The following is a 72,089-nucleotide window of genomic DNA, read 5'->3' as shown; positions in this document are numbered from 1 at the left end:
GAAATAGAGCCCACAGCTCCCCTTTTAGAGTCAGATTTTACAGGACCTGGGCCCCTGTCCTCCCCTCAAGTGGTGGAATAACCGTCCAGGAGGGCCAATAACTATGCTCTGATCCTACAGCACCCTGTGGAGTGAGCTGGAGCATGTGCTTCCCGTTCGGCTGTGACCTTATGAGCTGTGACCAATGGGTGGTGGGTTGAGCCCCAAGAGAGCTTGGCACTGGACTGAGCTGGGGCTCACAGTGTCTGAGCTGTGGCACCTGTGAGCTCCCCACCAGGGACTGGTGGCTTTGTGCCCCAGGGGAGTTCCCCCAGCAACATTGTCTGGTGTATTGGTGTAACCCAGCACAGCGGTGACTAGGATGGCCAGCAAAAGCAACAGTACATCCCTGCCAGTATATGGTGGGGAGGTGCAGATGTCTTTCTTACAGACTCAGGGATAGTTTTGTAGGGTGGGGCCTACTGAAAGATCGCCCACAGTTATAGTGGGGTCTCTCCCTTAGCCTTTTTATGTCCTGTACCTGGTCTGTATGTTGGTCTTTGTGTGTTCAATGATGTTGTTATCAAATGTTACCCCCTCAGGCCGGAGAAATCCATGTGTTTTGGTGTGGGCATGCGACTCACGGCAGTGTTTCTCTAGTTTCCTAGCGTGAGTGGGGAACAGAACTTGATTGTCTAATAGAGTCTCCATGATGGATTGGGGATCTTGTTTGGAGGTTTTTTCAAGTTTTTTGATTGTCTCGAGATTGTTTGAAATAATTATACATTCTAATCTAACCATGGGTAACTGTGTACACAGAGTGCTACCGAAAACAATTTAACTGGTTACGAACTCAATAGAATTTGATGCATCGAGAGAAAGGACATTTAGCAATAGAGAAAAGCAAATGCAATAAAATAGTAACAACCTGTAACAAAATGCAATTGTTAGTTCAAAACAGTATGAGTTGATTTGTAGCAGTAAAAAGCAATCATTAAATTCTGATCTGGGAAAAATGGTTTTATGTCATAAATCATAGACTCACTAACATGACATAATATTTAAACTTGAAGCGAATTGCAAAATTTTAAAAGCATCACAACATCAATAAATGCATACAATTGAGACTAAAAAGGAAAAGTAGTCCTGGGCAGAGTTTGTGGAGTCCCGTGTTGCTGCAATCTGCAAACAGCAGACTGATTTTGTAGCACTGTTCACACTGCTTTTCACCACCGCATGCTTGTACAGCGCTGTAAAATCCGAGCAGATGGCACAACGTGCCGCGCAAGAGTACTGCTTTTTTTTCTGTTGCCCGAGTAGATGTTCTAATCCAGCAGCAGCTTCCGCAATGGGAATGGAAGGTTTCTCAATGTAAGCATTAGTGACCATCCGAGACCGCCCGTGTTCTTCTCACTGGGATGTGGTCTGGAGTGAGATTTTCCTCGCTCGTGTTCTCCAAGTTAATGTTGGCGAATGAGAGCGAGAATCAAGTTGTGCTCTGCTTTTGCATGCTACTCGGAGCATGGAGTGGGAAAACTCTGCATACTCCATGAGTGGAGCGGAAATTCATGCCCAAGCCTAGAGAAAAGATTGACAGAAAAATGATTATTAGGTCCAAAAAACCTTAGCCCCCTCCTAATGACTACAGCCCTAGGAGAGGGGATGCTCCACGTAATAAGTGGAGGTAAGTTAGTCTGATAGTCTATCACTATCGGCTTGGCAGACAAAAATAGCAACGATTTGCACAGAGAAAAGGGAGTAACCTGACAACTATCACCCATCTGAGGCCAGACACAAGCTACACCTTATTCACCAAGGTCTGAAGTTTCCCTAACGTTCTGAATGATATCTCACCCAGAGGTAGTGAACACTGACTGCATGACGCCCAGCAGTTCAAGAAAAAAACTTAACCTCCTCACTTTTTTAGATATTCCCAGTGTTAAGAAACCAGCAGTCCCTAAGTAAACCAATTTGACAAAAAAATAAGATCAAGGTGCTAAAAGTTGAAGCAAGATAAATAAGTGACCCTATATAACACACCAAGGGTCGGGGTGCACTGCTTGTGTCATGTACAACAGTTCAATTGAAAAAAAATCTGTAGCTATCCTCACCTACTCTAGCGTGCTGACTAGGGAAAAATTATCTATGCATTAGGCCTAGTTTACTAAGCAAGCTCCGTCCTGCAGCGGGACAGCAAGACCCCGATGATGAAGCATGCCACGAAGGGTACTTATTAGGAGGGAGGGGTATTTGAGCAAAGCTGTGTACTTTCCACCACTATAGGAGACACACTAGGTCTGTAGGAACACTACCTTTTATTTTCCATAAGGGTGGATCCCTTTGTTTGTCACACTTGAACAGTTCAGGTTTCAAATGCATTATCAAATGGTCCAAGAGTATTGTTACAATATGGTGGTAATGCCCGGGGTTTGTTATGATATATTATATGTGTTTGTATATCACACTGTCACTCAAGATGGAATCCTGGTGCTTCGCAAGTGTGCCAGGCTAGTCTTAGGGCAGGAGGGGCTTATAAGTAGAAGCAGATATTCAACCTTCTTGTGGAATTCAAGAGGAGAAGGCTCTAATGTGAAGTAGTAGGTTGTTCCACACTTTAGGAAAGATGTAGGCAAAGGCTTGACCTTCATATCTATTTCTATGGATGCATAGACTTTGTGAATTTATGTGTCTGGCTGAGCTAATGTACTTGGATTTTGGTGGACATGTATGTGGCTGTTCAGAGAGGATAAACCTGAGTTGTGCAGTGCTTTGTACAAGCACGTAAGCTGTTTGAACTGTGCCAACTTATGTATCATATCCAATGGAGCGTACTTAGGGGTGGTATGAAGTGAGACTGGCATGGGAGTTTGAGTGTGAGTCTGGCTGCTGCATTTTCGATGGTCTATCATCTTGTAGTGAGTTTGCGTAGTGATTCCTGTATAGAGGGAGTTGCCATGGTCCAGGCTGCTTGTGATCAGGTGTGGGTGACGGTTTTTCTGGTGTTGTTTGTTAGCCACTTATAGATCTTTCTAGGCGTCCCCATAGTGTGGAAATCAGATGTGGTGACAGCGCTGACCCGAGCAGACACGTCTAATTGGGTTGTCAGTGATGATCCTGAGGCATCTTGCTTCTAAGCATATTTTCTGAAGATCACAATGTCTGTCTTATTGGTGTTTCACCTTGAGACAGTTGTACTTCACCTAGATGGCCACTTCTGTGCTGCAGGTGGTGAAGTTGTTCCTTGTGCTGGGGCATTTGTCTGAAAGGGACAATATCAGTTGTATGCCATTGGCACAGAATATGATTTTGATACTGTGTGCACATGTGAGGTCAAGAAATTGTTGTCGGGGATGGGGCTAGAGAAGACCCTTAAGGTACTCCATTTAATGAATAAAACAAGCCATGTTTGGAGAACTCCATTGATTATAACTTCAGTCTCCAGCTGACCACATTTTATGACAAATTCATTCCAACATAAGAAAAGAAACTTCTTTGAAAGCTATTCATAATCTGTAATGAACTAGCTGCACCCAATCCATCATTTCCGACCATAATCAAGTCAAGGGAACTATATGGCAAATCAGTGGCGTTCTTCCAAACCAAACCATCACCATTAACACACACATCCACTGAGCATGAAATGAAAACAAAAACAAAAGTTTAACTGTCTCTACACAAACTCACCATAGACTGGGATCTAACAGTCATAAAGAGTCTTTCTTTCTTCAAAAAAATCTGAATGAGTTTTAAACAAATCTGTGACAGGGGGAGGGGGTTCCCCTTCCGGTAGGCATTTGCCCCGGGCCCCTATTCGGCCCGGCTGTGCCTTCCCTGACCCAGGTTTCTTCCCATTCTTGCAACAACCATTTACAACCTCATTAGCTCCTCATTGACCTTCACTGATTTTCCTGGTAAAATAAAACATGACATGGTCATGGCTATTTTAAGGGGACAGTATGTTAAATCCAAACTTTTTCCAACACTGCCCGATCACATAACTATCATGCATTGCATCTGTCTAGGTGGAGAAACACACAATATATTATTAATTATGGGGCAAAAGTTATAGCCCAAGCATGACGATGCCCAAACATGTGCTCTTTCTTTTTGGATACTAACAGCTGTTTTTAAGAAACCAACGGACAGAAATAATGCGTTATGTTAAACAAGCTTTCATCCATCTTCACTCAAGAAACATTTACCTCTTTTGTGATTCATCAGACTCAAACGCATTTCATCAGAACAGCCAAGCACAGATAAAGTGATTCAAGAGGAATATGAAACATTAAAAGAGATTATCCTACCGAAATTTTGAATGATGCCAAAAACAAAGTATCAACCATGCAAAGAAAAAGTCCATTGACTCCTTCATTGAAATCCTCCACTAAAAGAGAAGTACGTGTATCGAAATTTTCATCCAAAGCTTCTGTTATCAAACACAATATATCCCGTATATGGGAGGTACTAGAACAAAAAGAAGACTTCAAAGCAGTATTTTTAACAAAACCTATTTTTGCGCATTCACGATAAAAGAATGTAAGAGAAATGCTTAAGGGACAACCAACATCGGAGAAAAAGTCACATACAGGTATGAAGAAGTGTTACAACTGCAGTCATTGTAGCAACGTTATAGGAGGCAAAATGTTTACTCACCCACAGACAGGGAAAATAATGATACTAAGGCATTCTCTTGACTACAATTCAGTTATTTAATTTACGCGATCAAATATCAATGTGGTTTGACATATGTTGGAAGAACAACATGTAAAATTCAAGTGAGAACAACAGAACACAAGAGCATGGTCCGTGCAAAGAATAAGTTGCTAATTCTTGCTTGGCATCTCACTGGTTGGATATGCAACACTCCATACCCCAATTATGTTTCTAGAAAAACTACTTTTCTAATCAGACAGATATATACACAAACTATTAGCATCTAGAGAAACATTCTGGATCAAATCAAATCTTTAGAAACATTAATGCCGAAGGGGTTAAATGATAACATTCAAATGTTATGCTTTTTATAAATCTCTGGTGTAATGTTTCTGACAATGACATTGAATCCTGTTGCTTCTGCTAATTGTTGAGAAATATCGTGTTTGTCTGGTTATGCATATATCTGTAATTTGAGCCCAGTCCACCTGATTGGTAGGTGTACTGTAAATCTATTGTCTACATGCAAACATACACAGTTGCACAAAGCACGTTATTGTCATGAAGGTTTTTTCTAGAACACATCAAAAATGCGGGTCACAAATAAACATCACACATAAAAATTAAAACTTTTGGTACAGAACACTTTTTTCCAACTTAATATTTTAGGTTATTGCAGATTTTATACAGTGAGAACGGTGGTTCAAACATTTACATTTTGTTTCCTTTTGAGTACAAATAAACATTGGACAGTCGATATTGGCTCACAGATCTGCACTTATACAAGTCTGTTTTCTCTTTCGATACGTATGCACGCGTCACAGTCTAACTTCACTGAAAGATGGCAGCGAGAGAAATCTTTGCATGTTGGAACACTAACAAACATAGAGGTTGGGAAGCATGGTCTTCATGAGAACAAGTAGGTCTTGCTAACAGTCTTGTGGTTTTGAAGAGTTTCTGTAGGACAAGTTCCCTATAGAATTTACATTAGATGATATGTCTCGTGTAGAAAACTGTTAGACATTTGTCATTGCTACAAGAGGATTTGCTGCTGTGGCTGGATGCTTAGGAACTAACCTTTGAGTGAGTAGAATGTTGACTCACTATAGAGTATCATTCAAAGACTTGTTGGTGCAGATCGTATTTCATAGTTTATGTTCATTTTTAAGCGATATAATCTTTTGCTTCTCATCACTCTTCCATTGGACAGAATCTTTCAACTCATATACTGTTCCTGGATACGTTTTATGAAAGTGTAAACATATGTATGTCTTATTTCACAGTTCCCTCTGACGAAGGGTTCTCAGATACCCAAAATGCACTAGGAAAGCACAGAAGCACAAAGAGAAAGAAAAAGAAATCTGTTTTTTAGATATGTTTGGATCATTGTATATCATTGAAGATGTGATGTAACATTGATATATTGTGGTTATCTGAACTTAAAAGAAACAGTTGGATAACAAAACGTTTCTGAAGTACATATACAGTTGAATATCATGAATTATTGTTTTGTCTAAAGATTGAGCAATGAAGGATAACTGTGTTTGAACCCTAGAGGTCTACGAGTAGTGTGCTTTGTGAAGAGTGTACTTGTCAAGTACACTGGTTTTGTAGATTATCCACTTGGACACAGGTATGTCCTGGCTCAAAGCAGCACACATTGATTACGTTGATTATAATCTAGTGTAGAACTGTATAAATCATTCAATAACTTTGAGTGCTGGTTGAATGTATTTCATTGTTAATGGTTCTGGTGAGGCATGCATTAGACCTCTATGTGATTCCCTTCCTGGACCTATTTAAACATTGTAACACATAGTGGTACCTTTGGAATCACTTTATAACATACAATTTTTTTATGTAGGCTGTCCAGTTCGCACCCAAGAATCTGCTGATGGTATGAGCAAGGTATTTATTAATAAATGTACTCTGTCAATCTGCAGGATTAATCAGTAAAATTATGTTCATATTTGTACCTAAATGTGAGCATGGTTTGTGAGCCGATCAAGATGGCAGCAACCTACTCAGCTACCTTACACCATGGAGCTTTTATAACTTTTACAGCCACTTACTTTGAGAATTAGCTGGAAATAACCTCTCCGGATGCCTTGCATACTTCCTGCAGCACCATGATCCGATTTCAAACCCTGCCTCCTGGCATTATGGTGCCACAGCAGCCACGTTTTCACAGATGGAAGCAGTCACCATTTTATCAGCGCACCGTTCACATTCTTGGCTCCCTACGATATAGGGTAACATTGTGCTTCATATTTTGAATATGCCAATCATTTTCCTAGCTTTGGAACAATGCTGCATTTGCCCCTTTCTTTTAAAATATCATGAGAGGTGTTTTTGTTTCATGTTTCTTATTCAACAAGTACTGACAGACTCTTCATGTTTCTTCCCCATTTTCTTTTCATGCTGAATTTCCCTCAAAGCAGTGCCTTTCAAAGATGGCTCCTTTATTAAAGAATGTTTCAGCATTTTCCCACCTGAAACAAGATTCTACCTAATTTATACAACAATGGAACAACTCGCATTTGCTACATTTTCCTTTTTTTCTGCTTTATAACTCCTTTTATATAATTGTATCGGCTATTCCATTTAAATGCTGGATTACACGCTGCCTAGTACTTCCGTTGTTCCTGGGGTATTACTTATAAATTGAACTTGGTACTGTTAATATGTATTTTGCATATTGGAGATCACCACACTTCACTTGCCTACATATGTTTACACTCTGTTAACATAGTGTATGGGCAAGCTCAGGACTCTCAAAAAAATCTCACACAGTCCCCTACACTACGCTAAAATGGCCAGTGATCTTCTCACTGCTTCTAAGCCCTCTTCATCTGACACAAAACTAAAGAGAGCAAAAAATGATCCCCCTTCACACATCATGTCATCTCATAATCCTGTTTTGGATACTATACTTGATGACGTGAGGTGCCAGAAACCCCTCATGAGTACAACTAATGAAACGGTTTAACCAATTGAAGATCAATGGATTGCTATAAGTTGTTTCATCTGGAACAACACTTCAGTGATCTGCAGGAAACTACCACTAAGATTCCTTTACTGGACCAAGAGATCCAAAAACCTAAATTGCATACCGTTGATATAGAAAACACAAACATACGCTATAGGTTTTGTATGTATGGTCTTTTAGAGAATTTGAAGGTTCCTGAGCTTCTTGCCTTAAACTAAAATCATTTATTCAAAGTGTTTCAATCAATCAACCAATCAGGGTTGGTAAAGTGCAGCTATTCACCTGCAAGGGTCTCAAGGTGCTGTCAGGGTGGTTTTTTGATTGCTGGGGTCATCTGAAGAGCCAGGTCTTGAGGTCTTTCCTGAACTGGTGCAGTGTGGCTGCTCACCGTAGGTCGAGTGGTGGGTCATTCCAGGCCTTGGCTGTGAGGTAGGAGAAGTATTTTCCTCCTGTTCTGGCCTTGTAGATGTGTGGGACGGTGACCAGAGATATGTTGATTGATGCGAGTGTTTCATCTCAGTTTATGGAGATTACGGTCAGTGTTCTTCAATTTTAGTTCAATTTTTTCCTATATCTCTCCTATCCTTTATATTCTTCCATATTAAACTTGTCTGACTGTCTGTTATATAATCTATTCTTTCTTTCTCTGCTGCTTTTTTTTAATTTGGTGCTGTAACGCTCCATGCTCATTTTTATTATGTTGTGTTTCTATCTAGGACCCTAATTCGATATTCCCGATTCTTGCCCTTATGTGGTTATAATCAATAATATCCTGACAAAGGCATAAGAATCGTATCCATATTCAGTAGTAGCCCATGCAGTCCAAAGCACAGCACGGCTACTCCCATCGACTCCTAGAAAGCACAACGCATTCTTTAAACAAACCAAGCCTCCAGCAGCCGGGAAATCCCCCCCTGCTTTTGTTTTGATTTTAACAAGAACCCCTGGAGTCCAGAAAGAACTGTTGGTTCTTATTGACTTCTTATGTCCAACCTTACGTCAAACTCGGCACCTTTCAGGTATAAATATACCAACAGTTGCCTTAAGCAAACACACGGTGGTTTGGAGCAGAGCGGCCATCTACCTGCCCGAGAGCCCAGCTGATACGAGAGCCCACGGAAGCCGCCCCTCCCGTTTGACGCACTGAGAGAAGCTGTCTTTTTCTCCAGATGAGAAAATCCAGCTCCGGTGTTTCCAGCCTACCCTTGTGAGTTGCTGGTGGATCGAGTCCTGACGAAAGAGATACCAGACCTCCCACATTCTATTACCAAGGTACGGAGCTGACTAATCCCTTAAGGGAATTATTGATGCAGATTCTTGGCAAAACAATCTTTCCCAACTTAACTTAAGCTGCTACTTACTTACTTCTTCCCAAGTATTAGGCTTAGGTCAGGTACACCGGGGTAGACGTAGTTAGAAGCACCAGTTGAGTACGTTAGTCAAATGTTTTTATGTATGTATATATTTTATACATTTTAAAGTATCATATGGCTAAGAAACCATATCAATGCTTTTACAGTATTATTTCATAATACTACTTTTACTGTACGCACTTTACTTTATGATAAATATTGCAATTGTGACAATTCATTTCTCTTGCATGAGATAGAAGACTGCTCAATAAATAACACCTTTTATTGAAAACGCCCGTCTCTCTATTTCTCTGCACTCTGGTGAAACTAAGTATGCACGGTTGACTGAGTGAAATAGCTGCCTATTGTTTTCACACGACTCTAGAGATACACTCTTATTCTGAGGGAGCAAAGTTGTCATGTTTATGCGGTTGTCAGAAACTGAATCCCTTCTTGTCTGAGTCAGGGAAGTTCATCCCTTCCTATTCATTCAAGAAAGTTTCTAGTGACCTCTGAGCTAGCTGGCGCAAACATAAATTAAGTTTAACATAGTCAGTAGAGACCTACATGACCTCAGTCCTACGTCTGTTTATGTTATTCCAATGCGCAGAGCCTATTGGGAAAATAGGAACTACACTACATTTACTCTTAGTTTTAGATCTGGATATCTTTCCTTGATCTGTTTCTTCATCGTATTATTCTTTTTTATTTTCTCTTCCTATTCCTCTGCTTTTTGACTGTTTTTCAGTTAGTGCTTCTTGTTCTCTTATTGCTACCATGCTTTTATTGATTATATGTTCTGTTGTTTATAATAAATTGTGTATTTTTATTTTCTTTTAAATTTTTGCAGCTTGTCATCCATGTTCCTGTCTCCTGCCTCCCAACCTCAAATATGCTTAAAGTTGTCTCATTGTACTTTGGGGCATCCTGTAAAAAGGCAAAAGTTACTTTCTCATTTGTCTAAGCCTAACTCTCATGTTACATTTTAAAGAGAAATATATTGTAACAATGTTGAATCACTTAAGTTAAAAAGACAAGGGGTAGGCTAGGTTGTTTACTCATCAGCTAAATATTTTGATGTCTCCAACACACGTTTTGGGCCCTTGACTATCGCGAGTACTTGGCCCACCTACGCAAGTGAGGTACCGTTTTTATCTGGCAACATGGGGGAGTGCTGGGTGGTAGGAAATATGTGTCAGCCCGATGATCCCAAAACTTTCCCACACAGAAATTTGAGAAAAAATTGATTTTCTCAGCTAAATTTGAGGTTTGCAGAGGACTCTGGGTAGGAACATGTTGGAGGTGGTGGGTCCACGCAAACCATACCTCACTGGACTTCTCCAGGTGTCTAGTTTTTAGAAATGTGTGGGTTTGCTAGTTTCTCAAGATGGCCGCCGAGCTAACACCCAGGTGACCCCCCTTTTCAATACCAGGTTATTTTGTGATATGTAATATTTTTTTCTGTAAATCTTTTTATTAACTTTGCTCAGTGACTCAGCAAATACACAACTATGTATACATAGCATGTGCAGGGATAACAACACAGTCCGCCCGTGAGAGCAAATGATACAGTGTCATAGGACAATAATGCTTATCAGTCCTGTCCCACCCCCCCTCTCTAACCTCTATATTTGCGGCAGGGACCCTAGACCGCTAAGGGCAGCCATATCTTGGCGTAGCGTGACCAGTCTGTCGGACCCTTAATCATAAGCAAGAACCACCTAGGAACCACCGGGACAGGTGAACCTACCTCCGTTGCCATCGTATGTGCCACCCTTGTCCAGAACTGCACAATATACAAACAGACCCAAAGAATATGGAAAAAGGAGCCCTCTCCTCAACACCCCCTAGCACACAGCGGGGACAGACTCCTACCCCAAGCACACAGGTGAGTGCGCAGGTAATACACCCGATGCAGGATTTTTAGTTGAACTAGGTGGAACCTAATCCGAATCGCCACCTCACGGGGGCTTTGCAGGGTGTCCTGCCAATCATCGTCTGCCAGGTCTCCAATGTCTCCAGCCCATCTAGCCCTCAGGGACACCAATGGATCAGGCATATTATAAATGAGTTTACGGTAGATAGTGGCCGTGGGTTCCCAAAAATGGGGTCCAGCAGGAGCCTGTCTTCCATGGGCAAGTACTCTGGGACCGAGGTGTCTGCGTCTATATGCGTGCGCAGGGCATGCACTAAACGGAGGGAATCACGCATTTGATACTCGGTTTTTTGATATTCAAAGGTCCTAGGGACACTCCCCTTCCAGACATCCCCAAGATAGTCTATCCCGAGCAGCTTCCATTCCTTAAAGCCTGATAACCGCTTAACCTCTGTCAGCAAATTTCCGGTCCAAAGCGGGGTTCTCCCCGTTACAGTGCTTGCCCACCCCAAGAATTTATTAGCCTCCCTCCAGCATTGAACCACCCCCCCCAGTATGCAAGGGCAGATCTTTGCGCAGTTACAGCTCGTATAACAGGGGCTTGCAATTACCCTCCGGCATGACATACCTATCAACCCTATAGGTCGGGTCTGAACTCTCCCCGTAAATCCAGTCATTAATGACCAGCAACTGAGAGGCCCAATAGTACAACTGCATGTCCGATAGAGCTAGCCCCCCGCTGTACACCCCCCTTGTGAGCTTGCATAGTGAGATTCTCCGATTTCTCCCATCCCATAGCAGCGTTCTCAAGGCCTGAGATACCTGTTGAAACACCCCGCTCTGGACCGGGTATGGTGTGTTTTGCAGGATATTGAGAAGGCGTAGGAGCACCAGCATTTTAAAAAGCGTGGCATGCCCCATTAGGGAAAGTCCGCTTTTTGTCTCTCTCTGCGCAATGTAAATTTCACGGATATTGCGGAGTATTTAGAATAGTGCAACGAGTTCGTAAATTATAACCTTGTTCAAACTCAGATATTCAACATTTTTTGCACCATGTTTTGGATATGGTAGTAATTATTTACCACTCTAAGGTGGCGGCCAAGGGGGCTTATTGAGCACATCGTAGCAAACGGGAAGTCCCACTTCTATTTTTAGCACTACGGGGTTTTCGCGGAGTTTTGCGATTGATTTAAAACAGGTCATTTACGAGAGAAGCTGACGTGAGAACAGTCGACAAGGTTGTGGTTTTGTGATGGATGAAAGAACTTAATACACACAGGTATGAGCAGCCCGCGTAACGCGGAACTTTAGAGCGGATTTTGTTGAAGTAGCTAGAGGTTTAGTAGCAACTTATGATTATTTTTTGTTCTGGTTTCCTCAGATACGAGTGGAACACAGAAGATAAGGTAAAGTGAGTAGCTTACCGAGAGTTGTTTAATGGCCATAGTTCATTGCATTAAGGTTTTAAGGAATCTTACGTTTGTTGTTTCAGAGACAATTGGCATATAGCAGAAGGTACGTTGTCAATCCATTGGCTGGTTATTTAAATTGTTTATAACAAACGACACGGTCAGTTAAAGAGGAGTCTGCATTTTGTTTTAACAGATTCATTGTGTTTGAGGCGGTTTTACGCACACATACGTCACATAACAGGAACATCCAGGTATGCCAACAAATACATTATAACATACGCGAACCCCCAATAATTAAGACAGTCAATACACTTACACCAAGTATTTTTATTTTATTTTTGCATAATTTCCCCTGATGAAGGCGCCCCAATGGTGCAGAAATGCATTGGGCTCAACCATGGAACATTGTTTATATGAGTCATGTACAATGTTAAAAATGTTGAAAAATTTTGAAGCAATGTAATATATGTTGAAATGATGATTTCAAAAGCAAGTTGTTATGAAAACTGTGAATAACAAAACAAAATGCTTTTCATAAAGAGGAAAATATGAGTAAAAATTAAAAATCAAAGTGAACAAACAAGTTAAACTGTTGGTTTAAATAGTGTGTATAAAAACGTATACTTTAAAAGGTGCGGAGCACCAATTGAACACTGCGCGATTAGGTGGGTACCATTTAAGCATGGGCGAATTTTGCGAATTCGCGATCCGCGAATTTGCGGATTTGCGATTTCGCGATCCGCAAAATTCGCGAATTTGTTCGAATTTACGGATTTTTGTTTTTTGCGTGTTCGCGGGGTTTTTTGCGTGTTCTCTGGGTTTTTTGCGTGTTTGCGGGGATTTTTGCGTCTTCGCGAGCCGCGTGCATAGCAAAGTTACCCATGCAGTCGTTTATGGGAGAGTGAGAGATAGATAGATAGATAGATAGATAGATAGATAGATAGATAGATAGATAGATAGATAGATAGATAGATAGATAGAACGAGAGAGAAAGAGAGGGAAAGAGAGAGGGAGAGAGAGAACGAGAGAAAGAAAGAGAGGCCGGATCTCTGAAGGGCCAGATTCCTGAGTTGCCCCTACAGAACATACAGCTTTTTATTTTTAGCAAAATGCATATGAAAATTGTGCTGTAAAGGTCTCTTTTAGTTTAACCCCTCCTGACAACTCAAAATGGGTGTATTTGCCACCCTCTCCCTTCTTCCTGTTTTTTATATCTGTAAGTGCTTCCTGATGAGGTTTAATTCCTTGGACAGGTGCCTCGTTGCCTACTTGTAACTATTCTCTGACCCTGATTCGAGGGTCAGAGCAGGGTCAGAGAATAGTTGCAAGTAGGCAACGAGGCGCCAGGAAGCAATTAGCAGCAGGTGTCCAAGTTGAAGTTAATTTGTTTGTAACCCTTTTGTAAAAGGTTACAAAGAAATTAGGTTCAACTTTTGCACCTGCTGCTGTAACCCTTGCTTGGCTGAAAATTCGTCCCCGCTGATTCGCGGATTTTACCGCGATTTCGCGAGATTCGCGGATCGCGAAATCGTGGAAAATCCGCAAATTCGCCCGCGAAACGGATTTTACGCCCACCCTTAGTACCATTACCCATGATAACGATACATTGATCCCGGACCGACAATCCTTAATAATCGCAGCACCATTTGATTAAATTCCAAACATTTAGTTAAAAAACGGAGTGCTCCTTACAAACCCAATTTTTCATAACCATTAGGGAAAGAGGCAAGGACCTCCAATGGGCAACATCCGACGCCAACCGTGCCAAGAGCGGCTCAAGGTTCTGGACGAAAAACTCCAATCTGTCCCTAGTGATGTACACCACCAGATATTTAAAACCTTCCGTAACTATCGATGCAGGACACCTCGACGGGACTCTTGGAGGGGGACCCGACAGTGGGTAGATCAGGGACCTGGCCCATTTAATCATATAGCCGGAGTAACTGCCAAAGAATTCAAAAAGATGGAGCGCCTGCGCCATTGAATGATATGGCCAGCCATATAGAGGACAATGTCATCGGCATACAGTGATATACGCTCCTCCCTCTCATCACACAGGGCCAAGCCCCAAAAATACCGTTCCCTTCCGATCCAGTGGGCCAATGGCTTCAAGGCCAAGGCAAAAAGGAGCGGGGACAACGGGCACGCCTGGCTGGTTCCCCTCCACAGGGGGAACGTCCGAGACATCGCCCCATTGACTTTCACCCTTGCCACCAGTTGCATGTACAGCAAACACACCCAGCTGCAGAAGACAGGCCCAAAGCCCAATCAACACAGGACCATGAATAAGCATGGCCATTCGATACCATCAAAGGCCATGGAGGCGTCCAGCGCCATCAGTGTCGTTTGGGTGTCGCCGATGTCCTCGGTCATGTATAAAACTCCATAAAGGCGGCGCAGGTTATGCCTAGTACTTCTGTGAGGCATGAATCCAGACTGATCCATATGGACCAGATCAGCGAGAACCGAGAGCAGTCTCGTCATCAAGACTTTAGCTAACACCTTGGCCTCAAAATTAAGGAGCGAAATAGGGCGGTAAGACGAGCACCTGTCCGCCGTTTTCCCTGCCTTTTGTATAACCACAATCGCGGCCTAGCGCTGATCCAGCGGGAGACTTCCCGCATCCCTCGCCTCGAGGAACATTCTTCTGAGGGGCTCGATCACAACACTAGCTTGCCTCTTGATTATTTCTACTGGGAGCCCATTGGGTCCCTGCGCCGTACCAGACTGGAGGGCATTGAGGGCCTCCCATAGCTCCTGCGCCATAAAGTCAGCGTCTAGACTATCAGACTTCTCCTGGGACAGGGTAGGCAAGGCGAAGTCCCGCAGGAACTCCTTGCAGTCCGTTTCCGATCTGGTGGATGCCGGGGTATAAACCCCTTCATAATACGTCGCAAAAGGCTTCAGCTATTTCAGTCCCGGAGGACACCGATGATCCCAATTCGCCCCTCACCTCCGCAACCCAGAATCGCTCCCGGTCCCTACGCTCACGCCATGACAACAACTTCATGCTTTTATCCCCGGCATCGTATATCGATGCTGCGTGGCCAGGGAATAGGTTTGCGCCTCACTCTCCGCTAATGCGAAAGTTCCCGCTGTTTGAGGGCAAGCTCGTGGCTATGCTCCACCGAGGGGGCCCCTCGTCTCTCGTTCGAGCAGTTCAAATATCCTGCTCCAACTGCCCCACTCTGAGTGCCTCCTCCTTTTTCTGGGCCCCAATCAGCGCCTGAGCCTGACCCCTCAAGACTGTTTTAAAAGCCTCCCACAGAGCTGACTGGGAATCAACCTGATTCTCGGCGAAGTACAGTCGGGAGCCCTCTATTATCTTATCAGCAATGGAGTCATCTTTGAGGCGCCATGTGTCAATTCTTGGGAAGGCCACCCTAGTTGTTGCCGCTCAGCTGAGAGTAATCCCCACTGGGTAATGATCCGAGATACCCCGGGCCATGATACAGGAGTCCATGAAGTCGACCAATAGGTCACCCTGGGTCAGAAGATGATCTATTCGGGAGAAAGATCCGTGCCGTGCAGAGTAGAAGGTGTATTGTCTTTGTGAGGGGTGATGTATGCGCCAAATGTTGCTGAAGCCCAGTGCTGCAGCAAAGCCACTCAAGCCTGCATCCCCCCTGTGACCCTGCATCTCTCCAGAGTGGTCCTGGGCCACACCCATGACTGCATTAGTGTCTCCTCTCAAAATCAAGGTGCCCAAGTAAGGTCCGCAAATTGGGCCCCTATTTTAACATATGTCTGTGCATGTAACCCAGGCTGAATGTAACAGGAGCTGAACACCAGTGTGCAACCTTCCCACCTGACCACTACAGCCACCACACACCCTGAGTCCTCCGCCCACGTGCCCGTGACTACTATCAGGAGAGCCTTGTGCACAAGGATTCCCATCCCCCTAGATCCTGACGTGAACCCCGAGTGAGCCGCCATCATGTAACCAAACTGGTCTAGAGCTCTGCATGTATTACCCCGAAGGTGAGTCTCTTGTTGGAGCACTAAGTCAGGGGCATGGCGTTTCAGATACTTCAGGATGAGTGCTCGCTTAATCTCGTTACCCAACCCGTTGATATTCCAGGACCAGATCTTGACATGCGTTAGATCACCCATTAAGACACAACAAGTTAAGAATTCCGGATCCCCCTCCCGCACATGCCCACCCATAAAAAAATGCCACTCACCACGAGAAGAAATTAGAGAGGCGCTTTGGCTTGAGGTGGTTGATTATAAAGTCCTCCACAAACCAGTCTGTTGATGGGCCCTCCGGAACTCCCCCAATGCGGACATTATTTTGGCGCACCCGGCTCTCCTGATCCTCCAGGCGGGCGACCATGTCTGCCTGGCCTTTATTGAGTGTGGGGACTTGCTCCTCCAAACTCTTTGTCTTAGACTGCAGACTGCCAATGCCGCTTTCAGCCTCCGCTACCTTACTGGACATCTTTCCCAAGTCTGTGCGCAGTAGGTTGACTACTTCTGTGGCGGAGTTGAGCTTGGGCTCCATGGTACCTCTCATGTCTTTAATGGCGACGCGCATGTCCATGATGGCTGACATGATGTCTTTAAGTAATGTATCGGGCCCACTAGCTGTCGTCTCACTTCTATGGCTCCCCTCTGGTTGAACATCCTCCCGTCCCATATTGATGGAGTATTTGTTGATGTAGTTATTCTGTACCTGCGTTTGCGCCCTGTTACGGCCCATAGCCTCATGACCACCACCCCTGTCGATGCAGTCCGCCGCTGGGCGCCCCCTGGGCTCTCTCTATGCACCCTCTTTGATGCCTCTCGCACTCTGCGAATGAATGGATGCCTCACTGAGCGCGATGGCACCCCGCCGCTCACACGGATCCGGGCTCACTCACTGTCCACACCGTAACAAGGTGCAAGCTGTAGCTGGCGACGGACAACTCTTCCAGGGCCTGAGAATCTCACATGGGGCCAGAGACGTAACAGGCACCAGTATACCTGGGAAAAGGCTGCCCCAATCCAAAAAGTTCAAGCTGCCAGATCACTTACCCACAGGCACTGCCGAGCCTCAAGATGTGTGGGGGCCGTATCCAATAGTATGCCGCCAGTTAGGGCGGAGCCACAAGCCCCACTCACTGTTAGCACAGGGCTCCAGTGTCCACTGATGCTCAAGCCACCATCCTCCGCCGCCTACCCCACCACTAATGACACAACTGCAGCCTCATCCCTATGGTGCCTCCTCACTACTGCGAGAGCCCCGAAGCCACCACAACACCAATATCCCTCGCCGCAGCGGGGCCGCCAGTTGCTTCCCGCGAGCCTGGGTGCCGCCTCACAGTCCACACGCACCCAGGCCCAGGCCCCACATACATGCCCGCCCGGGCCTTTCAGTCTGTCTCACAGTACCTGCAATATCGCAGCCCACCACTCGCGCCCCCGGGTGCCACCGATAGCTGCCGCAGTACAGCAGGCACGGCCGTGGGATTCCAGATGTCAGCCCCGCACTGTCAGCCACCTCTGGGGGTCCAGTCTGTCTCGCTGCCTCCCCAATCTGCCGCAGACCCTCACTGCAGGATACACTTCACAGTGGGTCGATCCTCTGGGGACCCGAAGCGCCTCACAGCTGTCACCCGCTGCTTTCATACACGCTGCACCGCCAGCCCCAGGTGACAACGGCAGCGTTAGGCCGTAACAGGTGCCATTTTCAGACCACACAGCGCGGGTCCAGGCCTCCGATCACCCACAAGATTGGACTCCTGAGCGGATCTGACATGGGTCAGATAAGCAGCCAACCTCTTCTCTGCAGCATCAGAAGACATCAGATACCCTTTAAATGGACGGATTATGTCGGATGGTAGGTGAACTTTATGTCCTTCTTACTGCAGCTCACTAGTGTGCGGACGTCTTTATTGGCTGCAGGCCACGCCACCTGTGATATGTAATTTTGATGTCTCCTCAATACATTCAGGTTTAAGAAAGCCTTAAAAACATGGCTATTTTTTCTCCCTTAATGCTATCCTTCCTAAGCTTTGGTCCTCTGCACTACTAGCGTCAGTACACCTCCGCTGGAGGTAGCCGTGCGCTCAATAAGCTGCATTAATAATAATAATAATAATAATAATAATATTAGCAATATTTTGAGCCCTTGCCTGTCGCGTGTACTTGGCCCTCTCACTTAAGTGAGGTACCATTTTTATTGGGAGACCTGGGGCAACCTTGTTTTGTGGGAAATTTGTGTCAGCCCAGTCATCCTGCAACTTTCCCACACAGAAATTTGAGAACATTTTTATTTTTTCAGCTAAAGTTGAGGTTTCAGGGGATTCGGGGTAGGAAAATGCTTTCGGGTCCATGCAAACCATACCTTGCTAGATGCCCCCTTGTGTCTAATTTTCAGAAATGTGTGGGTTTGGTAGTTTCTCAAGATGACTGCCGAGCCAGGGGCAAAAAAACAAGGTGACCCCCCCTTGCCAAACCAGGTAATTTTGATGTCTACACCCTAAGTTTTGGGGTGTTATCTGTAATGGGGACTAGGCCTACCCACACAGTTGAGGTACAATTTTCATGTGGTAACTGGGGGGAATGCTGGGTGATAGGAAATTTGCGGCGGTCCAGTGATCCTACAGCATTCTCACACAGAAAAGGGAGGAAAACACAATCAGGGGATGCTGGGTAGGAAAATGTTGGGAGATTCACACAAGCTGCACTTCCCTGGACACCTCCAGGTGTCTAGCTTTCAAAAATGTCTACCAAGATGGCTGCCGAGCCCGGGACAAAAAACGCAGGTGACACCCGTGAAAAAACCCTTACATTTTGTGATACATATGTGGACACCTGTGTTTTTGGTCCTGGGCTTGTAGACATCTAGGGATCTTAAAAAACTTAGACATTTCTGAAAACTGGAAACCCGTGGGAGTCCAAGGAGGTATGGAACATCTGTGTGGGAAAGTTGTGGGATCACTGCACAGCACAGCACAAATTTCACAACATTCAACGTTCCTCTCAGTCTCCCGATAAAAATGATACCTTACTTGTGTGGATGGATCAAGTGCCTACGACATGAAAAGGCTAAAAACTCTTAGAGATTGAGGGGGCCCAAGACGGGTCCAAAAGGGCAGTTTGTTATATGTTTTTCGGCTGACACTACTTTGGACACCCACACAAATGAGGTATCATTTTTCTCACCAGACCAAGGGGAACACTAGGTTGTTGGAAAATTTGTGCCTGCACGGTGATCTTACAACATACCTACACAGAAATGTGAGGAAAATGTGACTTTGTAAGTACATTGGATTTTTGCAGGGTATTTTAGGAAAGAAAACGCTGCAGGATCCATTCAAGCCTCACTGCCAGCAAAGAGTCAGTACACGTACACCTCCATCCATGCATACCATCAGCCAAGTGCCATCCATGCACACCGCAGCCAAGCCCAGCCAAGTGCCATCAATGCACACAGCCAGCCACAGGCCATCCTCGTAATCCACCAGCCAAGAAACATCCATGCACACTGTCAGCCAAGCACTGGTCCATGTACATTGCTGCCAGACAAGTGCCCCTCAACAGATCACCAGCCAAGCGCTAATCTACACACATCGTCATCAAGCGTGAGTCCACACACACCATTAGCTAAGTGCAAGCCCACACACACCACCAGCAAATTGCCAGCCAAAGGTCAGTACAAGCCAACCATCAGCCAAAGCGCAGTTAACACTAACTGTCCCTGGTTTCTAGTGGTTTTTGGGCCCCCGCTTGGAGGTAGATGAGTCTAAAGATAATACTGAAACAGCCAAAATGTGTGCCAAAATAAAGGGGAGCGACCTGTGCCTATGGGACATGGCCAGAAACATATCCCTGGTGCCTAGTGGGCTTTCTACCCCACCTAGAGGGGCAGATAAGGGGCTATTGCCTTGGTCTGCCTTTTTTCATTTATTTATTTATTTTTTTGGAAGACCTTTAATATCTGAATTACAGTTACACAGCTTCTGGCCTACAACCCAGCGGGCCGGCCGCAAACGTTGAATTCAGAAGCACATATGGGTCATAGTACACTACCTGAGTACCGACAGCCAAAGGCCCGGTGGCGTACCAAACAGCATCTAGCAGCACCGAGCTCAGAGCCGAATATGGGGAGCATTTAGGAATCCATCAGAGGTCTCATTTTTGCTTTTTCTGTAGGAAACAATAGAAAACAACAATACCCCCCCCAACCTTCCCCCCCTGGTGTAGTACAGCAATTGTGCAAACCACGCATGGGATAACAGACACGATGCAAGGGAACCGCCCTCCACAGGAGAGAGTCACAGCAGGGTGATAGCCAAGCCAGACAGTAAGGGAACCGAGGAAGCGCAATAATTTGGAAGGGTCAACCACTGGCAGAAGCTACGCAATCAACAGCAGGACACCGGCCAGGCGACCAGCGTAGGTCCAAAGGCAGCAGTACAGAGCATCAGTCAAAAGAACAGGAGTGGCCTGTAGCACACCATCTCCCACCAGGCATCCCCCCTTACAACAACTCACACACAGAGATACGGGCAGAGCTAGTCATCATCAGACAATTGCGCCAGCATATCGGTGGTATATGGTCCCCAGATGTCGCGGGGGCAGGAGCCCGCTGGTAGTTCCTCATAATAGCATGTCAATTGATCTCGACAATATGCCATGTCTTTCAACCAAGTCTTCACGTCCGGTGCCGGTCTCCCCCCCCAGCAGGTCGCCACTCCACGCTTGGCCAGCTGCAGCGCCAGTGCCCCCAACCGCCTCACGCCCACTCCAGACACCATTCCCAGCAAACATACACGTGGTGTCGCCTCAATGGACACCGAGGTCATAGCAGACAATGCCTCAGTCACTGCTATCCAGAACCTAGACACACGCGGGCACGTCCAAGCCAGATGGGGGGCAGGAACTAGTTGCCTGGATATTAGCGCAATGAATGAAATTACCTGATGCCTTCTTACTCCGGCAGTGTGATTTGTTCAGCCTGAGTGGCCAGGGGTCACATGTGAAAAGTTCTTACCCTTGAGCCTATACACTGATAAATGAAGTGTTTTTTCTAACTCTGATGGTTACTTTATTGTCCATGTTTTTGTTATAATTATGAGCACCTTTGTGATTTAAATGCTTTTCACATTTTCTGTGTTTCATTCACTTCTTGTAAATATTCACACAGTTGTATTGTATATCACATATGGCTATATGTGAGGTTGATGGCGCTCTTTTTCTGTGTATAAAAAGGTAAGAAAAATTGGTAAAAAGTAAAGAAACCAAAGACAAAATCGATTGTCGAGGTAAACAAATAAAGTTTTGTTTATCAAAATAACATTTATTGTTTGAATCAATCCTTAGAGGCTTAGGTAAAAAATCCCCTGTTTCTTCATTATATTGGCCCAACCTACCCTCTTTCCCATAGGGCCAAACCACCCTTGTTGTTTGCATGATGGAGCAGTGGCATGGCCGGCGCATAGAGTGGCAAGGAACCGGTGCGCCTGCCCAACTCCCGCCACACTCCCACCGTGCTCTGTGTCCCCTTCACCCCTTTCATATCCAGAGTGTGAGTTTACAATCATCGCTTTCAATGGCAATGGATGCGCCGCCGCCTCGATCGCCACGTGCGGTGTATATGGCGGCACCAAGATCCAGTACGAGGCAAAATGCGCCTGTGCACATAAATAGTAGAGCTTCATGTCAGGCACCACAAAGCCGCCCCTCTCATATGGCTTGGTCAGGGTTTCCCACTACACTTGTGGTTTCTTCCCTCTCCAAGCCAAGGTAATGAGCAGGGACTGCAACGTTGTGAAAAAACTAGATGTCAAGCGGATCGGAATGTTGACAAAATAATATAAAACTTTGGGGAGCACCACCATTTTGATCAAAACCACGCGGTCCGCGAACGAAAGTGGCAACCGAATCCAGCGCACTACTTGGTCTTCTAATTTGGAAATGGCCCCACCGTAGTTAGCCCGAATCATTTCTTGGGCGTCTCTATGTATCCGTATGCCCAGATAGCGGACAGGTTCCTCAGCCCATTCCAAAGGAAATTCTAACGGAAAGGGACGTGTAATATCTGTCAGTGGCAGCACTACGGACTTCCCCCAATTGATCGACAGGCCGGAGAAACGTTCAAACCGCACATATTCCCTGAGCACCCCATCCAGATATCTGTCTGGCTCTCGAATATAAAGCACCATGTCATCCGCGTACATGGACACCGCCAGGGAGCGGAGATGGAAACAAAGAGCCGAGGATGCGTGCTGCTGACGCAAAATACAGGCTAGTGGTTCCAGAATGATGGCAAACAATAAAGGCGAAAGTGGACACCCCTATCTTGTGCCCCTCTGTATTGCGAACGGTTCCGACACACACCCGTTCACTGGCACACGAGCCACAGGATTAGTGTACAATAGAGCTATCAGCGATGTGAAAAAGAACGGCACCCCCATGCGATGCAGTATGGCCATCATGTATCTCCAGGCCACAGAGTCGAATGCTTTTGCAGCGTCCAATAGGACCGCCACCGCAGCTAAGTCAGGTTTGAGTAGGTGTAGGACAGCAAAAAGTGCTCTACGGTCATGCGCGGTGGAGCGCGCCGGAACAAATCCAGATTGGTCCGGCAACACCATTACCGGTAATAATAGTTGCAATCGCGTGGCTAACACCTTGGCAATGATCTTAACATCTGTGTTCATCAACGACAACAGCCGGTATGACTCACAGCAGTCCAAAGGTTTAACCTGCTTCGGGAGGACCACCAGCAGAGCCTCCCTCAATGTCGGAGGTAGTTGCCCACATTCAAAGGCCTCTTCCAGCACCATCGCCAGATGCGGCAGCAATAAATCCACATACTCCTTATAGAATTCAGGCGGCAGGCCATCCGTACCGGCAGCCTTGCCGCTGGGCAGAGCTGCAATCGCATCTCTCAATTCACCTTCCATGACATGATGCATCAGAAAGTCCTGCTGTCCCTTCGAGAGCCAGACTAGCGCGACGTCCTCTAGATAGTCGGCGATTTCCCCTTCGTCTGCTGTGTCTTTATGTGCATACATGTTAGTATAGTACCGAGTGAAACAGTCCAAGATACCCTCCACATCAGTCACAGTCCTATCGCCCTCCCTAATCTCCTGCACTGCACAATGTTTAGCCCAGGGGTCCCTTAGCCTATCCGCCAGACCCCGCCCAGGCCTGCCACCTTCTCCATAATACCGAGCTTTAGCTCGCTTGGATAGATATTGAACTTCCTGATCTGCTACTTCATTGTACTCAGAAACCTTCAAGCGCACGTCGGCCAGTAGACGATCAGACGATCAGAGGGCTGCTGCTCGCACTGTCGCTCCAGACATAACAACTCACGCTCCAGTCGCTCCATAGAGTCCCTGAGCGATTTGAGTACCCCGGCATGCATACCAATACATGTGCCCCGCATTGTCACCTTAAACGCCTCCCAAATTACGCCCGCACTAGACACCGATCCAACATTCCTATCGAAAAACATTTCAATCGCTTCACACAAACTCTCTCGCATGACCTGGTCTTTCAAAACACCAGGAGGCAACCGCCATGCAAACTGTACATGCGCATGCATCGGGAGCTGAACTTCCATCAGCACAGGGGCATGATCGGATAATGTACGAGCCAGATGTGCAGTTCTCGCCACCCATCCACTCACATCCTTCGTCACCAGCCAGTAATCCAATCTCGACCAGGTGTCATGAGCGGAAGTATAGCAGGTGCCCTCCCTCACTCCAGGATGTCCCTGTCGCCACATATCTACCAACCCCAGCACCTCCATCCCATCCCTGACAGCTCCGCATGCACGCTTCATGGATGATTGGCACGTTTCCTTTTTATCCAACCCTTGATCCAGCATCACATTTAGATCCCCCCGCAAATAATCGCCGAGGGAGGCAGCTGAAAATCCGGATCATCGATGTTGGGCCCATATACATTAACCATCGTGACTAGCGTACCACACAGATTTCCATGCAAAATGATATAGCGACCTTCCTGATCAATCTCCTCATCCAAATTCACAAAGGGGTCATATTTTTTAATGAAAATCATGACACCTCGGGCGTAGGAGGAGTATGAGGTGGCCACTCTGGTACCAGCCCAACGGCAAGCAACCGCCTTCCCGCTGAGATGCGTCTCCTGCAGGAAGGCCACCTGCACTGCTTGACTAGTAACAGGCAAATCAACAGGGCAACATACACCTTCCCAGAAAACAGCCATCCCCTAGACCTCATCCGTTAGGCAGGTGCAACCCTTCCATATAAGATAGCACAGAGGTCCAGGAGCCAAACCTCAATAAACAATATATCAAACAGCAGTGCAGCAAGAATCCCCTTCCAGGGCCGCAGTGTCACCATCGTATCAGCATAAGTGTCCCGACCCACCACCCAACAGCAACAGTGAAAGGGGTCCATACGCTAAACCCCAACATATAGGAAAGAATCAGCACATTAGTCTCAGATCCTTAGCCAGGTCACTTGCAGTAACATTGAAAATGCAGAGACGCATAGACCCATCAACCTTCAGCAGTAATGAAAAAGCACTAACTAGTCAGCTATAAGAGTGGAGCGTTATCATGCAGCAGTGCCCCAACAAGTAGGACCAGGATCGACGATCATACTGAAGCCTTGATCTGCCTTTGGGGGCTTAAAGACTTTTTTGGGTGTGAGGCCATTAGCATGCCCATTCTGGGCAGCCCGCACCCATATGTAAAAAAACAACCATAATCCCTGATGCCTAGTGGGCTTTCTGTCCCCCCAGGGGGCATATCAGGGGCTATTGCCCTGATCTGCCTCCTGGGGGGCAGAAAGACGGGTGAATTCAGAGGGGGCATTGCCATGCCCATTGTGGGCAACTCCCACCCATGCAGGCATACAAAGAAAAACAGTCCCTGGTGCTTAGTGTGATTTCTGACCCCAGGGGACAGATTGGGGACTATTGCCCCATCTGCCTTCTGGGGGGACGGAAAGACTGTGGAATTTGGGGCGTATTGGCATGTCCATTTTGGGGAGGGTGGGTGGGTGCATTGGCATGCTCATTTTGGGCAACCTCCACCCCTACAGGTGTAAATTAAAAAAAAAACATGGTGCCTAATGTGCTTTCTGCCCTCCTGGGGGGTGGATTTGGGGCTATTGCCCCCATTTTCCCCCAGGGGGCAGATAGATTGTCTGTGCCCAAAATAATGGAGGGAGCAAAAGCCCTTGCCAAGGGGCCGCTCTCCCCCTCCCCCTTCCTAGTGCCCAGTGCGTGGATCCCTGCTTGGGGATCCCCTTTCCTGAGGCGCTCCCCAAGCAGGGAACCTCTAGGGACATTCTCCCCTTTCCAATGATACCTCTCCTGTCTGCCTCGATGCTCAGGGGGCTGAGATAGCCCACTGAGCTCCGAGGCAGTGAAACTGAAACTGAGTTTCAGTTTCTACGAAATTACGCCAGCGTGGCATGGCGCTGACCGTCATTTTGGAGAAATGATCAGAACACTGCCTGAAGGTGGGGTAGCTCTTCCCCTGCTCCAGATTGTATTTTAAGAAAAAGGGAATCCCTTTGCCATGTGCGTTGACGTCCGGGAGCTGTCTGACGCACATGAGCACTGGTGCGGATGGCTCCTGGCAGTACGAGGCACCAAAAGGGTTAATATTTACAATCCCATTTAACCTGATCCGGATTTTTGAAACAGTGTAAAAATACAATTGGCTTTTATTGAGAACCCTAATAATATTGTGGCAGGAGATTTGAATCAATGGCTACATTCTTTTATAAATCTAAACACAAATATCTTCCAGATAAATCCCATGAGTCATTCCAATCTGCCATTGCTGCTTGTCCATGATTGGTGTTTGGAAAACTTGTAATCCTGATATTTGTGAATTTACGTTTTTCTTAAATGTACATCACACCAGATCCAGGAGAGATTATATTTTAGTTTCTAAACCTCTACTCCCTATGATTGGAAAATTCTTATGTGGCTGCCTGGCTCTTTTGGCATATTCAAATGGTGTGCACTATAGGCTACATTATCTAATATCATTGCAGCCATGTAGTACTGTATTGCACATTTTCAGGACTCTTGATTTTACTGTTATATATCAATCGTACATATTGAATTTTTTTATCAGTAATTTTTAGGTCTCGCCTGGTGACGCAGTGCGAAAGCGCTGGCACCAGAGATGACTATTGTTATTGACTTGCCTCGGAAGGGGGACTGGAGATGTGCACGCGCAGGACGGACTGGAAATTTGAACGCGCCCGATGTGTACATCTACTGTCCCCTTTCTGTCCCCGCAAGGCTGATACAGTTTCACTTTCCCTCTCAGCTTGAAACAGAGGAAATTAATTCAAACCCACCCCTGCTACTACAATACAATATGGAGATGGGGTCGTAATGTACCCCTCACACAGTGCTCCCCAAAGCCCAACCTCAGGGTTTCTCAGCAGCCCCTCCATCCTAACCTGGTCGCAGCGGCTTGGTCAGGGTCAGCACCAGCAGCAGGAGGAGAAGGAAGGTGCCGCTGTCTGCTGGAGACACCATTTATCCTCCACGCATCCTATCGCCGTACCGGAGGGGGCTCCTCGAGTTGTTACGCCGGCGGAAGGAAGCCTCTCAGAGGCCCAGCCTCTTGGGGACCTGCAGTGGGTCTAAGACCCTGCACCCCCTGGTTTTTCTCTGTCCGGCGGTCGCTAAGCACACTAGCTCCGGTCAGGTACGGTGAAGTCTGCAGGCCCCATCATTGGACCCGAGCCGCACGCCACGCTGATGTGCTCGCTTGTTCCAGCACGATTGAAGGTGATGAGTTCATTCACCTTGGCTCAAAGTGGAGACACAAAGATTTCTCCAATTGTAGAACAAAAAATGTGGTATACGTGGTGCGATGTCCGTGCCAGCTAATCTATGTATCAAAACTTGTCAACAAGTAAATCAAAGAATTAGCCAGCATAGATCCCGTATTAAGAAGAAGGTCATGTCTGCACTCATGGTAGAACATATCTATGAGAAAGGCCATACCGAACAGGAATACAAATGGTCTGTTCTGTATACCGTCAACACAAAGTCTAAATGCCATGACGTCGAACGCGTTCTGTTACAAAAAGAGGCCTACCTGATTCTTAAGTTTAACAGCGCGCAGACCGGTTTGAATAACCTGTCTGAGATAGCGCATATATAAGCACCGTGAGTGCGCTGACTTGCATCAGTTTGACATCCCTGGTAGGCACTATGTTTCTCTACCCATTAGTATGCTCCGTGGCCCCTTTGATGTCGCCAGTTCGATAGATTTAACATACGTTTTATAAGCACCTATTTGCAGGTAATAGTGTATGCGTGACCAATAAGCTCTTCAAATTTAGTAGCGCTTACATCCTCAAAAATTTCCGCTTTAGGACAAATACTTGAGAACATCATCACGATAAATAGGGATAATTGGACGGCGTCCGTATTATGTGCGATGCCGGTCTCTTGACTACAAGTCCCATAATGCACTAGTGTGAATACGTACATAAAACAAACACACAATTGCGTCGGCCATCTTTATTGAGAGAAAACAGATCCCATTAAAGGCGTGCAGTGGCAAGGGAGTTGGTAAGTGTGGAAACCGCTCCATTGCATTTCTAACTCGCACCTATGTGCTCTGAATTGGTGATCTTAAAGTACTACATTCTGTTCGCTTTACAGGACGGAGACTTTTGGCCCTCGGCTCCCCAGGTTTAACACTACGAGATTCCGATAAGGTAGGCACACTTGTAGTTATATGGGACCGCATCCATTAGTTCAAGTTCTTTTTGTAATTGCCACGTGTAGCAAACAACTCACCTTATTGTTTTAGAAAACGAACTTGATGGATATGTTGTACGAGCGATTCCGCTGTGCTTCGGCATTCAAACAATACCAAGGTATGCAATCATTCTCTCTCTTTTCCTGGTTTCTAAACATGTTAAATTAAGACCCGAATGGTTTATATTTACACACATTCTTAAAACTTTTTAGACATCCATTTGGGCCACTACAAATAGTGAACTGGACTATTCGAAGAGTCATATCGTCGAATTCCCTCTAACGAAAACTTGATATGTAGCCTTAATTTTCTGTAGCCTCGATTGAAAAAAGGAACCCCCTGCTATTAAGCCTGATAAAGCAAAACAATGTTTTTGCATTTTTCAGAAATTCAGAATCCACAGCCCTGATGAATGACCAGTGACACCACGCCTGGTCTAGAAACGCGTCAGCAGTTTTGTTTGGGTGGAATAAACTGTCATATGCAACATACTAGGACCGGCTGGTCAGTACTCAAACGCTTACAAGTCACTAAGTTGTTTCATATTCCCCCTCAAAATTTGTTTTCCTCATGGTTTGAATGTAATATATTTTGTTGTCTGTGTTTAAATGTTTGATGCAAAAAAAATTTAAATTGTACATAATGTTTATGTTTGAAGCTTGTACAAAGTGCATTTAGTCTTGTAAATATTGTGCATGTATTGTCCTTTTTTTCTGTTATAAGTTCTCGAAAAAGATAAAAAGTATAAAATAATAGACACAAAGTAAATATTGTCTTAGGGAAGTCACAATAAATTGGTTTCTTTCTCTATCAAAGTATTGACTAAGTAATTGTGGTGTGGGCACTGTGTGTTTTTGGGATTTAAAAGAAGGTCTAGCCCTCACCGCCAGTTCACGGACCTATCCCCTGTTGTTGCCACTACGATGTGCACGCTTACGGCATGGCGCTGTTTAATTTTCCCTTGTTTTTATTTGCAGCGCATTCACATTCGTGGCTGTTCTTTTACTGAAAGACATTTCAATTACTGATGTCATTTATATGACCAATTGCACTTTTATTTCTACCAATCCTATTCTAAAATATTCTCACCATCTGTTACATACAATGTTTTTTTCATGTTTTGGTTCTTATCAATGTTTCCTTGCCTCTTATGTTTGGTACAGTAAATGTATACAATTTGTATTCAAATCCTTCTGTTTCAAACATTGGAAGGAGAAAGGCATTATGTTTATTGATCAAGTTGTTCAACATAACTCTGTTATCCTTTTTTCCACACTTACAAACACTGTACAATCCGCCAAAACCATTTTGTACATGAATATACTTCACTATCTTCTGCCCTTAAATCCTTTCTATTCACTAACAATTTTCCTACTAACACTTATCACTCACACCCTCAACACTATTACATAACATTCCTCAAAAATCAACAACCAAAGCTGCTTATTTATATAACATGTTATTATACCTTATTCCTATCAGACCCAAAATGTCTATTGAAGAACCTGACCTTTCTATCTCAGTCCTTATTCACATTTGGGTTAAAATATAGCTTAACCTATTTAAAATGTTTAAAGCTGCACATATTACCCAAACTCTATTTGTTGTTTCGAATAGAGCTTTTATTACAAATGTATTTTTAAATTTGTTCCATCTTCTCCATTAAGCTGGTCTTGTTCTAGATCTACAGGCACTCTAACTCATTCACTCTTTTATTGTTCTCCTGTGCTTAAGTTTTGTGAAATAATTTGCTTAAAACATTTAAAGATTTTTCAATGCAATATTCAACTATCAATTCAAAATGTTTTCTTCGGGGCTATGCAATCTGATTTTGATCATCTTTCCTCTAAAGCTAAGTGATCTTTTTCTGGCACTTGCCTTTAAGGTTATACTTTCTTGTTGTAAAGATATGTCTAAGCTGCCTGCATCAACATGGTTAATTTTATTTCTGATGAACATAGAAAAGCCACTGTTTCATCATTGTAAGTGAAATATAAAAATTAAATCTGATTTATATTAGCTACCTTTTACAATATACCTCTCTTCTCTCTCACCTTCATCTTAAATATGTATTATACCTTGTTTTCACCTTTTTATGTCTTTTTCTTTTTTCTTTAGTTCTCTTTTTCTTTTTCTATTCATCCTTCTTCTCTTTCCCTCTCTCTTTCCCTATTATTCTCTCTACTTTTCTCTTTCTTTCCTTTCTATTTTTTATATAAAACATATATCTGATTTTTGTTTAGCTTCTTACTACCATTTTTTATATCTATTCTTACTATTTTTGCTACTATATACTTTATAGTCTTAATGCCCAACCTAGTGCCCGCTCCTGCTTCGGCTCAGACCTTTAACAAGGGAGTGGGCCTTTAATGGTGGGTAAAGCCCACTAGGAGTGCTCTAAGGCTATTAGAACATTCTGTCCCTAGAGGGCACAATATTCTAATTGCTAAAAACAAACAAAGGCCTTTGTTATCAGCAGCAGCTGTGAACAAAAACAACATTGGGATGATGCTCTGTGAATTGTATTCAATGGAGTGCTCCACACTCCAATGTTCTAATAAATGTTCATGTATGTATGTTTTTCCTTTGTGTATTTCTATTCTTGATCTTTGGAGAATATTTGAAAGTTTGAAACTACATATACAACAGTAGAGATCATTCAAAACTTTAGCTAAGGGAAGAATCGGTGCGGTGCAGGTGTATGGTGAATACTGTGACATGTGCATGGCAAAACCAGGTATGTACAAAGGAAAAAGAAAAGCTGATGTTTTTGGTGTAGATATGCGTATCCACAGGAGCAGTGACTTAATTGCTTATTTAAACAGTTAGTGACAGTTGTAAAAATTAGTATTGCCGCAGTTTCACCAAACACTACAGATTATACAAGTTTCTATACCAGGACAAAGTAGAAGACAGTATCCTTGAAAATATAAAAACAAATATTTGTTCTCCATGCTCATAACAGGTCAAATGGAATGGCCTGCTAGGGTAAATGAACATCCTAGCTATCCTATTCCTTTTCAGAAACAAATTAACTTGTTACATATTTTAAAAAAAAGAATGGTATTCAATGCTATGGTTACATTACATCAGGTATTCTATGCCTCCACTCCACCCCACAGTTCTCATCTGCCAAATTCAGCATCTAGGTGCTGCAAAGGAACCTTGAGTCTTAAGGACCTTGCAAACTAAAACCTAAATTTATGGAGATGAAACAGATTCTCTAGTGGCAAGCAGATAGTGGAACAAATTCCCTAGGAAGCGTCTCTCCTCCCACATCCTCCTCACATTTCATAAACATTGAAAGATGTACCTTTTTAATCTTTCAAATTAATTTCTACAGTCTGTACTTTTTTCTGTTTCAGTACCTCTTTACATTTTTTGCAGATTAATCTTTGGTGAACATGGGTTAACTAAATAAACAAACAGAAGACTGGTTAACTATTCATATCATGTGAAAGTATTTTCCATCTAACGCAGTGTTACCCAAACTATGGAGAAGTTGATTTTTGGTAGGTAGTGAAAACCAAATCAATAAATAAGGCTGTTGTTGAATTATGTATTTATCTTGTCACATTTGCTGTGCTTCAAAGTCAGAGGTCAAATACCAGTCTATGATTTCTAACAGATTGCTGTTTATTTAACACAGGGAACTTGGTATTTACAAACTCCTCTCACTTTGCAGTCAGAGAAAGAAAACTAAGTGAATTATGTGATAATATTTCTTGGGTTCAGATAGTGTAAAAGGAAAGGCCATAAGATGTAATTTTTGTAACACACAAAAAAGTGCAATTACCTTTCAAAATGTTAGAAAAGCAAAAATGGAGCACATTTTGTGTAATTCTGAAGTCCGATGGAAGCAAAGATTTTAATAGGATCAAAATGAATCAAGACACATTACTTGGTGATGCACAATGATAAATAGTCACTGAAATGTGATTTTCATGCATTATCGTTTGTGTGCAATATGGGTTTATCAAGAAAATCGTATGTGTGTGCAATTAAAGCTGTGTCTATTAAAGCTAGGTGGATTGCAAACGTTTGTCATTCTAAAAAGTGTGTCATGCTTCTGAAATGTTTGGGAAGCTTGGATCTAATTCATTGCAGTGACTAGGAGTCTGTACTGATTCAGTATGCCAAACTCATGACATCATATCGAGACTAATATTGTAGATCCCCATATCTTTCAGATCCATCCTGAACTATCTGAGGAAGCCCTAACTATATGATAAACTTTACATAAATATATATCAATAAATACATGGACAACTATAGGGGACAGGATCCAGGTTGTCCCATCTCCATGTAAAGGTCAAGTTAAAGACTTAGAGAGGCTTAAAAAAGCACTTCTTTGCAACATCAGCAACTGGGTCAATTAGATCGGTTCTGGAATGGATGGGTATATTTCCCATTATTTAATATACTTCTTACAGCCAATAACAATCTCTTGTACCAAGAAGCCAAGATGGAGTCTTGCTGGATGGAGACTTTTTAAATTTGAGGGTCCAAAGAACCACCAACAAAAATAAAAATTCAAGAGAGAAATCAGTACACCTTGTTTGGTTTTGGTATGTAATGTTATGTTGATTTCTATAGCCCACCAATCACCTATGAGGGTACCAGGCGCTTGGGCAAGGTGTGTAGCTGCTCATGTGAAAAGTCTTCAGCTTCTTGCGGAACTCAAGAAGTGAGGAGGAGGATCTCATATGTTGGGGGAGTTTGTTCCATGTCTTGGATGAGATGTAGGAGAATAAACAACCTCACATTTTGCCTTTGCAGATGTGATGAGTGTGTGCAAGTTAGAGTGAGACAGAGTATAGGGATTTGCATGTGTGAATGAGAAAATTGATGTGGCTATTATTGAGAATGAGGAGCCAGTGAAGCTTCCTGTGATGCAATGTGATGTGGGTGCGGCATCGGAGGCTGAGAATAAGTCTTACGCCGATGATCTGGATAGTCTGAAGACTGTGTGATTTGTTTGGAGATTCCGGCATAGAGTGTTGCCATAGTGCAGCCTGCTGGTTATTTGTGCTTGCATGTTGGTCCATCTGATGTTGTGATGCAATCATTTAGATATTTCACAGCATGCATAGGATGTAGAAGCAGGAGGTGCACATTGCATTGAACTAAGCATAATGTTGAGCTTGCCATCTAGGATGATCCCTAGATTTTGTGTGGGATCTCTGTGTGAAGGCGATGGTCCTAGCTCTGAGGGCCACCAGGTTGAATCCCATGGGGAGGTCTTGTTGCCAAACACCAGCACTTCCGTATTGTAGGAGTTGAGCTTCAGGCAGTTGGTTTGCATCCAGTCTGCTACTATGGTAATGAGGTTGGTGAATTTGGTTCTGGTGGTGATTGTCTTGTCCATCAGGGAAAGAATGAGTTGTGTGTCATCGGTTTAGGAGATCATGGTGATGTCTTGTGATCAGATGATATTGGTGAATAGTGTCATGTGCATGTTGAAAAGTGTAGGCTGAGGCATGATCTCCTGTGGGACACCACATACCTCTTATGTGAAGGGTATTATCCTGACCCTTTGGGTTCTTTCTGTAGGGAAGGAACAGATTTATTTGAGAATGGATCTTTGTATGCCAATTTCGTGGAGTCTTCTGATGAGGTTCTTTTGGGAGACAGTGCCTAAGGCTGTGGAGAGGTAGAGCAGGATGAGGACTGCTATTTCTCCTCCATCCAGGATGTTTTGAATGTTGTCAGTGACCACAATGAGTGCTGTTTTTTGGTGCTGAAGTTCTTTCTGAATACTGATTGACTGTTGTCTAGAAGATGGTGAAGTTCGAGGTGGGCTGTGAGTTGCATGTTGATGGCTTTATCAATCACGTTGGCTGGATATGGGAGCATGGAAGTGGGTCAAAAGTAACTCTGTTGGTTTGGGTTGGCCGTGGGTATTCTTGAGGACCAGTGCTTAATTTGAGCCGGAGCCTTCCGGTGCTGAGCACCGGCACTTAATTGGTTTCCGGTGCTCGGCACTGGCACCTAATTGTCAACACCACACTTAGGGCAGTCTGCCACAAGGTGGCGCAGCTCATGTAATTCAGAGATGAGCCGTATAAGAGATGTTTAGGAAAGCAATTTACCTTAAAAAATACTAATACCTGCCTCCCCAGCCATTCCTTTAGCTTTGGGGACCAGAAATAATCTGAACTGTTGCATTTACATGCAATAGAGATGACTAGTAGTTGTTTTGGCAGCGATGACAGGGGCGATGGGTGGGGCAAGCTGCAATGGCCTCCTGGTCAGAGCCCTGGCACTTAATATTTTACAAATTAAGCACTGAAGGACATTAAGGAGGATTTAAATATGCAAACTCATTTACTAGACTCATTGCAAGAAATCTCTTTCTCAATACCGGAGACGCAGGAATTCAGACTACTACCTGTAGACATATGCACCTGGATAAATAAATATCATCATGCCTATCTAGATATCTTCTGTGGTGTTTTGGAGTATGAACCAAATAATAACCTTGTTTTCACTTCCGGAGGTATATCCAAAATTCAGGTTTGTTTACTGCGCATCCCATTTTAGCACACTATGCTACTCATTAATGTTGATTTGCAGAAAACATGATAACATTACAGAACACTGTAGAAGATTTCACTTAGAATGCTGCCATATGGTCACATCGTCGTACACTTTTAAGGGTGATATCATTTAATTCCCATACTATAACTTGTTTCCTCGTACGCTCCATTGCCAGTACATCATTGTGGTTGTGCATTTTAATTTTTGATTATTGGAACAAAGTTGACATTTAATTACAATATCTTCAGTTATTTTAATGGAATATGAGAGGGACAACAATTTAGGCATAGAGTGAAAACACTATATTTAACCATACTGTTTATGGATTTTTTTTATATTATACCATTTTTAACACTGAGTACCGACACATTTATATGTGCTGATATTAAAAAGTAATATCCTTTACTAAAGCCTCTGGGCTGTTTAGCAGATTTTTAAATTGAAACCAAAATTATGCCGATTTTTCATTCTGATAATTTAACCGATTGACTAATTCTTTACAGGTCATTGAGCAGATCCACTTTAATGTGATTCAGTTCAGAACAAATTTCACACTTTCCCCATTTTTGAGAAATGTTTCTTATCATTTGTAAATTAAAGAGAACGTGTTACTTTTACGGTACATTTCTTTAAAATAATCAAATGTATGGAAACAGGCTGAACACTGTGCGCAATGACGCTTTAAAACACATTAGCATTTATTTATCAGCAAGAAATGGATTTATAAAGAGCAGCAGGCTGCACATTGCTTTCTATGTACTAAAATGCTTAACCAAATAACCTCAATAGAAGACATTTTTTTCTATATAACAGAAAATAAGACCTCTTCTTCATAATCCATAACTGGAAGTGTTAAATTTAAGCTCCTGTCCTGAATTTTTATTTTACATCCGATAGGAGCTAAACGCGCACGTTTGCAGGGTATTCTCATTTAAACATCACTAGCCTGGTTAGTCCTTCTGTTTCATGGGTTGTAAGTCTATGGTCTTGATGATATTGGCATTAGGCAGGAAATAGTAGGACCATGCCATTCTGCGTAGATCGTCACGCAGTTGAATCTTTTAGCAAAAAATACTGGTGGGCATTTTGCAGTGAAATAGAAAAATAGAACAGAAAACTATCGGAAATATTAAGAAGATGTGAAATGAATACCCTATGTCTATATACACCCTAAGATGGTTTGATAGGAGAAACCGTTATTATTAAGTAATTAAGACAGCAATTTCAGGATCTTTAAATAAATATATATTTAAGGCTAAAATGTGCTTCATAACGTATAGGCAGCTATGAAACAACTAATATGGGCCTCAGCATTGCACAGACAGCAAATTGTTAAATGCAATTTGTGGAAGTGTATTTAGAAATTGGAAATAAGTAATGTGGAATTTGCTGCACCTGGTTTTTATGGGGTGATAAACTATGCACCCCCACAATTTACCCGAAATAAATTGGAGGGGTGGGGGAAAACCTAGTAATTACAGTGGGATGAGAATTTCGATGTGGAAAACACTAAACGCTGCGAATGCCCCATTTTTGGGAAAAACACTTCAGGAATATATTCACAAGAATTTGTGATAACTACGTCAAGAGGAGTGTAACGCAACTTTCAACATTGCTGCCTATCGCGGGAAATAACCCTGTGTCGACGTGGAATTCGCAACAAGGAGGGAGCATGCGATAGACACTAGAAAGCATGAACATCAAAGCCAAGCCGCAATAATGCGATACGCGAACGCAAAAAAAAATGCGATGAGGCCAAACGCGGTACAAAAAGTATCGAAAACCAGCCACAGGCCTGCAAATCCCACGCATCTGGTGGGACAATACACCATAAAAACCACAGAAAAAAACCTACAAGAAACAAGCCAAAGCACGTAGCAACATGGATGCACCCTGACCCAGCTGAGTGGCCAATTCAAATCCTACAACTCCCACGGACTACCAGCAAGGAAAAACGGGTTCGGAGAACGCCAAGGAGAAGAGGGAGAAGAAGGCGGGGTGCAGACCGAAGGAAAAGAAAACCAGCGTCACGGAGGTGACAGAACACTACCAGCAACTGACCCACAAGCAGACCACCTAGAATGCAGGCCGAGTGCCGAGGAGGCCAATAGGCGACGGCATGACAAGACAACCTAAACCTGAAACCAACCCGCTGCCAACAGGAGGGCGGTACAAAATGGGGTGGTGATGGACGGAGCATCTGAATCAATCAAACACTCACACCCAGTCAAAAGATCTGGGTTTAATCCATCACTGTTCTTTAGCCCACTCTGTCACCCCAGTTCAGACATGGCTATATGCAAATCAGTCTGACCCTGTGCCTAATGGGAACAGTCCAACCCGAACCGCCAAGCCATATCTTCCCTGGACCGGAAACAAGCTTCCGAGGACCGGTTTCTGGCATTCCAGCCGTCTTCAGCCCGGCTTGATTGCATCCAGAGGCAAAGTGAGCAAGGGACTCACGTCTGAGCATACCCTGCCACACTTATGGCGGCCAAAAGCGGTACAAAAGTGGGTGGATGGATGGAGCATCTGAATCCATCAAACACTCACACCCAGTCAAAAGTACTGAGTTTAATCCATCACCATTCTTTAGCCCACTCTGCCACCCCAGTTCAGACATGGCTATATGCAAATCAGTCTGACCCTGTGCCTCATGGGAACAGTCCAGCCCGAACTGCCAAGCCATGTCTTCCCTGGACCGGAAACAAGCTTCAGAGGACCGGTTTCTGGCATTCTAGCGTCTTCAGCCCGGCTTGCTTGAATCCAGTGGCAAAGTGAGCAAGGGACTCACGTCTGAGCATACCCTGCCACACTTATGGCGGCCAAAAGCGGTACAAAAGGCGGTGGTGATGGACGGAGCATCTGAATCAATCAAACACTCACACCCAGTCAAAAGATCTGGGTTTAATCCATCAGCGTTCTTTAGCCCACTCTGCCACCCCAGTTCAGACATGGCTATATGCAAATCAGTCTGACCCTGTGCCTCATGGGAACAGTCCAGCGCAAACTGCCAAGCCATGTCTTCCCTGGACCGGAAACAAACTTCCGAGGACCGGTTTCTGGCATTCCAGCCATCTTCTGCCCGGCTTGCTCGAATCCAGTGCCAAAGTGAGCAAGGGACTCACGTCTGACCATACCCTGCCACACTTATGGCGGCCAAAAGCAGTACAAAAGCGGGTAGTGATAGACGGAGCATCTAAATCAATCAAACACTCACACCCAGTCAAAAGATCTGGGTTTAATCCATCAGCGTTCTTTAGCCCACTCTGCCACCCCAGTTCAGTCATGGCTATATGCAAATCAGTCTAACCCTGTGCCTCATTGGAACAGCCCAGCCCGAACTGCCAAGCCATGTCTTCCCTGGACCGGAAACAAGCTTCCGAGGACCGGTTTCTGGCATTCCAGCCGACTTCAGCCCGGCTTGCTTGAATCCAGTGGCAAAGTGAGCAAGGGACTCACGTCTGAGCATACCCTGCCACACTTATGGTGGCCAAAAGCGGTACAAAAGGGAGTGGTGGTTTTTGGGAGGGTGTTAGCCTTTTATATGCTTAGCCATTACATGCTACACTTTTTGGCACAACGGATGAATTCTTGCTTTTTAACGTTCACAATTTTTATAATTACAGACAGAAGATTCTATTGCCCTTCTGCCAACAAGAGCTTTTAAATTCACCACCTACTTCTCATCACCACCAGTACTTGAAGTTCAAACATGGTGAGGGCTCCCGCATAGTTATTCTAATAATTAGATGTGTTAAGTTGAAGTATATTGATTCTAGGGAAGGGTGTTTAAACTTTAACGTCATCTATACCACTGCTCACTCGGAATACTGCGCTATTAAAAATAAAGAAATTGTTTTTTTATTTCTTATTTGAAAATAAAACTTTAAAACTAAAAAACACTGTGTGGTTTTGGTTCACGAGTGAGTGAGCGGAAGGGTTGCATTACTGCACTTTGCAGGCATGCTTCCGTGACTCTGATAGGTCGGGACTCGGCGGTAGTCTTCTTCTGTTCTTCTGGGTCGTATAATCATTGGTCAGACACACTAGATAGTCGGTCAGGGGATTGGGGGTTTAACTTCTGTTCGGACTGAGGTATGTGGAAAGTCGAACTGCACCTATCATCAACAATGTCCTATTTCTATTGTCCATACTTCTGTATGTGCAGAATACTCCCTGAAACACTAGCGGTATGGTATGTGCTCCTATCAAATCAAAAAAGCCAACTAATAGCTTATTCTTGGTGGACACATTTACATTTTGTTGTTGAAAATTTTCAAAGCACTTACATTAAGAAGACTGGGATAGACAGCAAGGGCAACCCAGAGGACTGCACTCAGTGCCTACTGGTTCAGAGTTTTGTTTAACCCCGTTTTCCGACTGGGCAAGTTTAGCTATTTACAGGCCGAATCATAATAATAGCGAATAGTAATAGCGCAGAGAGTGACAGTAGAGGCAGGATAAGAATATAGAAACAGTCTACAAGAAGATGAAAGACTATTTTGTAAAAAATTGAATTAGGAAACAGTTTGGAATGAATAGGTGCTGTAAAAGTTAGGGAAGTATAATTATTAATATTAACATTACAACAGAACAACCTACTGGGGCCAGCAGAAGAGTGCTCGGAGGACTAATCCTGCCCACCTTGTTCCGCCGGCGTCGCTGTCGTCCTCTTGCCCCTGGGAGTTGCTGATGATCATGAAATAAACACAAACATGGATGATTGTTTTTTTAAAATATTTGATTTCTTTGACCACAATCTAAAATTATCTCGGGGAAACAGAAATTACCAACAATTGCACTACATGTATTGACCTATCAGATCTGGTCAACTAGGAGGATAGTACAGTATTGCTGGATTTGAAGACTGTCTACTTGGAAAGTTATGTAAATCACTAACTAAGCCAACAACAAAAAGGTTCCCACTATGACTGCCAGCACTCAGCAGCACGCGCCGTGACAGACAGAGTCCGTCATCATGATTGCAGACCACTACAAATTGTCCTACTACTAATAACAAGTCATAATATACTCAACCTATCAATCCACCACAATCTCTTCTTCTTAGTGGCAGCACAAGTACAAAGGAAGGACTAGACTTGAGTCTCTACTCTCTCTAGCATTACGCAATTCTGTAAAGTAATACACTCATACATAATCAGGCCAAATGAGCACGAAGTTGCAAACAAGTAAGCATAGTAGCAACGCCACTGAGCAGGTGAGCACCTGCAATCACAGAGGTTATAAACATTAATTTACCTGCAATGTAATCGAATCGGCAGCATTATTGCTCTTCGTGAAAAATATATATTAGCAATATAATAACACAGAGCAGAAGAGAACAAAGTAGTTATTAAATAGCTACTCACCAAGCCCAGGGATCTCCATGCCTAGCAGGTTGAGCAGGTCCTGCTCCCAGTCAAGGAGGTCCGCCCACCGGTGCATCGCCTGATGGTAGGTGCGCCGGACCCCCGACTCCCTAAACATGGCCCGGCACACCATATCCCAGAGCTTGCGATGCTCCTGCAGGCCATACACAGCACCGGGCCTGCCGCCTGCTGCGACGGTCTTCAGGAGGTGGAGCTGAACATAAAAGATAAGTGCGGCCACCTCCACTGAAAATCTCCGGGGCCAATACATCTTCCCCCCTTAATCGCCCGCAAGGGAGCCGGGTACGGAGTGCGGGACTCTTCCGCTTGCTCTTCCCGGCTCCCTTTGCCATGGTCCTTGACAGGAATGGAAATAAATTGGAAAGAGAATAGGGAAAAAGTAAATAAAAGAAAAGAGGTAAAAAAAGTAGTTTTAAAGTAACCAAAAGTAGAAAAAAACACAAAATATAGATGTAGAAAAAGAGAGGGAGAGATAATGAGTAAAAAAGATCAAAAAAAAGTTCAAACAAACAAAGGATTGCAAAGATTAAAGCAGGATAGAAAAAGCATGCCCAGAATCATAGCAATAAATGAAAAACAAGATGGCCGCGCCCATTGAGGACCGCGTGGGTACGTTCGCGCGATACTTCCCTGCAAACACGCAAAAACGGACGCAATGACGTAATTGCGCCCCGCACGTAGGAAATGCCCAACGCGAGCATCCAACTAGCGCCCGGAAACAAAAATGTGCAACGCGAACACAGAAAACAAGATGGCTGCGCCGACATGGGTAACTTCACGGTCGGCGCGGTGAAAACCCCCCCGCGAACACGCAAAGCGCCCCGCGAAGACACAAAAATGGAAAAATCCGCAAATTCGCACAAATTCTCAAATTTTGTGGATCGCGAATTTATTCGTAAATATTGGCCATACTTAGTGAATTGGTAAGTTCGCTATGTTTATGAAGCAGCTAAGAGTAAGTGCTAATCAAAAATCAGCCAAGAGTAACTTTAAGCTTATCCTCCTCTCAATTCTCTTAATGAATGAAGAAATAAATACCCTAGTCAGGAAACAATACATGGCATATTCTCTAGAGAGGGACCCTGCACTGTCGCTACTAAAGAGGAGAAGTAGCAGGCTAAAGGCCCACCTGAAAAGAGAGGAATGTGACCTGCTTTAGGTAGATTTGAGAGAGGCAGTGGTTAAGGGTCAAATTAGGCATGGGCGGATTTTGCGGATTCGCAATCCGCGAATTTGCGGATTTGCAAATTTGCGGATTGCGAAAATCCGCAAAATCCGCGAATCCTCACGGATTTTGCGGATTTCTTTTTTTTTGTGGTTCGCACAGGTTTCTGCAAGTTCGCGAGGGTTTTGTGCAATTTCGCAAATTGCGAACTTACTTGTCAGGTCGCCAGTTTTGCGAACTTGTTGTTTCTACGTGCCCAGCCTGTTTGCAAGCCTTTCTTCATCACTGCCACCCTCTGTCACCACTGGCACTCTCTTTGTTCACCCATGCCACCCTCTGGCTCACCCATATCACCCTCTGTGTCATCACAGCACCCTCTGGTTCACCAGTGTACATTATTGGGGCAAAGCAAAGCACTGCCATCCTCTGTCAACACTGGCACTCTGGTTCACCCATGCCACCCTCTGGCTGGCACACCCATGCCACCCTCGGTGTCATCACAGCACCCTCTGGTTGACCAGTGAGTGTACATTATTGTGACAAAGCAAAGCACACCTGCTAAGTGCTTTAAGTTTTGCAAAATTAAATTACAACAACACCTGCCCTGCCTAAACTGACATTAATGAAGGCTGGCACCTGCTTGTCTGCTCTCTTTCCTTTCCTTTTCCTGTTTGTTGCAATGTAATTTTTTTTAACAGGAACCTAACCGAATTCTGGAGGGCCCCTTCAGGAAGCACTACAGGGAATGGTTACAAATGATGAGGTTGAACTTTTGCACCTGCTCATTGCTTTTCCTTTTGCAAAAATCGTTTTCCTGTAATTTCGCGCTATTCGCGAGGCGCGGCGTCGTGCGAAATTGACCATAGAAGCCGCGAACTAGTGCGAATTACCCCAAGGTCGAGTAAGGGCGCCGCCATTTTGTTTGCGTGACGTATTTCCGTTTCCGAACTGAAAGAAAAATGAGGTTTTTGAGCGCACTGCTTCTTTTATTGGTGTGTTGTATTCTACCTTATGGTTTGTGGCTTTTATCAATTTTTGCGTGCAGTCAGGGCGGCGTCTCTTGCCTTCGAACACCCACTGAATAATCCAAAAAGTTGTGCTTCCCACTGACAAAGTGGAAGCATCCCCTGGCGCACAGCCGTTAAATCCTACTGGGAATCACCCAGAGTTCCTCAAAAGTTCAAAACAAATTTTTGAATGTTTGTATGTTTCTTTATTCTTCAAGAAATGTCATATTTGATTAAATTCATCAATTTTTTTACTTATAGATGCATTTTAGTAGTACTTAAGTCCAATGCATTTCGGTCATTTAGACCTTCATCTGGGACCACATGAGCTGAAACAAGGTATAACAAAAAGACGTGTCACAAAAATAACACTACATAAAAAATAACATGATACATATTCATTAATCATAGTGACTAATTGTGAGATACACCCCAGTGCATGAACCAGCTTCTGTGTTATGGTGACAATTTATAACAAAAAACGCCTGTGTGGGCACTCACATTTGTAGTATTAGCCAGCGTCTCGTATCTTATGTTTGTGGTCGCATGGATAAAACTGTCAAGAAGAATATGTGGATAACTTCAATACAAAGCCTACGTTCGTAATTCTAAATGCTCGAAAAACCGAATTTAAACTCGGTGTGTAATTGGCAAGTTATTCACTTACTTTCTCGACGCAAAAATCAGCGTCTCCTCTCTCCTAGTCTCGATTAAACAGCACGGTTAATCTTCCGGCATCCATTAGACGCCGGACCAATCGGTATCCATATAGCTCTCACTGCGCTAATAGTAATTCACACAGTTGCTGTGATTGGATGATTCCCGGTCATGTGATCGGGATAACGTCCAATCCTAATCTGTTTCTAGTTCAAAGGCGTGTTGAAAAAACATTTCAAAACGTAAATACAAACCTAGGCAGTATGTGAATTCATCGAACAGTAAACGCTTTGATGATGCATGAAAAATGTTAAATAAACAGTGGAAATAACAATAAAATGAATCATTTAGAATATTAAACAAAAATCAGAAATGGATGGCTATTGCATCCTCTGGTATGGGTAAGGCAAAGCACAAAATGTGCTTGATTCTACATATTACCAAGTTCATAAATAGCACATGAATTCTACCCGATCATTGAGTCCATAGGGCTTATGGGTATTCAACAGATACATCCAGCTATTCTCCCTCTGAAGGAGAAATCTGTTATTATCACGACCTTCTCTTTTCTCAATTACTTCCAGGATCGTAAATTGGAGTTGGGAAACATTATGTTTGGCTTCGTTGAAATGTACTGCTATTGTAGACTTGACATTGGCCGTTCTTATATTTGATTTATGTTCGTTTAGTCGTGTTTTGATTTTTCTAGTTGTTTTTCCCACATATGCCTTTCCGCATGGGCATTTAAGCATGTAGATAGCGTTGCTCGTGTCACAGGTGGCATTGACATGTAACTTTATATTGTGTCCCTTCATAGGATGTGTGATCGTGTTTCCTCTTATAATGTTATTACAGTGACCACACTGCAAACATGGTCTTGTTCCTCGGTACATCTCGTCTTTAGAGGTCTTTTGTTTCAACAGTTCTCCTAGATTTTTGCTGCGGGTGAAGGCAAAGATTGGCTGTTGTTCGAAACTGGGTTTAAAGTCAATTTCCGCTCTAAGGATACTCCAATGTGTTCTTATGATTTTTTTGAATCTATGACTCATGGTTGAGTATTTCGATACCACTGTCATTCTTTCCTGTTTGTTCTTGGTTTGTGTTTTCAATAGTTCTGTCCTCGGTATCTTCTTCACTTTCTCAATGGATTGTTCAATAAGAGTATTGGGATATCCTCTTTTTCGAAATCTGTCACCCATCGTTTTCAAGGTAAGGTCAACTTTATTCTCCTCCGAAGTGATTCTTTTGGCTCTCATCATTTGAGATATTGGTAGATTCTTTTTTAGTGATTCTTGATGAAAGCTTTGAAAGTGAACTGTGTTGTTTCTATCGGTTGATTTTCTGTGCATTTCCGTTTCGATTTTTCTTTCTTTTAGATTAACTCGCACATCCAGAAATGTTATTGTGGATTTGGAAGTTTCCCATGTCAATTGAATTCTGTCGTTTTTCTGGTTTAATTCCGTTAAGGCATGTTGTAATGTGTCTTCTGTATTCTTCCATATTAAAAATATGTCGTCTATGTATCGGACAAATATTTTCAAATTGTTTGTCCATGTTGGGTTGTTTAGTATGTGCTCTTCTTCATAAGCCTTCATGTATAGATTCGCATATACAGGGGCCGCACAATTGCCCATCGATGTTCCGACTAGTTGTTGATACCAATCATCATTAACCTTAAAGTAACTGTGGTATAGCGTAAAGATTATCAGTTCTAGAAGAAAGATTTGCATGGATTTATCATGATCAGTTGCCAGGATAGCTTGTTCCATTGCTTCGATGCCACTTCCGTGGGGTATCGAAGTATATAAAGACTTCACATCCGCTGTACAAAGAATCAGTTCCTCATCATCTTTAAGTTCCAACTGGTTTAGCTTGGACAAGAAGTCGGTGGAATCTCTGATGTATGTCGTCATGTTTTGAACTGAAGGTTGCATGTATTTATCTATGAATTTCCCTGTGGCTTCATGTATGCTGTTTTTTGTAGATACAATGGGACGCAGTGGAGGGTCCAATAGGTTTTTATGCACCTTAGGCATCATGTAGAACGTCGGGCTGTTAGGATTTTCTTTCAACAGAAATTTCTTCGTTTTGTCATTTATAGTACCATTCTCCCTTGCTTTGTTGATTATTTCAGTCAGTTTTTTAGTATATTCTTTTGTAGGATTTGAGTTCAATTTAGAATAGGTGTTAGAATCAGCTAAATGTTCTTCGACTTTTTGTTGGTACATAGTAGCTTGCATTATAACAAGGGCTCCGCCTTTATCAGCCTTGGTGCATATTATCTCTTTGTTCTCAGCAAGTTTTTTCAAAGTGTCCAAATCTTTATTGGTCAGGTTTCTGCGGGGTCTTCTTTCAAACTTTATCTTGTTCAAGTCTTGCTTCACCATGGTTTCAAATAAGTCAAGGGTTTTATGACTTGATGGTGCCATAAAAGTGCTTCTGGTTCGTAATCCTTTTAGTTGATCCTGTTCAGTTGCCAAGGGTTTATCCACTACATGGTCAAAAAAGTATCGTAACCTTAGTTTCCACATTAGTTTGAAAAAACTAATTTCCAATTCCAGTGGGTTCGTCAAAGTGGTGGGAACAAAAGAAGTACCCTTTTCCAAGACTGTGAGTTCTTGGTCTGTCAATTTATAGTTTGATATATTGATCACTAGGTGGGTTTTGGTGTAGTCTTCTTTTTCTCTTTCTCCTTTATTTTCGTTGTCATGCTTCTTGTATTTGGAGGTTCGTTTTCTCCTCCTGGATCTCCTTGTGGGTCTGGGCCTTCGGCTAAAAAATGATCCTCTGTGGTACCACCTGTTGCTGAGGTTGTAGGTTCTTCAGTGGGCCTATCTGTTCCAGTAGTTCCCTTCTTGGTGGTCCTTTCTTCATTGGATTGTGCATTCTGTGTTGTTTTTTTAGATGGATAGTTTCTGTTAGGAGGTGGTTTGTTACTGCTATCGCTTCCTGATGATGAGGTATCGGTGTATGGGGTGTATGGGCGATTTCTTCTTCTTTGGGCGTACACATCTGCCCATGTGTACACCTCCCCAAGCTTGTAGTCAAGCGTGTCCCGTTTAAATTTTCTTAATTTTCTCTCATTAACTTCTTGAGTATGACGATCTATTTGTTCTTTCGCATCCTTTAAGGCTGCATCTAGTTCTTCCGTAGTCATCATTTTTGATAAGTCTTCTGTGAGTTCCTCCATTTCTTTGGTCAAGTCTATCAGGATAAGCGAAAGTTCCTCTATAATTAGTAGAAGAGAGATCCAATGAACAGCGATTCAAAATGGCGTACCATTTCTCTTGAAAGGGCTTGGAGTTTTTGCACAGAGATGGCTTGAGGGCGATTCTTAGGCCTCTGGGTATGCGCTGAGCCTTATGGTAACGGATGAGCGTACTTGCATGTAATTTTTGGTTGATGTGGCGCTTGGAGATGTAGATCAGTTGCTTCAAATTTTGTGCCTTTGTCCTACTGGAAGATGTTTGAGTCATCTCTTCCTGAATTAAAGAATAAATTCTAGAGGCTTCTCCCTCTTGAAATCCAAACGTGTCTGCCCTTGCTTCAGTACTCTTTGTAATCTCTTCATACTGCATTTTGGCAATTTTTATCAGTTCGTAATTTTGCGTGCTGCTCTCCTACGTGGCAAGAAAAGCTTCAGAACTGAAAGAAAAATGAGGTTTTTGAGCGCACTGCTTCTTTTATTGGTGTGTTGTATTCTACCTTATGGTTTGTGGCTTTTATCAATTTTTGCGTGCAGTCAGGGCGGCGTCTCTTGCCTTCGAACACCCACTGAATAATCCAAAAAGTTGTGCTTCCCACTGACAAAGTGGAAGCATCCCCTGGCGCACAGCCGTTAAATCCTACTGGGAATCACCCAGAGTTCCTCAAAATATTCTAAATGATTCATTTTATTGTTATTTCCACTGTTTATTTAACATTTTTCATGCATCATCAAAGCGTTTACTGTTCGATGAATTCACATACTGCCTAGGTTTGTATTTACGTTTTGAAATGTTTTGTCAACACGCCTTTGAACTAGAAACAGATTAGGATTGGACGTTATCCCGATCACATGACCGGGAATCGTCCAATCACAGCAACTGTGTGAATTACTATTAGCGCAGTGAGAGCTATATGGATACCGATTGGTCCGGCGTCTAATGGATGCCGGAAGATTAACCGTGCTGTTTAATCGAGACTAGGAGAGAGGAGACGCTGATTTTTGCGTCGAGAAAGTAAGTGAATAACTTGCCAATTACACACCGAGTTTAAATTCGGTTTTTCGAGCATTTAGAATTACGAACGTAGGCTTTGTATTGAAGTTATCCACATATTCTTCTTGACAGTTTTATCCATGCGACCACAAACATAAGATACGAGACGCTGGCTAATACTACAAATGTGAGTGCCCACACAGGCGTTTTTTGTTATACATTGTCACCATAACACAGAAGCTGGTTCATGCACTGGGGTGTATCTCACAATTAGTCACTATGATTAATGAATATGTATCATGTTATTTTTTATGTAGTGTTATTTTTGTGACACGTCTTTTTGTTATACCTTGTTTCAGCTCATGTGGTCCCAGATGAAGGTCTAAATGACCGAAATGCATTGGACTTAAGTACTACTAAAATGCATCTATAAGTAAAAAAATTGATGAATTTAATCAAATATGACATTTCTTGAAGAATAAAGAAACATACAAACATTCAAAAATTTGTTTTGAACTTTTGAGGAACTCTGGGTGATTGCCAGTAGGATTTAACGGCTGTGCGCCAGGAGATGCTTCCACTTTGTCAGTGGGAAGCACAACTTTTTGTATTTCCGTTTCCGCCCGCGAAGTGTAATCTCGCGGAATGAGCGCCTTGCGAATACAAGTTCGCACGAGTTAGCGAGAGAAATCGCGTGCAAACTTACTTACGCGCACGTGATCGGGCCGCCATCTTGTTTTTCATTCATTCCTATGTGTCTGGGCATGGTGTTTCTAATCCTCTCTATATCTCTGCCATCCTTTGCTTGTTATAATATTTTTTTAATCTATTTAAATTATTATCTATCCCTCTAGTTTTCTAGCTTTCTATTTTTGTGTTTTAGGCTACTTTTGTTTACTTTTCAACTACTTTTTTAAACTTTTATTTTCTTCTTCCCTAGTCTTATTCTTTTTCATTTTTTCTCCTTGTTGCTACCACCTGCCCAGACCATGGTGAAGCCAGCAGTGAAGCTGCCCAAGACGGGACCAAAAGCCCGTGCCCGGCTCCCGTGTGGCCGTTTAAGGGCGGAAATGGTGGTGCCCAGGGAGATCTTCAGCCCTGAGGAGGTGGGTGCACGTGTTTTCTATGTACAGCGCCGCCCCCCCAGGACCATCGCGGCAGGCGGCAGGATCGCTGCTGGCTACACCAACTGCCAGGAGCGACGGAAGCGGTGGGAGCAGGTGTGTCGGGCCCTGTTTGACATCTCGGGGGTCCAGCGCACCTACAACCAGGTGACCCACCGCTGGACGGATATCCTGGACAGGGAGCGCGACCTGCTCGACCTGGTGGGAGTGGAGGTCCCCGGGCTTGGTGAGTAGTAGTAGCAATTTTTTCATCACTCACTACTCTGTTTTTTCCCCTGCTCTGTGTGTTATATTGCAAATGTTTGTTTTAACTTTTTTACAAAGAGCAATAATGCTGCCGATTACATTGATATAGTAGAGGTAAATTAATATTTCAAAATCTTCTGTGCATTTCAAGTGCACTGCTCTCCTTCTCTGTGGCGGTGCCACTGCTTATTTGTTTTCTATTTTGTGTTCATTTAATTGGGCTGAGTAATGTATGAGTGTACTTTACAGAACTGCGTAATGCTAGACACAAAGGGGCAGATTTACAAGCCCCTTGCGCCACGTTTACGCTGCCTTACCTGACGCAACAGCGACGTAAACGTGGCACATCCCTGCGAGTCATGTACAACGTGATGCTTCTAGGGAGATGCGCCACGTTAAGGCCTGGGCCTGCGCCACAATCGGTGCGTTCCCACGCAGGGGGGAGTGGGGGCAGTCAGGCAGCTTTGCGCCTCGCAAAAGTGCCTGCGTGAAATCTACAAGATTTAACGCAGGCACTTCCGCGATGCTGCTACGTCAATTCTTTATGCCTGCTTGCTTGAAGCAGGCGTAAGGACTGATGCGGTATGTTGAGAATTGGGCAGCCCTGAGCATTGCTAGAGTTGCATCGCGCCTGCGACGCGACTCTAGAGATGCGCCCCTCTTTCGTCACGCAATGCGTCACGCATCTGCCTACCCTTGCGCCAGGGTGTGCCGCATTGTAATTGCGGCGCATCTGCCGTGACGCAAGGTTAGTTTTGCGTTACGCATTTGTTCTGGTGCACCACTGGAGGTGTGCAGCCCAGAACTCGTAAGTATGCCCCTAAGTGTCAGATTTGCAATTACCTGCGCATCCCTGCAAAGTGTGCGGCACGCCAGCACCACCCATGGTGCGCCGTATTTACAATGCGGCACACCATGGTCCCAAAACGTCACCGAAGCGTTACGCATCGGTGCCGTAAAGGCGGCTCATTGATGGAGTTGCGTCGCAACGATGGCGCAGCTCCAGCAATGCTGCGTCAAGCCGTACGTGTGCTTCATGCAGGCGCAGGGTTTGAGTGACACATCATTGTCCTAAATGACTGATTGAAATTTTATATATTCCCCATAGCCACTTTTAGCATGCGTTCCTGCGCAGGAACGCCCTCCCTTGCGCTGGAGCGCTCCCTTATGGCGCAGGGCTTTGAAATGGGATGCATCTCCCATATGCGTCACGTTGTTAATATACGCCACACCATGGCGCCTCTCTTGTTGTGGCACTGCGTCACAAAAGTGACGCATGAACGGAGCAAAAGAGCTGCAAGGGGCTTGTAAATCTGCCCCTAGAGTAGAGGCTCAGGTGCAGTCCTTCCTTTGTAGCCCTCTTTTTGGCTGAAATAGTTGGTTCTTGTTCTTTCTAAATGTTTGATTTGGTTGACAAGGACATCGACAAGCAGCAATCATCAATGTTTTCTGTTCTTTCTTTCATGTTGTACGTCAGGTCCCCCCAGGGGCAAGCGGACGGAAGTGGAACAGGAGGATGCTGTGGCTCCAGAGGAGGAGGATGCAGGCCAGGGCGGCGAGTGCTCCTTTGCTGGCCCCAGTAAGTTTTCATTTAAATATAGAGGACCTATTGTTGTCCAAGCGTTCCTAATTTAATTTTTTCGAAATAGTGTTTAGATAGGAGCACAATCCATAATGCTACTGTTGCAGGGACAATTCTCCACAAACCGAACTATGGACTCTAAACACCAGAGTAATAATATTTCAGAGTGGCGTGTTTGGCACACTGTATAAACCTGGTAGTGTCAGAGGCACGGACTCCTCCTTGCCAAAATTTGCAAAACCTTTCGCTCAGTCACTCTAGTCTGGAGGACCAAAAACCACAGAGTCTATTCAAGTTTAAAAGCTTTATTAAAAGTAAAAGTAAACACATATATTAAAATATTAAATTAGCTGGAAATGGAAAAGTGCTTGGTGCTGAGTTGATGAGTAATGAAACACATTTCTTGTGGTCGAGCCGAGCTTTCACCTGGTTTGAAGTTGATGTCCAGCTTCTGTCTGTTCAGAGAAAAATGGTGTGTGTTAAAATTAAGCAAGCATTCATCAATTGTGACAAAAAAGTGCAGCAAGACAACAGACTTCCGTGGAAGGAGGGACATTTTTACTTTAGACTATAGTAGACAGTCAATTACTTTTTCTGTTGTTTTCACATTTCTTCATTCCTAGACCAAATACTAGTGAGTTGTGTAATCTAACATTCTTAAATCTACTTTGTAGGTGGAACATCTGGTGGCGGGGCCAGCTCGGATGTGGTGGTGGTGGTCGACTCCGAGTCCGACGACAACTCTGGGGAGGAGGCGGCGCAAGTGGCCAAAGAAGAGACTGTGAGGAAACAGACAGTGGTGCTGGCGGGTAGAGGTAAGCTGGATCATGGTACTATCTGACTCTTAGATAGCATATGATGTGTATCTACAGAGAGTAGACGGTCACTGGATGAACTACGAAAATACAATGAAATGTTTCCGGGGGGGGGGGGGGCAACATCACCATCTCCTGAGTCCTGACATGGTTGAGCACAAGTATTACATTTTATTTTTTTTATTTTATTTTGAAAGTTTTATATAGCGCGAACAAGATCTTTGCAGATATCAGAGCGCTTTACAAGATACGGGGGTGATAGAGTAATACAGTGTAATAGTTGAGGTAGTTAAGTAGTTACATAGTAGTTACATAGTTACATAGGTAGGTCAAAAAAACATGAGGTAGGTCACAGGTGAGGTAGTGTCGGTACAAGGTGCATAGTCAAACAGTTGTGCCAATAATATAAAGTACAAAAATAAGGAGCATATACTTGCTTAATCTAACACGACATAGAGCTTAAATAAACAAAGAACCCCATAGGGGGAAGAGAAAAATCTTGTGCGGCACCACAGCAGACGACCTGGCAACTACATTAAAACAGAGGGAAAAACAAAAAATGACAGAAAAAAACAATTCAATCTAAATCAGGAGGATGTGGTTATAGAGCATGGGTCTTCACAAACTTTCTCTCGGGCCAAATTAACAGAGTGGTTTGTGGCCAAGGGCCGCACCGAAGGGGGCAGGGTCAGTGGGGGAGGGGGATGGATCTTGAGCAACAAAAAAAACTATGACCATGAGGTTGAACTCATGCCCCTGCAGCGGACGCCTTCGTCCACTGAGCCACCAGACATGGCATACACACATCTTTCTTTCTCTCTCTCTCTGTCTCTCTCTGTCTCTCTCCCTCCCTCTCTCTCTGTCTCCCTCCCTCTCTCTGTTTCCCTCTCTCTCTCTTTCTCTGTCTCCCTCTTTCTATCTCCCTGTGTCTCCCTATACCTCGCTGTCTCTCTCTCTCTGTCTCCCTCCCTCACCCTCACTCTGTCACCCTCTGGCTCCCTCCCTCTCTCTCTCTCCTTCTGTCTTCCTCTCTGTCTGTCCCTGTCTCTGCCCCTATCTGTCAGTCTGTCCCTGTCGCTATCTGTCCCTGTTTCCCTCCCTCTGTCTCCCTCTCTGTCTCTCTGTCTGTCTCTGCCTGTCTGCCCCTTTCCCTGTCTCTGCCTCCATCTGTCTCTGTCTGTGTCTCTCTGTCTCTCTCTGTCTCCCTCCCTCCCTCTCTCTCTCTGTCTCCCTCCCTCCCTCTCTCTCTCTGTCTCCCTCCCTCTCTGCCTGTCTCCCTCTCTTGCTCTCTCTCCCCCTCTCTCTCTCCCTCTGTCTCACTCACTCTGTCTGTCTCCCTCTCTCTCTGTCTCCCTCCGTCTCCGTCTCTCTGTCTCCCTCTGTCTCCGTCTTTCTGTCTCCCTCTGTCTCCGTCTCTGTCTCCCTCTCTGTCTCCCTCCCTCCGTAACCCTCAGTCTCAATCCCTCTCTCTCTCTCCCTCGCCATCTCCCTCTCTATCTCTCTGTCCCTGTCTCTGCCTCTGTCTGTCGGTCCCAGCCTGCTGTAATTACCATATTGTAATTTGTCACTGGGCCAGCACTGGATGGACCTGCGATCTGGGGGGGGGGGGAAGCGCCCCCCCCTTGCCCCTCCCTGCGGACGCCCATGATACTGGCCTCAATAGTTTTGTACTGCGCTGGCTAGTTGCTAGTTGTACTGTGACACAACTTTCTGCTGAATCATTTTGTGTTAATCATATTCTTAAAGAGCATTGGTTACAGATTATGTATTTCTTTCTTCATATAGTTGGTAATGAATGAATGAATGAATGAGGTGGGATTTGTCAACGCGCAACTATGCCCAATGGGCGTCAAGGCGCCTAACTCAAAAAACTAGCTGAGGGCAACAAGAGACTGGAGCTTACTGATAGGCTTTAATGAAACACCAGGTTTTCAAAGCTTTCCTGAAGAGATCCAGTGAAGGCTGTGATTTGATCTCAAGGGGAAGTGTGTTCCATAGTTGGGGTGCCAGAATGGAGAAGGCCTTGCTCCCCCATCCAGCCTTCCTGGCGCGTGGGACTACCAGTTGGTTTAGCTCTAGAGAGCGCAAACATCTGTTCGGGACATACCTAGTGAGCAAGGATCCCAGAGCATCAGCCGGGCCTGCCATCAGGGCACGGTAAGTAAGGCAGAGAAGTTTAAACGATACTCTGGAGGTGATAGGGAGCCAATGGAGATTCTTCCTTGCCAAGGTCGCAGAGGACAGCCAAGGCAGGGCCAAAACAAATCGCGCCACCGCATTTTGCACAACCTGAAGGCGCTGCAGAAGGCCCTTGTTGGCCCCGGCATAGAGTGAGTTACAATAGTCGAGCCTTGAGCCAACAAGAGCGATCACAACCTGCTTGCGTGCCTGTGGGGAAAGATAGTGAATGATTCTTTTAAGAGTCCTGATGACACCCCAGCAGGTGGCCACCGTCCTATTGACCTGAAGTTCCATGGAGAGCCGGGTGTCAAAGATGATGCCTAGGTTCCTAGCAGATTGTGTGGGAGTGGGGCAGATGCCTAGAGATGGAGGCCACCACTCACCTGACCACATGCCCTGGTCTTTGCCAAAGACCAGGACCTCTGTTTTGTCACCGTTCAACTTTAGGGAGTTGAGAATCATCCACTCTGCAACAAGTTGCATGCAGGACCTAAAGTTGGACGCGGTGACATTCACAGAGTGGGTCAGGGACACCATAATCTGCGTGTTGTCGGCGTACGACACTACCTCCATCCCCTGAGATCTTACTAGTCTTGCAAGGGGGGCCACGTAGATATTAAACAGGGTCGGACTCAATGCCGACCCCTGTGGCACCCCACATTGCAGAGACTTAACAGGGGAGAGGCAATCTCCAAGCATCACACGCTGCTCTCGCTGCTGTAGAAAAGAGTTCAGGAGACTGAGGGCCGGTCCTGTTACCCCTGCCTCCCTTAACCTGGATGTTAAAGTAAGGGGAGACAGGGTATCGAATGCTGCTGTAAGGTCCAGCAATACTAGCACAGTGGTTTGGCCCAGATCTACTTTCCGGCGGATGTTATCTGCGACTTGAGTCAAAGCAGACTTCGTGCTGTGAAGCTTTCTGAAGCCATGTTGGGACCCATCCAAAAACCCCAAGGCGTCCAGGAAGTTGGAAAGATGACAGTTCAAATGGGCCTCCAACATCTTAGCAGGTGCCGGCAGAAGGGATATTGGTCTAAAGTTCTTCAATAGACCAGGGTCCAGGGTAGGCTTTTTAAGAAGAGGTTTTATAATGGCCCTCTTCCATGCCACCGGGAAAATACCTTGCTCCATAGCTCCATTCATTATTTCCAGCATCGGAGGAAGAATGATATCCCTGCAGTCCTTTAGTATTTTCAGAGGGACAGGGTCCTGAGGAGAAGCTGATTTTGTTTTGTCTAGGAGGAGGTTGAGTCTCTCCATGGAGAGCGCAGGAAAGTGGTTAAGGGCCTGGGGAGCATCCGCATCCTAGGATTCCAGATGTTTAACTCGAGAGGAGTCCTCTTCACTTAGAGAGTTCCTCTGTGATTGTAGAGCCAGATAGATGTCATCTATTTTTTTATAGAAGAAATCTGAAATGTTGTTACATAGCTCCTGTGAGACAACCACAGGGTCGGGAGCCTGGAGAGAGCAGAGGGAGTCCACGATCTTAAAGAGCTCTTTAGATGACGTAAGAGAACAGGTCATGTTAGTAAAGTAATCCGGTTTCTCCTTAATAACTCTGCTTTTATATTCTCGCAGCAGGCCCTTGTAAACTTCTCGGTCCTTAGGATCCCAAGATTTGCGCCAGCCTCGTTCCTTCCTTCTGCATTTTTGTCTGAGAAGCCTCAGTGCTTCCGTGAACCAGGGGGCTGTCGGCTTATGTCGAGCCACATATTTGAGTGAGGAGGGAGCTAACTCATCTACTGCTTTGGTGATGGAGTCAGCGAGTTCTTGAGCCGCCTCATCCACCATCCTCTGAGATGAAATATTAGGGTTTTGAATGAAAGGGGCCAGAGCCTCATTCGTAAAATTCCTAAAGCTTCTTTTGAGACATTTCTTGTTAGTACCCAGATTACCCTCCAGACAGGGAATGTCTAAGGACAGAGGTACTGCTAGATGATCGGACCAAACTATCGGCAAAGGCATGCCGACTGTTAATCTAGAATCGTTGGAAAATATCCCATCCAGGGTGTGACCAGCCTTGTGGGTTGGATAGAGTACCCTTTGGACAAAGTCACATGCCTCCAAGGAATTAACCAGGGAGGATGTGTCTTTAGATGTCAGATCCTCTAGAGGAAAATTCATATCACCCAGGATAGTGAAATGAGATCTACCGAAATAAGGTTCCAAGATTCTAAAAAGCTCAGAGCAGAAGTTGGTTCTGGGTCCTGGAGGTCTATATACAAGAATTCCAGTGAAGGAAATCGAGGGGGCACTCACAATACAAAAGTATAGAGCCTCAAAGGGGTCCGAGGGAACCGATAGAGATTTTACAGTGCAGGAGAGGGTGGACTTGAAAAGGATAGCCAATCCGCCTCCTCTACGTCGCACTCTATCCAGCCTCTGAAATGCATATCCTTCCGGTATAGCCAAAAGGAGGTCATGACCAGAAGAGTCAGAGGCCCATGTCTCGGTGACAAAGACCCAATCAGGTTGCCTCATACTTACGAAGTCATAAAAATCTATACTATGTTTAATAAGGGACCGCGCATTGATCAGAAAACCCTGTTTGGGTTGAGAAATGGGCCGACCAAGGGGAAGGGGAACAGGTTTCCTAGCAGCCTGTGTGGAAAAATTAAAAGAGGTTTGACAATAAGGGCATACCCGCGCCTGACATAGGACCTCCGGGGGGAGCCGATGATGACACAGGAGCACAGGGGGTCTGAGAGACATCAGGTCACGTAGTAAATCGGCCCTGGAAGAAAAAGCAAACATATCAGGAGTCCCAGGGTCCAGCCCGTCCTGCAGCACGTCCTCAGCGCGGACGGGCGCAGACGGGCTGAACTCTGGCGTAACTCCGGCGTCAATCAGGCATCCCCCTGCGCATAACCGCTGCACGTCTGCATGACTCACTTTTGTACACGCCTAGCGTCCTTCTGACGACTAGAGCGTGAAGACTACCTGCTGGCGCCAAAAAGCGGCACCATCTACTTACAAGATGGCACTACTGCGAGGAGTTACGCCGGGAAGCGGACCCGCCCAACAGCGGTGGATTTCCCACAAGTTAAAGTGCAAGTGAGGGCCAAGCGCAATTAAGAACAGGGGAAAATACCATAAAAATTCAAATCAAAAGAAAAACGAGGTACGTTTAAAACTAGCAGCAGCTCAGGTCCTGAAGCGCACAGAGCGCAGGCACAGGTCAGATAACAGCTAGGAAGGGAGAGCCAACGATTTTCCTCACTTTTGTACACGCCTAGCGTCCTTCTGACGACTAGAGCGTGAAGACTACCTGCTGGCGCCAAAAAGCGGCACCATCTACTTACAAGATGGCACTACTGCGAGGAGTTACGCCGGGAAGCGGACCCGCCCAACAGCGGTGGATTTCCCACAAGTTAAAGTGCAAGTGAGGGCCAAGCGCAATTAAGAACAGGGGAAAATACCATAAAAATTCAAATCAAAAGAAAAACGAGGTACGTTTAAAACTAGCAGCAGCTCAGGTCCTGAAGCGCACAGAGCGCAGGCACAGGTCAGATAACAGCTAGGAAGGGAGAGCCAACGATTTTCCTCACTTTTGTACACGCCTAGCATCCTTCTGACGACTAGAGCGTGAAGACTACCTGCTGGCGCCAAAAAGCGGCACCATCTACTTACAAGATGGCGCTACTGCGAGGAGTTACGCCGGGAAGCGGACCCGCCCAACAGCGGCGGATTTCCCACAAGTTAAAGTGCAAGTGAGGGCCAAGCGCAATTAAGAACAGGGGAAAATAACATAAAAATGCTAAAACATAATACTAAAACATCAAAACCATCAAGGAGTATGAAGGCTCTACTGGCCCGGCAACGGAGGCTGGATGCTACTGTTGCCCAATATCGGCGGCTGGTGGAACTGGAGGGGGAGGACACGCAGTCCAGTACATCGAATGGGACACCTGCATCCTCCTCCGTGACCCCACGTTCTGCCGGTCAGCGCAGTGCTCCGGCGATACGGAGCCGGGCTGGCAGACGCCACCGCCGAGCAGCAAAGGCTGCCCCTCACAGTACTCTAAAGGCTCGCTTGCGCCGTGCAATGCACAGAGTGTCCGACCTGGAGGTGGAGGTCCGGAAGTTGAAAGAATATCAAAATTTGTTGGAGGGCCTCCGCTTAGACCACGCCATCCTCCGGAAGCAGTACGATGCCCTGGCCCTAAGGCATGATGCCCTGGAGGCCAAAGTCCACACCATGCATCCCTAGAGTGTCCCTTGCCCCTTTTTTAGAGACTTTTGGGGGGTGGGAATTGGGAGTTGAGGTTTTTGGGGACTTTTGAAGGACTATTTATTTGTTGGGGTTAGGGAGGGTCTTGCGGGAGACTATTTTGTTAGGGATATAAAAATATACTTTTTCAAACTTTATCTGAGCAAACCTGTTTTTTACTACTTTTGAGCCTGGTGGGTGGTGGTTTTGCAGTAAGTTCGTTTTACTGAACACTGTCATCGTGTTGGTTCACGTGTAATTGGCAAAATGTTTTCCAAAGTAAATGCCTGTCACAGAGTTTGTTAATTCAAGAGTCCTAGGACTTTACTAGTACCACTGTCACTCTCTCGCCTCTCCTAATACTCCATTATACTACCTCCCATCCAAACGCTTATCTTACCTGTAATTTGTGTTTGAGGGCTGGCTCCACCTGGAATTCACAGTGTCCTAAAGCGTTCTGCAGCAGGGCCCCAACTGGAGTTTCCCGGCGTGGATTTTCTGCAAAACAAAAGCAATCAACATTAGAAATGTGGCAGCCGTGCTCACAGACCCCAAAACCCACACCCAAAAACCTAGAAGCCCCACGAACAGCACCCCTAAGACAGGCAAGCGAGCAATAATAACGCCTAAACGTTCACGTGTAATTGGCCAAATGTTTTCCAAAGTAAATGCCTGTCACAGAGTTTGTTAATTCAAGAGTCCTAGGACTTTACTAGTACCACTGTCACTCTCTCGCCTCTCCTAATACTCCATTATACTACCTCCCATCCAAACGCTTATCTTACCTGTAATTTGTGTTTGAGGGCTGGCTCCACCTGGAATTCACAGTGTCCTAAAGCGTTCTGCAGCAGGGCCCCAACTGGAGTTTCCCGGCGTGGATTTTCTGCAAAACAAAAGCAATCAACATTAGAAATATGGCAGCCGTGCTCACAGACCCCAAAACCCACACCCAAAAACCTAGAAGCCCCACGAACAGCACCCCTAAGACAGGCAAGCGAGCAATAATAACGCCTAAACGTTCACGTGTAATTGGCCAAATGTTTTCCAAAGTAAATGCCTGTCACAGAGTTTGTTAATTCAAGAGTCCTAAGACTTTACTAGTACCACTGTCACTCTCTCGCCTCTCCTAATACTCCATTATACTACCTCCCATCCAAACGCTTATCTTACCTGTAATTTGTTTTTGAGGGCTGGCTCCACCTGGAATTCACAGTGTCCTAAAGCGTTCTGCAGCAGGGCCCCAACTGGAGTTTCCCGGCGTGGATTTTCTGCAAAACAAAAGCAATCAACATTAGAAATATGGCAGCCGTGCTCACAGACCCCAAAACCCACACCCAAAAACCTAGAAGCCCCACGAACAGCACCCCTAAGACAGGCAAGCGAGCAATAATAACGCCTAAACGTTCACGTGTAATTGGCCAAATGTTTTCCAAAGTAAATGCCTGTCACAGAGTTTGTTAATTCAAGAGTCCTAAGACTTTACTAGTACCACTGTCACTCTCTCGCCTCTCCTAATACTCCATTATACTACCTCCCATCCAAACGCTTATCTTACCTGTAATTTGTTTTTGAGGGCTGGCTCCACCTGGAATTCACAGTGTCCTAAAGCGTTCTGCAGCAGGGCCCCAACTGGAGTTTCCCGGCGTGGATTTTCTGCAAAACAAAAGCAATCAACATTAGAAATGTGGCAGCCGTGCTCACAGACCCCAAAACCCTAGAAGCCCCACAGACAGCAGCCCTATGACAGGCAAGCGAGCAATAACGTCTAAACGTTTTCACCTCCCATTTCCTCCTAACCAGTTTCATCCCTTAATAGACCTTGCCAGCAATGGCCCAGCCAAGACCCGTTAACCCAAGCGCAAACAAGTTTGACACCCCCCAAACAGCCAAAAAGCAAATCCGGGAAAAAAGCCACACCTAGCAAAATGTCTTTAAATGAGGACTCACTACTTCCAGTACCTCTTTAGGGGACTCGTCAACGTAAGTTTCTTCATTGTGCGGAATCCAGGCATCAGCATTACGGGAAATGGATAGGGTGAGTCTGGAGGAGGAGGATAGACGACCAGGACTGAGTTCTTGGCAACTAACTTGTGAACCTGAGGAATGCTGCGGCATCAAAATCAAGACAGTTCTGCTGATGGGCTTGTTGTTTGATTGGGTGATTACAGTTTTGTTGTGAATGGGATCAAGCACTTGCTAAACAAAGAAAGACAGACACACAGGAATAAAAGTGAATAAGGACGAAAAATAAAGTTAATGAATCATTGACTCATTTTCAGAACTCGCTGTCAGGGAAGCAGAACTCGTCCTCATACTCTGCAAATTCAGTCGGTAGTACTTCTGGTAACTGAGGAGAACTTTCCTCAGGTAGGTTGGTGTTCTCTTCTTCCTGCGTGCATTCTCGTACTTTGTAATCTGGTGGAATGAAGTGCTGGTTCATCTTTATCATGGTGAGCCGCTCCACATTTGCGGGCAAGAGGCGGGACCTTTTGGAAGTCACAATGCCACCAGCAGAACTAAAAACACGTTCTGAAGACACGCTTGCGAGTGGGCAAGACAAGTAATTGATAGCCAGGTTGGTGAGCTCTCGCCATATGTTTCTTTTCCCATGCCAATACGCCAATGGGTCCTCAGTAATATTGACCGCTGTTGAGTCATCCAGGTAGGCCTGCACCATTGAAACAATGTTCTCCCGGATTCCTGTACTTTGCACTTCTGTGTCCTTTCTGGGACAAGGAAACCCTAGCTGACTTAGCCAATCCTCTTCAGACATATCGCCTGGGCCTGGTGCAGATGATACGGTTGCTGGTGTGGTTAACGGCTCAGAGGAAAAGACACTCACTTCTGCCACAGGCACAGAAGTGCTTTTTTGGGACGCCTGATGGCCTGCTGATTCACTAGTACTGTCTTCTCCTACAGTTTCCTTCCGCTCTCTTTCAAAACAAATGGCTGACTGAGCTAGCCAACCTTTGTACTCTGTAACATCTGAAGTTTCAAAAGGAATTAATACTTTGCCAAACAATGGCTTTTTGTAACGTGGATCCAGAATAGTAGCACAAATGTAGTGCTGTTGTTTCTTGATATTTACAAGCCGTTCATTGCTAACTAGGCGTTGTAATAATCACTGCGCCAACTCATATACTTCATTCTTTCCAGTATCCTTTAATTTGGAAGACACCACCTTGACTTGGTGCTCGAGCTTCAGCAACAATGGGATAGCTTTGCTCAAAGAACAGTCCTCCCTGCTGACTTCACGCGTGAAGACCTCAAAAGGACGAAGCATGTCTGTCAGGCTTTTAACTAGCTGCCATTGCTCCACCGCTAGCATCATTTCTGTCGTATCACCACCCAGGTTGTAGAAATACTCATTGACTACTGGAAACAGCTCATGCAGACGCTCAAGCATGTAGAAGGTTGAGTTCCAACGTGTTGCCACCTCCTGGATAAGTGCTTTCACTGGCATTCTACGTACATTTTGCTGGCGCCTCAGCTCCTTCCGGGCCTTAAAAGAATGGTTGAAATGTGTGTATATTTGTCTGCAGATGGTCAGCATTTTCTCGACTGCAGGTTCTTTTTTCAAGAACTTTTGCACGACCAGGTTCATACAGTGCGCCAAACACGGCACTCTGAAATAGTCACCGTCCTCCATGGCCTTAACTACATTGCTGCCATTATCAGTAGAAACATAACCAACCTTGCAATTTCTTGGGGGCAGCCATTGCGAGACCTTTTTGTTAAAGTCATCCAAAATGTTGTCTGCAGTATGACTTTTCTCCAAGCCAAACATGGCTAATGTTGCATGTTTACGAGCACCCTTAAAAATCTCGACCAAGTCACCACCTGCATTTATCTATTTTGCAACCCCTGAAAAAGAGACCCAGTGTGCAGTGATGCACATGTAATCATTGGCTCCGCAACTGGTCCACATGTCTGTTGTCAGGTGTATAGTGTGAACAGCACTCTTCTGCAAAGCTGCCCCAACCAACTCAAGCACCTCTTTATGTTGTGCTGGAACAGCAACCCTGGCAAAATAGAACCGGCTAGGAACCTTCCATTTAGGGACCAGTGTTATTATTATTATTAATATTATTATTGAATTTTGTACAGCGCACGGTTACCCAGGGGCATCCCAGCGCTTATAGAAACCAAGAGCAGGCTACTAATAGAGGGCAGAGGAGCTACAATTATTCTGGAAAAAGATACGTTTTCAGATGTTTCCGGAATCTGAGAAGGTTTGGTTTGGAGCGCAGTGAGAGTGGGAGGGAGTTCCAGGCGCGTGCTGTATGGATAGAAAAACTCCTGCCCCCTGAACGGACTCTCCTAATTCTCTTTGTCTGAAGGAGGGGTTTGTTGTCAGAGCGTAAAGCTCTTGTGGGCTTATAGGGCCGAATCATGTCCTTCAGAATAGCTAGTCCTGTCCCCTGTATGCTCTTGTGAATGATGCAGAGGGCCTTAAAGGTAACTCTCTCTCTGACAGGGAGCCAATGGAGTGCTCTTAAAGCAGGCCTGGCTGACTGCCTGGCCGGAACGTTCCGCAGCAGCCTTGCTGCTGCGTTCTGCACTTGTTGCAGGATCTTAAACGTTGACTCTGGCGCTCCGAAAAAGAGCGCATTACTGTAGTCCAGGCGTGAGATGATTAAGCCTTGGACTAACAGCTTCCGGGAGAGTTCTGGCAGCAGGGGGAGAGCCTTCCGGGCCGACCGGAGCATTCCATAACACACGCCAGCGGTCTTCTTGGCGTGTGTCCTAAAGGACAGATCCGGCTCCAGCCAGACCCCCAGGCTCTTAATCTCCTTCTTTGGGTCGGGCGGGGTGCCCATGCAGTTGGGCCAGCTGCTCGGCGAGAGGGCAAAACTTGACTGGCCCAAGATCATCAGCTCAGTTTTTGATCCGTTCAATTTGAGCGATGACCAGGACATCCAATCAAACACCTCTCTCAAGCATGAATGGAGCGTCTCAGGCTGTTTCTCCAGCTGTGTCAGACTCACCACTAGCTGGGTGTCATCCGCATAGCTTATGGTCTTAAAGCCAAACGGAGACACCACACCCTCCAGGGGTGCCATATACACGTTAAATAACGTGGGGCTCAGGGATGAGCCCTGGGGCACCCCGCAGTGAAGTGGGATGAGAGGGGATTTTACGTTTCTTTCCCAGACCTCGAAGGTACGCCCCTCCAGAAAGGAGGCCAACCATTCCAGGGCCACTCCTGTGACACCCGACTCAGCTAGACATTGTATCAGCACCCCATGGTTGACGGTATCGAAGGCCGCACTGAGGTCCAGGAGGATCACTGCCACTGACCCCCCTGCGTCCAAAGTGCTTCTGGCCTCCTCTACCACTGCTAGCAGAGCCATGTCAGTTCCATGACCCGGTCGAAATCCCGTCTAGGAGTCCCTCAACCGGCCATTCTCCTCAAGAAAGTTGGATAACCGATGGTTCGCCAACCTCTTGTTGCCACGAGTTCAAGAAAACCCACACCTTCGACAAACGAAAAAGGGAGAAGGTCCACCGCTAGCATTTTAGCCAGCTTAGTGTTATACAGGCGCACAATTGGGTGGTTGCGTTGAAATGGCGCATTTGCGGAGAACATGGCTGTAATGGTGCGCTGGACAAATTTACTGGATGATGCTGATGACTTCTTCGACCCAGTTCTGCTCAGTGTTGACATTTTCCGCATTGGTGTGACTCCCAGACTCTCAGTGTGCTTCCTATGTGTTGCAGAGGGTGTGGTGCTGCCAGGGGTACTGGGTGCAACCGGACAATTGTCTGACGCTTCTACCTCCCCGTCATCTTCAGATGAAACATCTAGTACGGGTTTATTTTGGCTACTTGCCCTTTGGGATTGCTTTCCCTCAATGTTTGCTAGGTGCGCAAACCATTCAACAGCGTGCCTTCTTTTAAGATGACCTATCTGGCCTCCGGTACCATAGTTGGTACCAGTCTTACCACGGCTAACTCTAGTCTTACACATGGAAAAAACGGCTAAGTAATCATGCTTTGCATGGACACTAAAAAAGTTCCAAACTGGGGACTGGAAACTTCTGGTTTTGCCGCACGAGGTGATACTGCCAATGCCAGATGAAGCAGTGGTGGATGAGCCTTGCAGACATCTACTGGGTTGTGCAATTATTGCAGCAACCCTACTTGAGGGAGTCGAGCTGGATGGAGGTCCCCTCTGGGGAGAAAATATGGGAGCTGTAGGTTTTGTTGAACTTGTTGTACTACTTGACAGCGTTGGTGGTGCTACCAGTGCCACGTCGCCAGGGTCACGCTCAGCATGACGTCGGGATAGGGTATAAATGTCTGTCTGCTGCATGGCCGGTGTGGCTGGAATGACGTGTGTGATGACTAGGTCATTGCTGTCATCCTGTTCATCAACATCAGAATGCACCACTTCATCAAGTCCGACGTTCGGATCCATAAGTATGAGCTTTCCGGGGCCCTTCCTTTTAACATTTGATACCTTTCTCAGCTCATGGTGTGCCTCCCTCTCAGACGTCGGAGATAGTTGCCAATCTGGATCCAGATCATCTGATGGAGCGGGGCTTGAAGAGGAACTTCTACACACCCTCCTTAATCTTTTCCTTGCTGGGGAGCTGGGAGAAAATGAATCATCAGGAGGAGTGGCTTCGTCTTCCTGACATGATGCCCCGGCTCCAAAGTCAATTTCCTCCTGTGCCCCTACTTCTGGAAGAACAACCATTGTGGGCACTTGCACCGCTCCATGCACCGCTACATGGGCCTCTTCACTGACCTCTACTTGCAACTCTCCATGGACCTCTCCTTCTCGGCCCTCTCCTTCTCGGCCTTCTCCTTCTCGGCCTTCTCCTTCTCGGCCTTCTCCTTCTCCTTCTCGGCCTTCTCCTTATCGGCCTTCTCCTTCTCTGCCTTCTCCTTCTCGGCCTTCTCCTTCTCGGCCTTCTCCTTCTCGGACAGCTCCTTCTCGGACAGTTCCTTCTCGGACAGCTCCTTCTCGGACAGCTCCTTCTCGGACAGCTCCTTGCGCATGTACTTGTGCTTGTACTAGTAGCCCATGCAGTTGTTGTTGCGGCTTTGGTTGTTCATTAGTACTTGTGAGATGAGTTACAACCTGTGTTGATTGTGTGCTGCTACTTTCTTGCGATGAGCCAACATCACTGGTCGTTGGTGATTCAACCACTAAACAGGCTACCTGTGCAGCACTCATGGTGGACTTTTCTTTTTTCCACAACAATTTAGTGGTCGAGGCACCAGTCTCCTTGGTAAGTGGTGCCACTTGCTTCTTCTTCTCCTTAGTAGAGACATCTTTCTTGCAAGAGGAGCTACGGCCACCTCTTTTAGGACCCATCTTCTTCAGATGTCGGAACAGCAGGCCGCAGCAGGACTTCTTCCTGGCACTGATGCTCAACGATGATGCGGAGTTCTTGACTTTGTGCACCTAAAAGCAAATGAAGACAGAGGAACATCAGTTAAATATATGTTGCATATGTAGCGCTTCAATTAATAGTTTGCAAGTAGGCATTTATGAATACACACGTGCACACCACAATTTGGAAATATCAAAAATAAGAATTGCTAAATTTTTGGGAAACAGGAATTTAACATTGATCCAAGAGAGCCCACAGATAGGGTTGTAGTTTCATGTACCACTGACTCCCCCTGGGCACAATGGGTGAAAGCAAGGCAAAATGGGTGCAGGCCTATGTCACAAAGCTCACTGCCTGCCTTCAAAATGGCCGCTTGACCCCCATCCACATGGCCAGGACCATGCCTCAAAATGGCCCCCACCAACATAGCCAACCCCCAACCCCTACTCCAAAAAGTCAAAAAACACAACACAAATCACCACAATCCAATGCCATCCATCAAGTTTCAGAAGGTTTATGCTGCCTGCTGGTGGTTTTCTGGTGCAGAATTGCAATTTTTGCAATTTTGCGAGTGCGAGATTGTTGCTTCACGACGCGAACGTGGCGAAAGACCCGCAAAATACGCAAACAAACTCATTCTGGGCCCCCTGGGCATAATGAATGAAATCAGAGCACACTCGGTGCAGGCCTATGTCACAAAGCTCACTGCCTGCCTTCAAAATGGCTGCTTGATCCCCATCCACATGGCCAGGACCATGCCTCAAAATGGCCCCTACCAACATAGCCAACCCCCAACCCCTACTCCAAAAAGTCAAAAAACACAACACAAATCACCACAATCCAATGCCATCCATCAAGTATCAGAAGGTTTATGCTGCCTGCTGGTGGTTTTCTGGTGCAGAATTGCAATTTTTTCATTTTCGCGAGTGCGAGATTGTTGCTTCACGACGCGAACGTGGCGAAAGACCCGCAAAATACGCGAACAAACCCATTCTGGGCCCCCTGGGCATAATGAATGAAATCAGAGCACACTGGGTGCAGGCCTATGTCACAAAGCTTGCCTTCAAAATGGCCGCTTGACCCCCATCCACATGGCCAGGACCATGCCTCAAAATGGCCCCCACCAACATAGCCAGCCCCCTAACCCCTACTCCAAAAAGTCAAAAAACACAACACAAATCATCACAATCCAATGCCATCCATCAAGTTTCAGAAGGTTTATGCTGCCTGCTGGTGGTTTTCTGGTGCAGAATTGCAATTTTTGCAATTCCGCGAGTGCGAGATTGTTGCTTCACGACGCGAACGTGGCGAAAGACCCGCAAAATACTCGAACAAACCCATTCTGGGCCCCCTGGGCATAATGAATGAAATCAGAGCACACTGGGTGCAGGCCTATGGCACAAAGCACACAACCTGGCTGCAAAATGGCCGCTTGACCCCCATCCACATGGCCAGAACCTGCAGGACCATGCCTGTAAATGGCCCCCCACCAACATAGCCAGCCCCCAACACCACCCCAAAAAGTTGAAAAACACACACAAAAATCACCACAAACAACATCAACTTATCAACTTACTTGTGAAATTAAATTTCGAATCCAAAAGTAATCCAATAGGCCTCAAATCCAAATATCCAGCAGCATCCACAAAAAGTAATCCTTCCCAGTCAAGATCGAAATCAAAGTGGCCAGGAAATGGACTAAGCAATGGGAGGAGCTTGCTGGACAGGAACAGGAAGTTGGAGACTGGGGCACTTCCTCCACCCCACCCCAATGGGAGGAGCTTGCTGGACAGGAACAGGAAGATGGAGACTGGGCCACTTCCTTCACCCCTCCCCAATTGTAATTTTTGTAATTTCGTGAGTGCGAGATTGTTGCTGCCCGCGCCGCGGGCCGCGAGCAGTGCGAACACAAGCAAAAAATCCGCAGCGCGTGGATTTGCGGATTTTGCGGGAAATTCGCGAATCTCGCGGATTGCGGATTTACCGAAAATCCGCAAAATCCGCGAGCGGAGCGGATTTTACGCCCATGCCTAGGTCAGATGAGGTCCTTTTGGACTTTAGTAACAGAGGGTTGTGGCTCAAGAGTTAGATTGCTGGATTGACTTCATCTCAAACATGTATGCAGAAAATGGAGAGGCGGTTAAATTCTCAGGATTAGAAATGGGCATATATACCCTCCCTCAGCAAAATAATTCAAGCTGGCAATCCAAGAAATGTGTACTTCTGCCACAATGAGTCCAGACGAAGTATCAATCTCTGGTATAAAACAAGATGCAGCCCTCTGGAGCAAAATATTGTTTTTAAAAGGTGCTTAAAGAATAGGAGAGTCCTCACCTCTTGGACAGGAAGTATAATAGTCCTACTATTTAAGAAGGGCGATCAAAAATCACCAGGGAACTATGGACTGATGCGTGTGGTGAGCAAAGTTTTTGCAAAATGCTTACTGACTCAGATATGCGAGTGGGTGGGACATAACAATATCATACTTGTGGAGAAAATTACGGTCTGGATAAAACATGGAAGGATTGATAATATAGCTGCTTTCTAACTGAATAATGTGAAATATGCAGTTGTAAGAGGAGGAGTGAACTATGCAGCCTTTATAGACTTCTCCACAGCATTTGATAAAGTGGATCGAACTTTGCTGTGGAGGAAGCTCTTAAGGCTAGGTTGCCAGGCACCCTGTTAGATTTAGTTAAGGAACTCCATTCCTCTACCTGGTGTAGAGTATTACTAAGTGGCGATTGGGCCTTTCTAATAAAATACCCACCCAAAACAGTTTAAAACAAGGGCGCCTTAATACTCTTATTGCAATATATTTCACACCTCCCAGTTTGCCTATCACAGAGTGAGATTTTACAAAGGGGGGTAGAACCCATGCAATCGCGGGGACCTGGGCGTTATGTGGTAAATGTATAGGGGGGTCCCCGTGAGGAGGAATTATTTATAAACAACCAATAAAAAATTCGAAAAGACTAAGATGGTATTCAAAAAGGAAAAAATGTTGTCATTTATTCAACAACACATGATAACGATTTTAAAGCATTGTTGCAATCATTAGAAGAGAAACGAGAAATTGGAAAGTGAAATGGCCCCAAAGAAGGGAAGAGGGAGGGGAGTGTGCTCAAAGGCTGTGTGAAGGATTTTAAAGATAGTACACAAACTTAAACATAATGTACATAAATCCAAAAATCAACAAGGAATTAGGAATTATTCCAAAAAACCAAAACGGCCTACAACAATTAAGGCAAGCATTGGGCAGGTATTTCAAATAAGGACATTCCACGGTCACATGTATAGATCAATCGAATACAGGAGATGTGCCGGATGTCCCAAAGTGAAGAGGTGTCGACGTTTCGACCCCTGTTTGTAGGCTAAATTCAGTCCTTTGCCGGGGTCTTCATCAGGACCGTTACAGTGGGGGAAGGGACGGAGAGGGGCCGTCCTATCTGAAATGAAATTAAACGCACTCCATCAAAATCAGCAGGACCAATTGGCAAAACTGCTGGTATGGAAAAATACAGCTGGGCAAGTCTTGACGGTTGACGGAGTCTGGAGTATCGCCCGCAGCAAGAAGCCCTGCTGCCTCGCGTCTTTTATACCGAGAATTGATTGTGACGGCACTTAGTCGACCGGTTCCCCTTGGCGACTGCCGCTTGCACTCAGCTTTCCGGTTCGTAAAGTATTGTACGGACCCCATAAAGCTATTTGAACCAGCACAGCGCCTATCCCTGTCTGCAAATTAAAACTCCTGTTGATGTTCCTCCGCATGGAAGTTGTTTAATTCAGACTGAGACTTGCCCAGCTGTATTTTTCCATACCGGCAGTTTTGCCAATTGGTCCTGCTGATTTTGATGGAGTGCGTTTAATTTCATTTCAGATAGGACGGCCCCTCTCTGGACCCTTCCCCCACTGTAACGGTCCTGATGAAGACCCCGGCAAAGGACTGAATTTAGCCTACAAACAGGGGTCGAAACGTCGACACCTCTTCACTTTGGGACATCCGGCACATCTCCTGTATTCGATTGATCTATACATGTGACCGTGGAATGTCCTTATTTGAAATACCTGCCCAATGCTTGCCTTAATTGTTGTAGGCCGTTTTGGTTTTTGGGAATAATTCCTAATTCCTTGTTGATTTTTGGATTTATGTACATTATGTTTAAGTTTGTGTACTATCTTTAAAATCCTTCACACAGCCTTTGAGCACACTCCCCTCCCTCTTCCCTTCTTTGGGGCCATTTCACTTTCCGATTTCTTGTTTCTCTTCTAATGATTGCAACAATGCTTTAAAATCGTTATCATGTGTTGTTGAATAAATGACAACATTTTTTCCTTTTTGAATACCATCTTAGTCTTTTCGAATTTTTTATTGGTTGTTTATAAATAATTCCTCCTCACGGGGACCCCCCTATACATTTATCACAGAGTGAGAGTATAGCATTCTCAATTATAGGTTAAGCAATAGCCTGTCTACTATGTGCAGACAATATAATAATCTTAGATATCAGTCCTAAAGGTCTAAACAGTTGTCTGCAGGCTTTGTAACAATTAGCCGATACTCATCACTTAAAGATTAACATTTCGAAAAGTAAAATCATGTGTTTCCATGGTAAGAAGAAACCTACACCCACTAATTTTGCTTGGTCTCTGGGCTCCCAAAAGTTAGAAATATAAAATGTTAAACGTTTTTGGGGAAGATAATCTAAGGCAATCTTAGTGATAAGGCCCATATTGAGAATAACATGAGTACACACAGATCCAGAGGATTGGGTGCTCTTTACAGGGCAATGGACAGAAGGCATTTCGCATACCTCCTAGCGGTGTACAGAGCGAAAATCCTTGTCTCACTACTTTATGGTCTGGAGCTAATTGGATATGCTAAATGGGGCGTTTTAAATGTGATGCAAGGGAGAGTATTAAGAAATCCTAAATCTGTTAACTCTGAAATTTTAGTGGCTGCCTTAACGTTGGAGATGGGTCTGAGAAGTGCTTTGCCAGGGCTTGGAATGTGTTCTACGCTGGGTTGCCAGCCTAGTGAGGAGTAAAGAAGACACATTAAGGTCATTTAAGAAGAAAGAAATCTTGGAAGGCAAAAGTTGTTAGTATACAGAAATTCAATTTTTGCTATTGATCAGCTTCAATTTGATTACAACTTGGTCCTCACATCAACAGAATTAAAAGCTGGCCTAAAGCAGGCGACGTGGGCACTAAGGTTTTGCTTGGACAGGGAGGTTTTCAGCACATAACTGACATTATCACAGCAAAAAGAATGAAACCATATATTAATTGAAAGTTGCCTCATGGGATGAGACGTTTGCAGATCTTGCTGAGGTTGGGTATGCTCCCGCGTAATCCCCTCCTGGTCAAGGGGTACGGAACCTCCTCTGAATGTAACTTATGCCATAATGGGACTCAAGATCTAAATCATGTCCTTTTTGACTGGCGGTACAAAAGGGGGCGATGATGGACGGAGCATTTGAACCAATCAAACACTCACACCCAGTCAACAGATCTGGGTTTAATCCATCACCGTTCTTTAGCCCACTCTGCCACCCCAGTTCAGATATGGCCATATGCAAATCAGTCTGACCCTGTGCCTCCTGGAAACAGTCCAGCCTGAACTGCCAGTGCCAAGCCATGTCGTCCCTGGACCGGAAACAAGCATCCTGGGACCGGTTTCGGATTAATAATACTCATCAGCCAGGCTATCTTGAATCCAGAGGTAGAGTGAGCAAGGGACCCACGTCTGGGCATACCCTGCCAACTTAGGGCAAACAAAGTAATACCAAAGGGGATGATGGACGGAGCGTTTGAGCAAATCAAACACTCACCCTCAGAGTGCAGCAGCAAATATGGGTACAAAACCTGCCCCTTAAAATTATATTTGTATCAGGTGATTGCTGCTAGGTCTATGTGTTTAACTTACCTTTTTAAGAATCCACTTGGATATAATGGACACAAATAGGATTAAGGTAAAATTTTGAATGTGTTATTATTTCTTGTTCCAATGGTTTATGCTCAGAAGGGCTGGAGCTACCATTAGGCAAGGAAAAGCAGTTGCCATGTGCCACCAGCAGAAGGGTCCAGCAGCAGTAATAAGATTACAACTCAGACCTGCCTTACAAGGAGGGGTTGTCAAAATCAGGAGCTTGGTGATAACACCAGCTCATCACTGATGGGGCCAATGAATGCAAAATGGGAACATGTGTAATCAGAACTCAACTGTTATAGGTGCAAATATCAAAATGGACATAGTAAATGAGGCGCTAAGAGATCATTTAAAAGACATACTTCTTCAGATTACGACAAGTATATTGAGGAGCTCTAGACTTAGAGGCCCCTTCTTCCAAAAGTAGAGGTAGTACTCACTTTGCCACTGTATTCAAGCAAGCCTGGCTGAAGACGGCTGTAATGCCAGAAACCAGTCCTAGGAAGCTTGTTTCCGGTCCAGAGAAGGCATGGCTTGGCAGTTCGGGCTGGACTGCTCCCATGAGGCACAGGGTCAGACTCATTTGCCATGGCCATGTCTGAAGTGGGGTGGCAGAGTGGGCTAAAGAACGTGATGGATTAAACCCAGTTCTGTTGACTGGGTGTGAGTCTTTGATTGGTTCAGATGCTCCGTCCATCACCACCCCCCTTTTGTACCGCTTTGTTCGCCATAAGTTGGCAGGGTATGCTCAGACGTGAGTCCCTTGCTCACTTTGCCACTGGATTCAAGCAAGCCTGGCTGAAGACGGCTGTAATGCCAGAAACCGGTCCTAGGAAACTTGTTTCCGGTCCAGGGAAGGCATGGCTTGGCAGTTCGGGCTGGACTGTTCCCATGAGGCAAGGGGTCAGACTGATTTGCATATGGCCATGTCTGAACTGGGGTGGCAGAGTGGGTTAAAGAACGGTGATGGATTAAACCCAGATCTGTTGACTGGGTGTGAGTGTTTGATTGGTTCATATGCTCTGTCCATCACCACCCCCCTTTTGTACCGCTTTTTGACTGGCCGGCGCTTTTATTACACCGTTGAAAATGGTTGAGGACCATATGCTTGCAGTAATCAATACAATTGGTTTTGGAAAAACGGCATTCACTTTATTCGCCTCCTAATGAAATGCTTTGACATAAAATAGTCTACTTTTTAGGTGCTTTTTAAACATGTATTGCTCTTATGATTATGGCAGTTTTAATGTAGACTGGGAATTTTGTGGAATACTAACTTAATTTGTATGTATTATGAGTATATGCATATTTTACGAGCGATAATATGTTGATCTCTTCAGAGTTCCATAGCATACATAAAAAATAAACTTGAAATAAAAAAAACTTGAAACGTGATGTGTGCGTACCGTGGCTTTAAATAAGTGTGTATTGTGGCCTTGTAAATGCTTTACTTTAAAAAAAGAAAAAAATACAAAATCTATTTTCACAATATGTCTGAATTAGGAGGAAACGTTTCCTTAGAAATGTGTGTGTTCCAAACCAAATGAACATTTCGTGCTTCAACACATAATTGCTAATGTCCTGTCAGCCAAAACCGCAGCATCGGGCCATCACCCTGGTCAGCCTAATCCAGGGTGGCACTCCTTGGTGGCCATCTTTGCCTAGGGACCAAGCAGCTTGTATCATGTTTTTCAGGTC

This window comes from Lissotriton vulgaris, chromosome 2_1 (assembly GCF_964263255.1).
Source record: "Lissotriton vulgaris chromosome 2_1, aLisVul1.2, whole genome shotgun sequence".
Lineage (NCBI taxonomy): Eukaryota > Metazoa > Chordata > Amphibia > Caudata > Salamandridae > Lissotriton > Lissotriton vulgaris.
Note: the sequence above shows the minus strand (reverse complement) of the source record.